The sequence below is a fragment of the Trachypithecus francoisi genome, unplaced genomic scaffold (genome assembly GCF_009764315.1).
Source record: "Trachypithecus francoisi isolate TF-2019V2 unplaced genomic scaffold, Tfra_2.0 Lachesis_group6, whole genome shotgun sequence".
NCBI lineage: Eukaryota > Metazoa > Chordata > Mammalia > Primates > Cercopithecidae > Trachypithecus > Trachypithecus francoisi.
The window spans coordinates 58,068,619-58,140,707 of NW_022681471.1; the positions used below are offsets into that span (position 1 = coordinate 58,068,619).

Below are 72,089 nucleotides of genomic sequence, written 5' to 3' on the forward strand. Positions count from 1 at the left end.
ATGCCCCAAATAACAGTTTCCAAATACACAGCCATATTTTATAGAATAAAACTGAAAATAGATAAAACCATCATCACAGTGGGAAATTTTAAAACATCACACTCAGCAATGGTTAGAACAAGAAAATAATTAAAACATTTCATCTCCAGATGATTCAATAAATAGAATTTACAAAAGTGATCCAATTTGCATATTTAAATAGTTGTAAATAACTTTTTAATAACTGTTGTTTTCAAATGCACATTACACTTCTATCCAAACTAACCATGTCTAAGGCTATCAAAAATATCTACAGATATTTTAAAACACTGAAATCATTCAAGGTATACTTTATCTATGGTGGAATTAAGCCTAAAATCAACAATGTAATAAAAAAGTTCAACTATTTAGAAATTTAGCAAAATACATCAAAGTAATTTATCAAATTAGAAATCATAATGAAAATTAAAACATATTTTGATTAGAAAAACAATGATCATACAGCATATCAAAACCTGTGGAATGCAGCAAACCTGCTGCATGTGGAGAAGAAAACATATATTCAAAAATTTATAGGTAAGAAAAGAAGATAAGTCAAAAATCAATAACCAAATATTTATATCAAGAAGTGAGTAAAAGGACATCTTATTGTATACCAAAAATGTAGAGGTTAGAAAAAAAAAAGAGTATTTATTAAATACAAAATAAGCTATAGAAGTTATTTTATTAACAAACCCAAAAGTGGGTTTTTTGAAAGATTAACATCTGATAGACATTTAACCAAATTGAGCCAAATTAAAATACATAAATAACTAAAGACACAAATTTAAAATACAAGGAATAAAAAAAGTGCTATCACTAGATATTTTACAAATGTTTTAAAGATTTTTGAATAATATAATGAAAACTTTTAAAATATAAATAAAATTTTGCATAAAATTGACTAATTCCTAGAAAAACATGAATTATCAGAATTGACACAAGGCAAAATAGAAATATATAAATAGCACTGTATCTATTAAAGGCAGTAAATTGGCAAATAAATGTTTCCCCACAAAATATCTTTTGTACCAGATGTATTCACTTGTGAATTTTTCCAAACTTTTAATAAAATGTGACACCAATTGTAGACAACTTTCTTGGAGAAACAAAAAAGGAGAGAAGGAAAGTGAGAGAAGTTGGGGAAAGAGAATAATGGGGTCAGTGTAACTTTGTGAATAACAACAGGAGGGAACTTAGGGGGTAATCACTGTCATAAACATACGTTCAATAATTCTGAAAAATAACAATTGAATAAAGTGATTTTTTTAAAGGTATAATACATCATTAACAAGTTGGTATTATTTTATCATGCAGGGTAGACTTCACATTTGAATAACAATTACCTTCTTTTATCACATTAAGAGAATAAAATAGTAAGTCATCTTCATAGATGCAATGCAGAATAAGGATTTCAGAAAATTTTGCAGTCATTCAATGTAAAAAAAAAACTATGGTAAGCAAGGAATAAAAGGAATTTATTTCATCTGACAAGTAGTATAGACTTAAAATCTATAGCAAATAAAATTTAATTGGTAAAATATGACATTTCCCTATTTCCCCTCTCATGATTAAAAATGAGATAAAAATGCCATTATTCTCACTTTCATTCAAACCTATACTGGCTATCTTATCCAATGTACTAAGAAAAAATAAAGCTCATTATTTGTAGACAATATGAATATGAACATAAAAAATTAGAAATATTTGTGTGACAAATTGAAATATTAATAATACAGCAATGTCTGTAAATTAAGATAAATTATAACAATATCCATATGGATAAAACCAAAATGCTTTCCTATATTTCACCATACACAAAAATTCCAACTAAATCACATACTTAAATTTAAAATAAAAAGTATTCTAAAACAAAAATGTAGAAGTATTTCTTCATACATTTGAGACAGCAAAGATTACTTAAACAGTACATAAACTGCTATCCACAATGGAACAATTGATATAATACATTAAAATCAAGAGTTTCTCTCCCTTTTACATGCACTTAAAATATAGAATGTATAGAGTAGTAGTTTATATCATAATTAAATATTTTCAATATAAAATTTATTTCCAGAACTAATAAAAACCTTTAAAACTCCACAGGAAAATTCAGTAGAAAAAGGGATAAAAATCATTTAAATAGAGACTTTTTAAAGTGGATATTCAAATGACCAATAAAGCTATCAAAAGTGCTCAACTCCATTAGTCATCACAGAAATGTGTATAAAAGCCACAGTGACATATCACCACAAACAACCAGGAATGGCTAGAAATAAAAATAATGATAAATGTTGGCAAAGGTATAGATTTTCTCTAATTGTCTTTTACACTGGTAGGAGTATAAATTGTTTATATACATTTTGGAAAGTCATTTGGCAATATATTTTAAAGTTGAACATATGAATAATCTATGATCTAACAATTCTACTTTTGGGTGCAAAATAGATAGACTGTTTATAATTCACATTCTACGTGAACTTTCTGTTAAGATTTATTGCTATTAACTCACTCTTTCTCCGAAGACTCTTTCCACTTCATTTTCCATATTTCTCTTCCCTCCTATTTTTTTCAATCTTGATGATCATTCCTTGATAGTATTTCTCTTTGTTGGGAGATTATGTCCTATGGGTATCGCATGTTTCTGTCTATCTTATGAGTACAGGAATTACTGCCTTTGTTCCATCCTACCTTTCAAAAATTGTGTGGTAAAAACCTTTAAAGATATAGTGTTTCCCTCTGGAGCAAAGGGTATCTTTTCTTAAAGCACTGGAACACATATTTTCTCCCTTAGAAGCATAAGACAGACAAGCTTATGGGCCATAGTATAATACTGAGGTCTCCTAAACTCGCAATTCTTCTCCTGTAATGAACCCACTATATGTGCCAGTATCATCTAGCACATGTCACATGGCTATATGAGAACTAGGGGCAAGATAACTGATGCCAAGCTCATGCTCTAGCTATAGTTATTGTCATGAGCAATATAGTTCTGTGTCTCTGAATCAGAAGTGTCATGGATTCTGAGAGCATTCACAAAACTGGCTGACTTAGTTAGTTTGTTAGGTAGAATAAAATTTCAGACTCTGACATCATTTGGATTTGTGTCCCCATGCAAATCTCACGTTAAACTGGAGGAGGGTCCTGATGGGAGGTGACTGAATCATGGGGGTGGATTCCCCCTTGCTGTTCTTGTGATAGTGAGTGAATTCTCATGAGATTTGATGATTTAAAAGTGTGTGGCACTTCCCCCTTCACTCTCTCTCTTGCTCTGCCATAGTTAGATTTGCTTGCTTCTCCTTTACATTCTACCATGAATATAATTTTCTATGAAGCCCACAGAACTGAGACAATTAAACCTCTTTTCTTCATAAATGACTCAGTTTCAGGTAGTTCTTTATAGGAGTGTGAGAAGAGATTAATACAGAAAAATTGTACCAAAAGTGGGGTACTGCTTTAAAGATACCTGAAAATGTGGAAAAGACTTTGGAACTGGGTAAAAGGAGAGGTGGGAACAGTTTGGAGGGATAAGAAGAAGACAGGAATATGTGGGAAAATTGGGAACTTCCAAAGAACTTGTTGAATGATTTTGACTAGAATAGTTATAGTGATATTAACAGTGATGTCTGGGCTGAGGTGGTCTCAGATGGTGATGAGAAACTTATTGGGAACTGAAGTAAAGGTCACACTTGCTTTGCCTTAGCAAAGAGACTATAGCATTTTGCCCCTGTCCTAGAGATCTGTGGAATTTTGAACTTCAGTGAGATGATTTAAGGTATCATGTGGAAGAAATTTCTAATCAGCAAAGCACTCAAGGTGTGACCTGGCTGTTTCTGAAGGTATATGCTTATATGTATGAAAAAACAGATTATCTGAAACTAAAACTAATATTTAAAAGGAAAGTAGAGTATAAAAGATTGGAAAATTTGCAACCTGACCATGTGGTAAAAAAGAAAAAAAAAAAAAGAAAACATTTTGTGGAGTGAAATTCAAGCCAGCTGCAGAAATTTGCATAAGTAAACAGATGTGGAATGTTAATATCCAAGACAATAGGGAAGAATGTCTCCAGGCAATTTCAGAGACCTTCATGATAGGTTGTCCCATCACAGCCCTGGAGGCCTAGGAGGAAAAAATAATTTTGTGAGCCAGGCTCAGGGCCCAGCTGCTCTGTGCACCCTTGGGACATGGTATCCTGCATCCCAGCCACTCCAGCTGGCTAAAAGGGAATAAGGTACAGTTTGTACCATTGTTTCAGAGAGTGCAAGTTCCAAGCCTTGGTGACTTCCACATGGTGTTGGGTCTGTGGATGTGCAGAAGTCGAGTTGAGGCTTGGGAATATCTGCCTAGATTTCAGAAGATGTATGGAAACACCTGGATATCCAGAGAAGTCTGCTGCATGGAAACAGCCCTCATAGAGAACCTCTACTAGGGCAGTGCAGAGGGGAGATATGGGATAGGAGCCCCTACACAGAGTCCCCACTGGGGCACTGCCTAGTGGATCTCTGAGGATAGGGCCATCATCCTCCAGAATCCAGAATGGTACATCCACTAACAGCTTGCACTGTTCACCTGGAAAAGCTGCAGACACTCAATGTCAGCTCAGGAAAGCAGTCTTGGGGACTGTACCTTGCAGAGCCAAAGGGGCAGAGATGCCCATCATCTTGGGAGCCCACCTTTTGCATTAGCATGGCCGAGTATGATATGTGGAGTCAAAGAATATCATCTTGAAGCTTTAAGATTTAATGACTGCTCTGCTGAGTTTCAAACTTGCATGGAGCCTGTAGCACCTTTGTTTTGGTTGATTTCTCTATCTTGGAATGGAAGCATTTACCAGATGCCTGTACTCACATTGTATTTGGGACATAATTAACTTGTTTTTGATTTTACAGGCTCATAGTTGGAAGGGAGCTACCTTGTCTTAGATGAGACTTTGGACTGTGGACTTTTGAGTCAATGCTGAAATGAGATAAGACTAGGGGACTGTTAAGAAGGGATCATTGGATTCTGAAATGCAAGAAGGACGTGGGATTTGGGAAAGACTGGGATGAAATAATGTGATTTAGGTTTGTGTTCCCACCAAAATCTCATGTCAAATTAGAGTAGGTTCCAGATGGGAGGAGATTGGATCACGGGGGCAGAATTCACCCTTACTGTTCTTGTGATAGTGAGTGAGTTCTCATGAGATCTGATGGTTTAAAAGTGTCTGCACTTCCCTCTTTGCTCTCTCTTTCTCCTGCTCTGCCATCTGAGAATGTGCCTGCTTCCCCTTTGCTTTCCACCATGATAGTAAGTTTCCTGAGGCCTTCCAGTTATGCTTCCTCTGAAACCCATGGAACTGTGAGTCAATTAAGCCTATTTTCTTCATAAATTGGCCAGTCCTAGATAGTTCTTTACAGCAGTGTGGAAATGGAATAATACATGTCCTTTATAGATTTTAACTCTTAAGCTCTTCTAAATCCATAATTAAATGTTTTGTGCCCCATAACTTTATTCTTAGACTTCTTCTTATACTATAGTTTAATCTACACCAATGCCTTATCATGTATCACATTAATCTAAACATATTGTTTATTTTTTACATTTAGCTCCAAATATTCAACTTCTGTAGTGAATCTTTATTTGGTAGTCCCTCTGGCATCTCAAATTCAGAATATCCCTTCATGAAACCTTCATACTTTCATACAAATTTGCTCCTCTTTTCATATTCCATATTATAGTGGTTACCAACATCCACAATATCATTCAGAGATGAATTCTATGAGTTTTCCTTAATGTATTATTTTCTGTTACTCCCCATGAAGTTTCAAATACTTTTCAATGTTCTCTTCCATGTCTTAGATCAATCATTTGCTCTCCACTTTCATGGTCACTAACTTTGTTCATGCAATAATTCTTGCATGTTCATCACTGCTACACTCGTTTTAATTATCTTACTGTCGTTCTTGTTTCTCATCCACTCTGTTATACCTTTTTCTGATAGAATAATTGTTGGAAAGTGTACTCAGAATAACATATTAACTAGTTATAACTATTTTGAAAAGACATGAATTACTCTATGTCTTTTAATAGAGTCTGAAAATAACAACATGTGGGAGTATTTTAGCATGGCTTATAATTTATGTTCAAAATAATGACTCATATTCATAAAAAATGTTGTTACATACACTAATTTATCTGCTTCAAAAAGTATAAAAGTGAGAAAAATTTTAATGTTATAATTTAATCACACAGGCATGCTCACACACACCACCCAAAAGTGATTCAGTTTATTTAGAAAATCCACTAATTTGGAAGGTCAATTTCTCTGCAGTGCCACATAAAGGATGTGGCTATACTTAATATCTGCAGAAATTATAACACATTAAGAATAGCATTGTCAAATAAGTCAGCAGTGAGGAAGATATAAAATATCATTCTCTTAACTGAAAGTGTTAATGCATATGGTTCAATTACATTTAAGAAAAGTAAAAACAAATACAAATTGTTCATTGATGTCATTCTACACCACAAATGTCAGGGGACCTAAAATATTGGTTTCACAATTTTTAGGGTTCCATCTTAAGTGTTTATCTTTTAAATACAAAAGATAGAAATTATGCTAGTTGTTGATTTCTAACTATAATAAGTTACCATACACTTAATGGGTTAAAACAATATAAATTTATGATTTTATAGTTTTAGAAGTCAGATATCTGAAATGAATCTCACTGGGCTAAAACTAAGGTGTCAACAGGGCTATGTTCCTTTCTGGTATCTTTAGAAGACAATCTATTTTCTTGCCCTTTCAGACATCTAGAGGCTACCCAATTTATTTTACTCATGGCCTCCTTCCATCTTCAAAGCCAGACACAAGTCAAGTGTTTTTCTCTTTTTTTTTTTACATTGTACCACTCTGACCTTCTTTTCTGCTTTTCTCTTTCACTTTGAAGCACCCTTGTGATTACATTGTACCTACCCAGATAATTCCAGATAATCTTTTTTTAGGCCAACTGATTAGCAGACTTAACTCCATCTGTAATCTTATTTTTTCCCATATAATAAAACATTTATAAATTCTAGACTTGAGGACTTGAGAATATTTGGGGGACAATTATTCTTCCTACCCAGGGATATCTTTGGTTTTTGCTATAAATGTAACATAGCATATTAACATTTAAAAATCCAATCTCAAAAGTAATTTACCTTTTAGTTGCTCTCTCTCTTTTTCTACTTTCTTTTCTTCCTCATTCCCTTTCTCAATCCACACAACTGTAAATATTACCAGAGGATATTTCAAAACATTTATTTTAGAAATATTATCAGCCAACTAACTATGGTCTTTTCTGAGCCATTATATATTACTTTGTGTGGTAACGATTTTTGAATGTATTTGTTTTCTTCATTAGATTGTGTGCATCACACACTTCAGCCTTCTCTTAGTCTCATGCTTCTAAATTTAAGGTGCTGCCAACAGATGGAGCATAAGATGAATGTGGTTTGAGTGTATAGAAGACTTTACAGATTAATAGAGGCCTTGACTCGTTAAGAAGTTTGCCTAAGGTCACCAAGAATACTCTTTGTCTTCTGTCTATTAACACTTCTCCTCAGTATTAAAAAGACAACGTGAAACGTATTCATTCAAAAGTATTTTTTGAGCATTGTGCATATGACAGGTAATTTTTGTAAGCACAAAAACTACTTTAGCAATCAAAATTGACAAAATACCTTGCTGTCACAGAATTCATGTCCTATTGTCTAGAGAGTTTCAATAAATAAAACAATCAAAGTATTAAGTCCTAGGAAAAATATTGAGCAGAGTGAGAGATATGGAGAGACTGTGGAGATAATATTAAGTAGAGTGAAGTTTACAGTATTAAATAGCATAGTCACAGTAGACCTCACTAGAAAAGTAGGCTGCCTACATATCTTTATTAATCTTGTTAATGAGTGGGTAGAGGTATAGGGCAAATAAAACATAGTCAAGGACAAATACAACACTTTCTAGTTTTACTCCCTGGGCATAACAGGAATAAGGAGGATAGAATGTGATGGTGATGGTTGATAGAAAAGATGAGAATCTTGAAAACCTTTAGAGAGGTTGTGTTACATTTATATGCCTCATTTATACATTAAGGACAAATGAAGGATGCCATTTTTCCATTATCCTGGAATCACTGGACATTAAAAAAAATAGGAATTTTCTCACAGTGGAACAGCTCCAATTAGAGATCAATAACCCTTGTACAAGTGAGCCTAAGATAAAATGTCATATTACTGACAGTATTTAAGCAGAGACAAATGGGTTTCTTCCTTGGGGTCTAAAAACACTTTCATCGATGCAGCACATGGGATGGAGACTAGCTATAAAGATAACTTGTTGGTTCTTAGAAGAACAATTTATGGTCATATGTGAATTGATGAGATGAGTCTTTTCTCCTGTGTATTTTTTCAACTTGTTTTTTTCTATCTTTCAAATAGCAAGTTTTCTAATTCATTCATTCATTAAGATTTTAATCAAAATAATATAGAGATCAAATTAAGATATCAAATACTACTATAAGGCCTATACCTAAAAACATCAGTATACAATGTCACCTATACACAATGCTTGTTTCTTTTTCCCAGAGTTGATTATTTTCATCAAATATAGCTATTTCCCTTGATGTTTGCTTTTACATATCTAAATACCTTCACTCTGCTATTTATTGGTTTATCAATTTTTTTTTTTTTTTGAGGCAGAGTCTCGCTCTGTCGCCCAGGCTGGAGTGCAGTGGCGCGATCTCGGCTCACTGCAAGCTCCGCCTCCCAGGTTCACGCCATTCTCCTGCCTCAGCCTCCTGAGTAGCTGGGACTACAGGCGCCCGCCACCGCGCCCGGCAAATTTTTTTTGTATTTTTAGTAGAGACGGGGTTTCACCATGGTCTCGATCTCCTGACCTTGTGATCCGCCCGCCTCGGCCTCCCAAAGTGCTGGGATTACAGGCGTGATGGTTTATCAATTTTTAACACTCTCTACTAACTTCTCATTTCTTTGGTAAAGACATTTTTCTCAAGTGTCTCCTCCCACTAATATTTATGCTCCCAATATAATGATATCACAATTTTTAAAAATGTAATGTTTGCTGAGGCAAGTATTTCACAATTCTTACATTCTTTTTCCTGTAAAAGGTTTTGTGTTTTCTTTGGTTAATAGCTGCCCTGATTGTGTTCATTTGTTTCCATTGTTTTGAACATGATCAATCAATTCTGAAAAATTTCTATTACTATTATGTTCCAGATCACCAAAACATTATATAATATGAATTGAAACTTCATTTCAAAGAGATATAATTATTCTGCTCGTCTTCTTTCTAAATCAATCGATACTGTTGTTTCTGGGCCTGTTGCACTATTTTCATTGTTGGATTTCACTTTTCCTCTGTAACATTCCCTGTATTCTGAAGGTTGTGCCTTCCTCTTCCCAGAGCGAAGACTGCATTGTTGGCTTCCCTAGTTTTGAGGTTTTGGAATCAGATTGACTTCCTTGCTCTTCAGCTTGCAGAAGGCCTACTGTGAGACTTCACCTTGTGATCATGTGAGTCAATACTCCTTGATAAACTCCCCTTTGCATGTGTGTATGCATATATATATACACACACACACATATATATACACACACACATATGTACACATACACACACACACATATATATATATATATATATGTATCTCCTATTAGTTCTGTTCCTCTAGAGAAACCTGACTAATAAAGACCCTTCTTCCTGGCAAGGGTATTCCAAAGTTAACCTGAGAAACTAGTCAACTCCATGATACAAAAAGTGTGATGTACATTCCTAATTATACCCTCCTCCTTTTTGAAATTACTGATAGAGAAGACTCTTTAAGTCAGATAAAAAAATATATAATTTATTCTCTCTGAAGACTGCCACCTGGAGACTTCATGTGCATGATAAAACCTTGGTCTCCACAACCCTTATTGTAACCCAGATATTCCTTTATATTGATAATAATTCTTCCAACTTATTGCCAATCAGAAAATCTTTAAATCTGCCTATTACCTGGAAACCTCCCTTCTAGTGGTCCCATTTTCTCAGACTGAAGCAATGCACATTTTACATGTATTGACTGATGTCTCATGTCTCTCTAAAATATATAAAACCATGCTGTACCCTGACTACCCTGGACACATGTTGTAGGGACCCTCTGAGGCTGTGTCATGGGTGTGTTCTTAACCTTGGCAAAATAAACTTTCTAAATTTATTGAGACCTGCCTCAGTTACTTTGGTTTACAAATTGGTAACTGAAAAGAGACTGTGAGCTACAATGTTAGAAGTGACTGAGGAAAGTTTACATGGAGTGGTCTTAGCTTTTATTTATTATTATTATTTTTAATTTTCCTCCTAGGAAGCTGTTTAGGATCCAAATTATAGTTTAGTAGTGCATTCCAAAGGGTCTCCGCCCTTGCCATATCTCCCCAAATTAATCTCAATCAGCTTGTCTGTGAATTTACATAAGGAAGTGAACTGTCATTCTAATAGATAAATGATATATTGAGCTCCTTAGCTCCGAAGCACACGAGCATTTTACTCCTCCCTGCCAAAAGGCACCCTTGGGTGACTAAACGCTGATTGGGAGTGTCTGGGGGTTGACCTCCCAAATTGTACAGTGGCTCTATAGGGATTCCCCAACAAAATTAGTTTAAAAAGGCTCATCCAGGAAAGGCATATAAGAACTGATTAATCAGTGTTTTGAACCGTTTCATATTTCATAGGTGATAGATTGCTAGAGAGAGAAGCTGAGACATGTAAGAGGGTGTAAACAATTGAGTGGTGGCACCATGGAGTCCTACTAACAATTAGCACGTTTCGATCCACCACACTAAAAACCCTAAGCCAAAGCTCAGTTCCACATTTTAAGAAAAAAATTGGGGAAGCAAGTCATCTAAGAATGAGGAATGACAAAGAGAAAGACCCTTTTTCAAGCACCCTGTTCGGTTTTATGGTGCCTTTACTTGCAAGTGTTTGTGTAAATAAAAGAGTATGCCAGGTTTTGTAGTAATCCAGCTGGTTACCCATTTGGTCTGTTCTTGTGCACATTTTAAACTGCTGGGCAAATTACATGAAGGGAAGTTCAGAGCCCAAAGGTTGATTTGCAATGGTAAAGTTTGTAAGTTCTGTGTCTATTTCTATGTTTTATTTTCTGCCTGCTATATGTTTGCTGTTACTTTTCTACTGGTGTCAAGGTGAAAAACAAAAAACGTCATTTGTATCTATCCATTTGTGTAAACTGATGAGTTTATATTGATAACTCATGCTAGATTTCTGATATAAAAGCTATAGAATCTGTGTGTGCATGTATATGCATATTCAGATGCGTTTATGTGTACGTACATGTATTTTGTTATGTGTTGTGGCCACAAGGTACCCAATTGGGTTATAGTTAAGAAGTACTTATAAAATAGGTAAATAATCCAAAATGCCTTTTAAGTTCACATTACTTAAATGCAATTTTTAGTAAATAAGCTGGCATTAAACTTATTCATGGAAATGTCTTAAGAAATTGTCTTAAGAATTGTCAGCATATATTTTCTTAGAATTTTTGAATCAAGAGATTTTTTATTTAATTCTAACAGTTATTGTGAGATGTCAAAATTAGTCATAAGGTTATAAAACTATAGACTCAACATAAAACAGAATAATCTCTGTGTTATTTTTTATAAATAAGATATTTAATATTGTTTGTTTAATAAAAACATTTAAATCATGAGTTATTGGTATAATACCCATATAGTTAACCTTAAAATTTTTATTTGGGAAAGGTAAAATTCATAAGCTATTAAAGTGAAATAACTTTGAATGATGACTATCACAGTTTTCACAAATAATGTAAACTATAAAAATAATAAAAATAGGCTGGATGCGGTGGCCCATGCCTATAATCCCAGCACTTTGGGAGGCTGAGGCGGATGGATCACAAGGTCAGGAGTTCAAAACCAGCCTGGCCAACATGGTAAAACCTCGTCTCTACTAAAAATGCAAAAATTAACTGTACGTGATGGTGGGTGCCTGTAATCCCAGCTACTCGGGAGGCTGAGGCAGAGAATTGCTTGAACCTGGGAGGTGGAGGTTGTGGTGAGCTGAGATCGTGCCACTGGACTCCAGTCTGGGTGACAGAGTGAGACTCTGTCTCAAAAAATAGTAATAATAAATTAATCACATAAATGTAAATAAATAATTGCCTAGAAAAACAATTTTCATATAATTGAGACTCTAAGGTTATATAAAATTAAACAATAGATATTTATTAAATATCTGGGTAATTTCCAATTTAATAAATTGCAGAAAAACTTTTTTGTACAACTTTTTTTGTACAAGGTCAGGAGTTCGAGAGCAGCCTGACCAACATGGTGAAATCCCGTCTCTAATAAGAATACCAAAATTAGCTGGGCGTGGTGGTGTCTGCCTGTAATCCCAGCTACTCAGGAGGCTGAGGCAAGAGAATCGCTTGAACCCAGAAGGCAGAGGTTGCAGTGAGCTGAGATCACGCCATTGCACTCCAGCCTAGGCGACAGAACGAGACTTTGTCTCAAAAAAAAAAAAGAAAAACACTAATACAAAACTAAAGAATTGGAAGAATTGATTAGAACAAGGTTTTCTTATAATATTGATTTACTGAATAAAGTTGTAAAATGTTTTTAATATTTTTGTTGTTTTTGGAGACAGAGTCTCGCTCTGTCCCCCAGGCTGGAGTGCAGTGGAATGATCTCAGCTCACGGCAAGCTCCGCCTCCCGGGTTTGCACCACTCTCCTGCCTCAGCCTCCTGAGTAGCTGGGACTACAGGCGCCCACCACCATGCCCGGCTAAGTTTCTGTACTTTCAGTAGAGGTGGAATTTCACCATGTTATCCAAGATGGTCTCGATCTCCTGACCTCGTGATCTGCCTGCCTCGGCCTCCCAAAGTGCTAGGATTACAGGCCTGAGTCACCACGCCCGGCCAAAAGTTTTTAATTTTTAAATTATATGATCGCTTTCTTTTTGAAATTCTTCACATTGATACCTCATAAGTTATTCATTTGAACCCTACTGCTTCTGCTCTCTTTTTCTCTTTTAGAAGCCTAGGATGGCAAATTTGACCTTCAACTTTTGTTGGCTCCTGTAATGTTTTTCAAGTTAATAGTCTAAAGTAATAGAAAAAATATTGAAAGCTGGCAAATAAAATTTTTTTAGGCCCTGCCTCTCTCTGTGTGTTTGTTATGTCTATATATTTACATATATCATGTGGAAGTAACATTTTAGTATCAATTATACAAAAGAGTTCTAATCAATCGGTTTGAAAAAAATAAGTGCCTATCAGACTAACAAAAGCTAGCTCAGAAGCTTTTTAGTGCATATGACTAGTAAACTTTGGTAAGATTAATTTGGCAAATTTAATCTCAATTCACTCCAGCCATTTAAAATCTCAAAGTCCTGTTCTATTAAATTAAGTGATCCTAGATTTCTCACTAGGAATTTGGGTTGCTATGAGTCAAAATAGTAGAAGAGTAAAATTTTTTAGTAAGTTTGTAAAAACATGATAATATAGTTTTTGCAAAATAAAATGTAATGTTTCTAGTTCAGAGGCTACTTAAGAGTTCCTTTAAAATAAATGAAAAAAATATATAAAGAAAACTAATGAATAAAGATAAATAAAAGAATGAGAAATGAGAAGCCTTTGACTCTTGGGTGGTGATGTAGTCACCCACAGTATAGAGCTGCAGCAGGGCTGTGTTCAGTCACTAATGGTAAAAGTTTCCAGTGGAATTTACAAATGGATCATACTCCCAGGGTGTTGGTTAACTGAATGAATAAGGAAATGCAAACTAATAAAGAAAAATAAAAATATGTAATTACTCAGTTATTATCTATACTAGCATCAAAAACTAATAAGTAACTCTGAGATCTGTTGTTACCAAGAAGATAGTCAATGTGAGGGATGGGCAAAATCAAGTAACTATTAAAATCAGAAGGTATAGTGTAAAGTAAACAATGACTTGAGAAGCCTTATCAAACTGGCTGGCCCTCATAGCTTTTACAGCAATAGGGAGTCAAAGGACTCATCCCATAAGGGTGGAAATCCTAAGATGACTATTGTAAAATGTAATAAATAAATCTGAAATAGGTGGGATTAAAGCAAACGTCTTCACAACACTTTCAAACGTTGGATGGACTAAGGGAGACCCTGCTGGTCCCTCAACATTAAAGTGCCCCACACCAGTTTTCTGCATTTGCAGAGGACACCTAGACGCCCATCTGTGGAACAAAACAGAAGTAAAATCCTTCCCCTGTCTCTCTTGGACTTGGCTGGATACAACTTTCACCAACCCATGGAACCACCCTGTCCTGACAGCTAGCAAGAGGCCAAGACCAATAAAACAACCACTACATCCCCATCAGCAGGAAGCAGTTATAGAATATTGAGTTTCATCAATGTTTTCCCAAGGAATTGTGGTATTGGACTCTTGAGGAGGGAAATCTTACAGCAATTTGTTAGGCAGATATGAGCAGAACAGGAGACCCCCTCACCCCAAATACACACCTCCAGAATGTCAGGCAACCAACAGGTGATGGTCAGGTGGTTGATAAACTGTCTCTCTTAAATAACAATTAGTTGCAGCTGCTGGCACCATGGAAAAGGCAGTCACCCAATAGATTAAAAAACAAAAACAAAAACAAAAACCCTGAAGCTGGTAATCAGCAGCTTTCCAAAAATATTTTAGGATTTGGGTGAGTGGGCTCAAACATGCATACTAAGAGGCAAATGGCAGAGTTTAGCTGGTATATTACCTACCTCTAGGAACACATGACTTAAGGGAAAAACATTTCAAATGAACATGTGTAAAACTTAAACACACTGCACATGTGGCCCCTCCCAAGTCTCAGCAGTCCACTGTGCATGCAGACATCTCACCCCAAGGGAAGACTCAGGGAAGAAGGAAAACAGATCATAGAAGTATGTCAATGTATAACATCCCAAGTCAAATGTCAAGCTATGCACTTAAATCTCTCAAGTCGCCCAGTTGGCCCTCTTCTAAGTGTACTTTAACTTCTTTTTGTTTCTGCTTTAAAACTTTTTAATAAACTTTCATCCCTGCTCTAAAACTCACCACAGTCTATCCCTCTGCCTTATGCCCCCTGGTTGAATTATTTCTGCTGAGGAGGCAAGAACTAAAGTCGCTGCAGACCTATATGGATTTGTGGCTGTTAACATTGCTGGATTCTACAGTACCTGATAAAGAGCTTTTATTTGACAGGAACTGCATGGCTTTTCAATGGCAGTTCCAAAGTGAGCAAACAAATCCTGTTTGGAATCTACTGTTCTTGTTGAAGAATAATTAAAAAAATATTTTTCCTTTGAGTTACTTATAGTTTAGAGCAATTACATAAAGTATGTTTCAGTGAGCAAAATTTACCTTTCTCTCCATCTGAGTTATCCCAAATCTAAAAGCTATTTGTGAATATTCTGATTTTATGGCAATATTGCTATTTGCCTAAGTTTAGTAAGCATCTTTTCTTTTGAAACAAGACATAAATTGGAGACATTGATTATTTAATCAAGGCTTTGACTTGAATGACATATTTGCAGGTAGTTACAGAAAGCCGACTTGAAAAGAGCCTATACAGCCAATCAATTCTTGCTGCACTTTATGTGAATAATCAAGCTAAGTATAATAAGCCTAAAATTTACTTTGCACACAAATTTGTCTTACTATAATTTCTCTTTCATAGAAAGGGAAGGCTAGAAAAAAAGAGAAATTGTTTTAAAGAGAACTAAAATGCCCATTACTAAGTTAAAGCTCTTTTATTTTTGAGTTCAGATTAAATCATTAATTATTTCTTGGCTACAATAATAGTCAAAAAGAGCAATAGATTATAATTTTCCTCATGTTTTTAGTTGGCACACTAATGGAATAGATTCCTTTTTATGTTCTGGCACACCCATTATCTTTTAATTATCAAATTATTTATATTATTTATCTAGTGTAATTTTACTTCTGAGAAAACCAGAATCACGGTATTACGAAAACTAGAGATGGTTTTTCAAAGGCTGAGTATTTCCCACATTTGGAATCCCACTGGGCCTGATCTGTTTATCACTGCAAATGCCCTGCTGCTGAAACTATACTAGCACCCTCCTTTTTGGCCCAGAGAAGAGGTGGGTATATGAGATTCTAATGGCCGATTTTGAGGTTTACAATTAGATTAGACTATCCAGATAAAGGAGGTGCTAAACAACTGGTAACATAGGGGCATGGCCACCGGGGTTATTACATACATGGCACCATTTCATCCAACCCATTCATAAAGAATTTTCTGTTTCCTATAGAATTAAAATAAAATTATTACTGAGAGGACATAAAGATACCTCGTGACAAAGCCTTGTGGGTATAATTCTCCTAGTTATGCAATATATGCAGATAAATATATATATGTATATATACTTTTTTTTTAAATTAATCAGCCACCAGAGGACAAATTACCAAAAAAGCACAAAAAGCATTGCAGCACAGCAAAAGTCCCTAAATTCCTTAGCTTAAATAGTTTTAACAATGCTAATGTTTTGTATAGCTAATTGCTATAAGTCTGTAATTAAAAACAAGATTACAGTAGCTCTATACAAAGAAGTTAAAGATAGATAAACTCAATTTTGTAAACTCTACTATACCTTTTTGTTTGTTGGAATTTATATTACTTTAAAAATATTAAAGGGTAATAAATGTCTGTCCACATCCAACATTTGGCTTTTTGTTTGTTGGCTTTTACATTACGTTACAAATTTTAAAGGGTGATGAATACCTGTCTATATCAGTTTCTCCCTGGCCAACAATATTTAACTAGTTATAAGTCTTTGGCTCTGAGTCTCTTGATCATAGAGGGTCCCAGGAAAGGACAAGACGAAACTGGGGCAGGCAACCATGCCATCTTGGCAATAATGTGGGACAAATTAAAAGTTGGGTGATCATTGATGTTGCCTCAGGCTAATATTGGTAAGATGGAGGAGAATGTAAGCAAAAAATAAAATTATAACCACCCTAACCATCTGAATGGAACTCTCCTCTTAGCAAGAGCACTCCAAAGTTAATCAAAAAAACTAGTTCTGGCCACGATGGGAAGGGGGAACTGAACACACCTTATTACACCCTTCTCCCTTTTGGAATTACTGCTAGAACAGACTCTTTAAGTCTGATAACATTTACGATCTATTTCCTCTGAAGCCGGCTACCTGGACGCTTCATATGCATGACAAACCTTGGTCTCTATAGCTTGTTATTGTAACCTAGACTTTCCTTCCTATTGATAATAACTCTGTCAACAAGTTGCCAATCAGAAGTTTTTAAATCTACCTATGACCTAGAAGCCCTAGCTTTGAATTGTCCTTCCCTTCCAGAGCAAACCAATTTACATCTTACATGTATTTACTGATGCCTCATGTCTCCCTAAAATGTATAAAACCAAGGTGTACCCCGACTACCTTGGGCACATATTTCCAGGACCTCCTGAGGTTGTGTTATGGGTGTGCCCATAATCTTGACAAAGTAAACTTTCTAAATTGATTGAGACCTGTCTCAGATACTTTTGGTTTACAAATGTTTGGGGATTGGGATCTCTTTATACATGACTAGTAAATTTTATGACATTGTTTCTTGATATGGCTCCTTTTATTGTGCTGCATATTCTAGTGGACACTCTCAATGTGTACATCAAAACAGTTTTCTCTTCCTTCTGTTCCTATGTTATTTAGATATTTGAGTTCCAGTTGTGATATTCTAAAAGTTTTACATTTTTCTTTTTTATTCATTTTGTTATCATTTTGTTCCACTTCTTGGGAAATTTGCTCATTTGTACCTCCAAAATACATATTAAAGTTTTCTATTGAGGTTGCCATATTTTTAATGTTCAAAGGCTTTCTTTTCTGTGTTTTTCCATACAACCCATTGTTTTATGTGTAAAATATCTTTTCATTTTTCCATGCATATAATGTATTTTTAAAATGATTTTTTTCTGCTTCCTAAGTTGACTCTAATCATTCATTCACTCTTAATGTATTTTGGTTCTCTCTTTCATCTTGGATATTTCTTTTAAAAGTTGGTTGAGGCCGGGCGCGGTGGCTCAAGCCTGTAATCCCAGCACTTTGGGAGGCCGAGACGGGCGGATCACGAGGTCAGGAGATCAAGACCATCCTGGCTAACACGGTGAAACCCCGTCTCTACTAAAAAATACAAAAAGCTAGCCGGGCGAGGTGACGGGCGCCTGTAGTCCCAGCTACTCCGGAGGCTGAGGCAGGAGAATGGCGTAAACCCGGGAGGCGGAGCTTGCAGTGAGCTGAGATCCGGCCACTGCACTCCAGCCTGGGCCACAGAGCGAGACTCGGTCTCAAAAAAAAAAAAAAAAAAAAAATAAAAATAAAAAGTTGGTTGAACCTAGCATATCCATTCATATTTAAAAGTGAAGTACTTAAAATCTGTGAAGCACTTCACTGAAATAATAAGGCTTCACTCCAGAGTAAACATGTGAATAACACACTATTTTATTGACAACCTCTAAAACTATGCACTGAAGGTCTTTCCTCTGAGGCTATTTAGTTTTTTAGAAAATAATAAAAATATATATGCCCTTTAAGATAATTCTGATGAGTACAGGTAATCAACAGTTATTTTATAATAAAATTATTGCAGTTTTTGTCTAAGGAATATGAAAGCAGTACCCAGAAGCCTGGATGCCAATACAGTCACTCATGTACTATAGTGTCACAGTTTGAACCAGATACATAGGAAATTTGTATTTACAATTGTTAAATGAGTCTGAAGGAGCAAGTGCATTCAAAGTTATACTGTCATGATGTGGGTGGGTGCCAGGGCATTCACAATGACTGCACTCAAAGTTGAATTTTAAAATTGAGTGTTCAATTGCCTTTCTTATGCAGGCACAGCAAAAATATCCAAGGAAATTAGTAAAAGTAAAGCAATGTAAAAGAATAAAAAAAACAAGTTTCCCTTAGTTTATTTTGTCTTGCTTTAAATACTTCCAGTAACATTTTTGTATTATCCTTAACAGCATAACACTATTAACGTCTTTATAAATATTTCTGAATCAAATATTTTCAGCATAGTTCCAAATATTAAAAGCAATGCTATACCTAATTACTTTGAGTAAGAGATATTTCCAACTAACACTGTTTCTGAACTCATATAATTCATCTTAGATATGCTTTAATATCATGTATCCATTATTTTGCTTTTGAGCAATTCTGAAGAGGGATAAAATAGACTCATATTTTAAACAACTTGAGTGAGAAAGCATTTTATTCCATATTGACTTACTGAAGTCATTCTGTGATATTAATCTTTTGTGGAGTAAAAACAAATATCTACTAAGCAAAATGTAGTTCAATAAGTAGTTTCTCTGTGGCATACTAATATTTTTGGATCATAGCATAAACATCAATGATCCTTGCTATGTTCTAAAAGCAGCTTTTAGAGTGCTTGGAAAGTGGATTCTGTAATGGGCTGTTAGAGAAAGTCTGAGCTCCAACGAAGTTATTGTATTCATTACCCTAAAACCTGAAATGTTCTCTCCCATCTTCCTGCTTCTGCTCACAGAATTCTTCCTAAATTGTAAAATTATTAGCCAGAATAGTGTCTCATACCTGGTGGAAGCATTGGTACCTGGCATAATGGACTGGTAAAATGTTTTCTGTTTGATGATCGATTGGAATAGCCTGACAGGTGCTCAAAATATATGTATTGAATAAATAACAGATGAAATACAAATACATTGGTTTATTTTAGTCAATAATATTTAGTAAGTTGTAAGGTATGGCTAATTTTTATTTGTATTTTAATCAAGTTTCTATCCATATATATTATTAATCATATAGAGTATTACTCTGCTTCTCTCTCTCTCTGCCTCCCTCTATAAATATACACTTTTTCAGACTATTGTGAATAACATTTGGGCTTAAGTCTTCTACATATAAGACATTAATTGTCTTCATGCTTTGATTTAATAGTCCCTGAAATGCTGATAATGTGGAGATCAAATTCTCTAGCTGAGGCTTCCCTTTGGAACTTCTCAATTATACACACATAATCTGCATCTGAACAAAACACAGGCAGCTTGATGTGCATATAAGTGAAATTCTCTAATCCTTTGTTCTCTGTGACAATAATGACATGCAGTTCTGCCATTCAACCTGGAAACTTTAGAAAGTTAACGTTTCCCTGATCTCTCAACCCAATCTCTTTATGTATCTCAATTGCCAAATATGACTAACTTTATTTTCTAAATATTTCTTGCATCTATATCCTTTTTTCCTATATTATTCCTACTGCCTTAATTCACACACTTATTATTTTTTGTTTTGACCAAAATCCTCTGAAATGGTTTTTACCTCCATTTTTGCCTGACTGAAATAAGTTTTCAATACTGCTGTTGATGGTTATTGTCCCGACCAGCGGGATCATTAACACAGACCTTGGAGGAGGGGGTGGGAATTTAGAGAGACAAGAGACACAAGAAATGGAGACAAGACAGTATTCTGATCAAGTCTCATTTAATGGCGGTGGTGTAATGCCTTATATATGCTGCCAGGTAAGAGGAAGGGCTCAGAGCAGGAGGGGAGGGGAATAATGAGAGACGTCACCAGACGCATGCTCGGTAGACTTAGTCTTTCCCGGGCGCGGGAGGTTATCTACGCGCGGGCGGGAAAAGTTCGCGCGCGCGGGTAAAGTTGATGATGAAGAACCAGGAAGTGCGCCATCTTGTCTCCACAATGCAGAGCTTAAGCAACAGAGGCCGCGGCAATTTCCGAGCCTCACGGCTCCGGACAGGTTATAGTTTCAGAATTGGAATAGACAGACCTGGGCTTACATCTTAGGCCTACATAGACTATCTGTTTGCTCAGAGATAAAATATATGTAGCTCTAAATTTTAGTTCTTCTCATAATTAAAGTATGGAGAATAATTACTGCTTCTCAGTACTACTGCAAGAATTTAGTAATTATATGTAAGTAAAGATTTTTCTAAGTTCCTAATACAGAGTATGTATTCAATAAATATATCATTTGTACCTGTCTAAACAATTAATTTGACTGGTTTCTATCTTAAATTAGAAATTATACCAACTCAGTATTTAATAAAAGGCACTCTATGATCTGGTCTCTGCCTGTCTTGCCATCTACCTCTTTCTCCATTCTTTGTTAAATATTTTTTTCTCCAGCAATATCAAACTGTTTTGGCAGTTTGCACAGACCGTGCTGCTTCTTGCTCTGTGCCTTTCTTCATATAGTCTCTTGTTCTTGAAATGTCCATCTCCATTCCTTCTTGTACCCATTAATCTGGCTGAGATTCCTAGCTGTATCTGTCATAATTCAGTCCAGTTATCCTCTTCTGCCAATGGTTTTTACTGAAATATTCACACTCTTAACACTCACGCTTCTTTTACCTCAACAAGAACTTTTCCAGGTTTCTGTAATACCTGGTACTTCTCTCTCAGTGCATTTTCTCATTGATTTTTATTATTGTCCAGTTATGTATCATCATACCCTTTTGAGTTGACAAACCACTGGAAGGAAAGGACTAGGTTATAAGTGTCATGTGAACAAATAAATCCCATATTATATTATCACAGTTAAAACTGGCTAGATTGCCTCAACAAACTTTGCCTTTCTTATTGAGAATTGATTTTGCTAGGCCTTCCCTGTGGGTACAAAGATTTCCCGGTGTTACTAAGCCATAGTTTTCCAACATGACTTGGTAGTTCTTCTCTTAGGTTTCCCATAATTCTTGCTGGAAATATCTAAGATAGAGTCTGGTCATACAATCCTCTACCTGATTCTATATCAAATTCACCTGCCTATGGAACAATCAATAGGTAATTGTTTAGGCATGAATTAAACTTACAGAAATCAATGTTAAATAATTTCTAAGAGCTTTTTCTTCTGTGATTCTGAGTCAAACTCTTGCCTCAGGCATGATCATTCCCATCTTCATACAGGTTATACTGCCTTTAAACTTACTTGATCTACTTTAAGCTATTATTGTTATTGCCGCTAACTTGAAAACAGCAATACAAAGAGTTATGCAAGTGCTTTCTTTTCATAAGTTCTACTTTAAAAATGCATAATGTAGTGTCTTAGAAAACAATCAGAAAAGTCTTACTATTTATACAAACTGTGTCTTCCCTGTAGGACTGGTTGAATACTACAAATACTAAGGGGATTGTTGCAAGAAATGTGGACGTCTACTTTCTGTGGAGCATTAATAAGATTTTACTATTATAGGGGTAGGAGATGAGGATTGAAATTTGTGGATTTAAAAAATCATTTCAAAGTTGGGCATAGTGGCTCCCTCCTATAATCACCACACTTGAAGAGGTTGAGCCAGGAAGATTACTTGAGGCCAGAAATTTGAGACCAGTCTGGGCAACAGAGTGAGACACACTCTCTACAAAATAATTTAAAAATTAGCCAAGTGTAGTGGCACTTGTCTGTAGTCTAGCAACTTGAGTGGCTGAGGAGAGAGGATTGCTTGAGCCCAGTAGTTCGAGGTTACCGTGAGTTATAATCACACCACTGCACTCCAGTCTGGGTGACAGAGTGACACCCTGTGTCTTAAAAAAAAAAAAAAAAAAAAAAATTGTTTCAAAACCACATATTGTTTTTAAACTGTTGTCACTAATTTCTTAATATCAATGTTACTCCTAATGATTATATTCTATACAACCTTAAAATTAACATACATTCTGACTGACTCTGCAAAATACCCTTATGCATTTTTCTAATAAAAATCATTGTATTTTTATCATAGCTTTACCTTAATATATGATAGGGTTTAGTGAACACTCAGTGTCTATAGAACATTAAGATCCATTGGTAATTTTTTTCCAAGAATTAAAAAAAAAAATAAAGGGAAAGAAAGAAATGAAAACTAGCTCACACATCTTAGTGCTCTTCTGCTGTTAAAGAGCTAACTGTTCAGTTTACCAAAAGATGGATAGTTTCCTCAATGACAATTGTTATCATTTTTTCCAGTAGTGCCTCATCTAATAATCTAACCATGATGTAAGAAAATTTACTTTCAGTGTCCTTAGATGAGGCTTTATGTTTGATATCTTTCTGGTTCTCTAAAAATTTGCCTGAGGAGAGTGACTACTTTTCCTTGATCTTATTCCCTTCAAATAATGTCCATGATATTAAAATTCTTTGATAGTTAAATTCTGAATGAATTGCCTCTGCCTGTAGTCTATATTTTCTCACTATTCATGTCTTAATTAATTCTCCAAAAATCTGATTTTATGTGATTTATTTCACATAAATACTTTCTCTAAAATCACTAAAACCTGCTTCTAGTCAAATCTGAATGTACCCAGATCCTTTTTAACCTCTTTGCATAATTTGACACAATGGATTATCAATACTTGAATTTTCTTCACCCTTAGGTACAATGACACATTGCCTTGTTTTTTCCCTGCTTCCTTGCCAATACATTTTCGTTTCTTTCTTGTTTTGTTTCCTGTAGTCATTCATTGAACAAATGTTTTATTTTTGAATTTTACTTTAAGTTTCGGGATACAGGTGCAGAATATGCATGTTTGTTACATAGGTATACATGTGTCATGGTGGTTTGCTGCACCTATCATCCTGTAATCTAGGTTTTAAGACCCACATGCATTAGGGATTTGTCCTAATGCCCTCCCTCCCTTTGCCCTCCACTCCCCTCCCCGACAGGCCCCAGTGTGTGTTGTTCCCCTCCCTGTGTCCATGTGTTCTCATTGCATTGAACAAGTGATTATAAAGCTCTAGATGCTATTTTAAATAGAGCTGAAAAAACATTTGGGAATGAAGTTGGGAATACAAGATGGGTAGTCCTCTAATTTTACATAAGATGTGGTGACAGACAAAATAAAACAAGTATAATTTGTACTAATGTTAAGTGCTGCAAAGACACTAAATCTGCGTGATATGGATGACAATTACTGTAATAATGGAAAAGGTCATAAGCATTAGAAGTGAGAGTGGGTCTCCACATCAGGTAAAGACAGTTTGACAGTTTGAGGAAATGATACTTGAGTACAGACATGAAATTCATCTAGCAATGTTTCTGTATGAGCTGGTAAGAATAGGCCAAGTAGAGATAATTACAATGTCAAAGGGAGAATATCTTGGCTCTTTTTTTTTTCTTTTTTTTGAGACAAAGTCTCAGTCTGTCACCCAAGGTGGAATGCAGTGGCCCAATCTCGGCTCACTGCAACCTGTGCCTCCCGGGTTTGAGCGTTTCTCCTGCCTCAGCCTTCCAAGTAGCTGGAATTACAGGAACTCACCACTGCGCCTGACTAATTTTGTATTTTTAGTAGAGACGAGGTTTTACCATGTTGGACAGGCTGGTCTCGAACTCCTGATCTCAGGTGATCTGCCCACCTTAGCCTCCCAAAGTGCTAGGATTACGGGCATGAGCCAGCACACCTGGCCTATCTTGGTTCATTATAGGAATTGAAAGGTCAGCGTAGCTGATTGAATGGGCAAAGGGAAGAGTAAGAGATAAGATCAGAAAGGAAAGCAGCATAACCGTCATGGCTCTATAGACTGTGGAAAAGACTGTGGATTTTCTCCTATATGCAAATAATGTAACTGGAGGCTTTCTAAGCAGAGGAATGATATAGTCTGGTTTAAATTTTTAAAAGATTACTCTAGTTGCTATGTGGAATATAGGTTGTTAACAGAGTCTAGGATACAGCAGGATAACAGTTAGAATATTGCAGTAATCTAGAGGAGGGATGATGGTTTCTTAAATGCACTGATGATAAAAGGAAATTACAGAACTTGTCATGTTTTGAAGTAAAGTTGACAGGTATTGCTGATGGATTATATGAAGTGAAGTGGTGAGGATATCAAAATGATCACAGATCACTCCTGAGCTTTGGGCTTGAATAAATGGGAGGATGGTAGTACCACTAACTGATATTTATTGATAATAGACTGAAAGTGAAACTCATTGGAGGAAAGAAAATTCAATCTTATATTTCCAATGTCCACAGGATCAGTCTTTGACATTTTATTCTTTCCTCTCCACACGCATCTGTTGAGACACTTTATTTCTTCTCAAGGATTTTATGCTGAATATTCAGAAATCTACATCTCTCACTGAGATTTGCCTGAATTTCCTTGATTTATGTAAAACTTCCATTGTGATATTTTTACATGGAAATGGTATTAAATTAATATATGAGTCAGGAGGAAAACATTGAACTCTTGAGCTTCTTGATATTGGTGAAATAACCAGTGAGTATTCTAACATTTTGTCATCTATAAGTACTAATTTATATAAGAATATTTCAAAGACAATGGAAGTTATACTTTCTCTGATAAGAGAAACACATGGCTTAGAATACGACCCAAATAATTTATAAAATTTTTCTTTCAGAACTTCATTCAAGTATTATCAGTATATGCCATTTTTATTTAATTAAACATCTTGTAGTCAATTAATACATCCCCAATCAACATGCAAAGTCAGTTTCATATCTGATAATTATCCAATTCCTGCTTTTACCTTCATTTCTCTATTATAAAAATATCTGCTTTTATATGTTCTGTTTTAGATGTGAGACTCCTCTATTTGCATTTAAGTCTCACTATAAAATAGTGGTATTCAGACATTCAAAAGTAATAATACAAACAGAAATATTAAAATTCTAAAAATTGAAATAATGGAGATAAAACTTGCTATGTACAGATATGATACTCTACTTAGAAAAAAACAATGAAACCAGTGGACAAATCATTAAAACTAGTAAGAGCGTTCATAAATAATGATGGCTACAAGATTAACTTAGTGACAACAGCATTTTACTTTCTAGCAATAATAAACTAGGAAAAGCATAATGCCACACCATTGGCAGCAACAATTATAAACAATGCAAAAATTATATACACACTTATAAAACTATTAATGTATATGGTTAGTCTAGGAAATATATATACATAATCTTTTTGGAGAAATCTTTAAAAACTGATGGGGAATATAGATGATCTGAAGAAACAAAAAACTTTCCATGGTGTAGGACCATATTAGGATGTGATAGTTTAATGTTATTTAAAAAGTCATTTGTCAAATCATATGTTAGTTCTATTTTCAATTTTTAAGGAAATTTCCACAATTTTTTCCATATTTGCTATATTAATTTACAGCCCCACCAACAGTATACTAGGGTTTTCTTTTCTTCACATCTTTGCCAACACTTTCTATCTTTCTTCTTTTTGAAAATACACAATCCAGCAGATGTGAGGTGATATCTTATTGGGGTTTTGATTTAAATTTGTCTGGTGATTAGTGACGTCCAACATTTTTTATATACTAGTTAAACAGTGGATGTCTTCTTTTGAGAAGTGTCTATCAGGCCTTTTGACCATTTTTATTTTGGGTTCTTGTTTTCTTATAATTGAGTTATTTGCATTTCTTTTTTTTTAAATTTTTTTTTTATTATACTTTAAGTTCTAGGGTACATGTGCATAACGTGCAGGTTTGTTACAAATGTATACTTGTGCCATGTTGGTGTGCTGCACCCATCAACTCGTCAACACCCATCAACTCGTCATTTACATCAGGTATAACTCCCAATGCAATCTCTCCCCCCCCCCCATGATAGGCCCCAATGTGTGATGTTCCCCTTCCCGAGTCCAAGTGATCTCATTGTTCAGTTCCCACCTATGAGTGAGAACATGTGGTGTTTGGTTTTCTGTTCTTGTGATAGTTTGCTAAGAATGATGGTTTCCAGCTGCATCCATGTCCCTACAAAGGACGCAAACTCATCCTTTTTTATGGCTGCATAGTATTCCATGGTGTATATGTGCCACATTTTCTTAATCCAGTCTGCCACAGATGGACATTTGGGTTGATTCCAAGTATTTGCTATTGTGAATAGTGCCGCAATAAACATATGTGTGCATGTGTCTTTATAGCAGCATGATTTATAATCCTTTGGGTATATACCCAGTAGTGGGATGGCTGGGTCATATGGTACATCTAGTTCTAGATCCTTGAGGAATTGCCATACTGTTTTCCATAATGGTTGAACTAGTTTACAATCCCACCAACAGTGTAAAAGTGTTCCTATTTCTCCACATCCTCTCCAGCACCTGTTGTTTCCTGACTTTTGAATGATTGCCATTCTAACTGGTGTGAGATGGTATCTCATTGTGGTTTTGATTTGCATTTCTCTGATGGCGAGTGATGATGAGCATTTTTTCATGTGTCTATTGGCTGTATGAATGTCTTCTTTTGAGAAATGTCTGTTCATATCCTTTGCCCACTTTCTGATGGGGTTGTTTGTTTTTTCTTGTAAATTTGTTTGAGTTCTTTGTAGATTCTAGATATTAGCCCTTTGTCAGATGAGTAGATTGCAAAAATTTTCTGCCATTCTGTAGGTTGCCTGTTCACTCTGATGGTAGTTTCTTTTGCTGTGCAGAAGCTCTTTAGTTTAATTAGATCCCATTTGTCAATTTTGGCTTTTGCTGCCGTTGCTTTTGGTGTTTTAGACATGAAGTCCTTGCCCATGCCTATGTCCTGAATGGTATTACCTAGGTTTTCTTCTAGGGTTTTTATGGTATTAGGTCTAACATTTAAGTCTCTAAGCCATCTTGAATTAATCATCGTATAAGGAGTAAGGAAAGGATCCAGTTTCAGCTTTCTACTTACGGCTAGCCAATTTTCCCAGCACCATTTATTAAATAGGGAATCCTTTCCCCATTTCTTGTTTCTCTCAGGTTTATCAAAGATCAGATGGCTGTAGATGTGTGGTATTATTTCTGAGGACTCTGTTCTGTTCCATTGGTCTATATCTCTGTTTTGGTACCAGTACCATGCTGTTTTGGTTACTGTAGCCTTGTAGTATAGTTTGAAGTCAGGTAGCGTGACGCCTCCAGCTTTGTCCTTTTGACTTAGGATTGTCTTGGTAATGCGGGCTCTTTTTTGGTTCCATATGAACTTTAAAGCAGTTTTTTCCAATTCTGTGAAGAAAGTAATTGGTAGCTTGATGGGGATGGCATTGAATCTATAAATAACCTTGGGCAGTATGGCCATTTTCACGATATTGATTCTTCCTATCCATGAGCATGGCATGTTCTTCCATTTGTTTGTGTCCTCTTTCATTTCACTGAGCAGTGGTTTGTAGTTCTCCTTGAAGAGGTCCTTTACATCCCTTGTAAGTTGGATTCCTAGGTATTTTATTCTCTTTGAAGCAATTGTGAATGGAAGTTCATTCCTGATTTGGATCTCTGTTTGTCTGTTACTGGTGTATAAGAATGCTTGTGATTTTTGCACATTAATTTTGTATCCTGAGACTTTGCTGAAGTTCCTTATCAGCTTAAGGAGATTTTGGGCTGAGACAATGGGGTTTTCTAAATATGCAATCATGTCATCTGCAAACACGGACAATTTGACTTCTTCTTTTCCTAACTGAATACAATTGATTTCTTTCTCTTGCCTGATTGCCCTAGCCAGAACTTCCAACACTATGTTGAATAGGAGTGGTGAGAGAGGGCATCCCTGTCTTGTGCCAGTTTTCAAAGGGAATTTTTCCAGTTTTTGCCCATTCAGTATGGTATTGGCTGTGGGTTTGTCATAAATAGCTCTTATTATTTTGAGGTACATTCCATCAATACCGAATTTATTGAGCGTTTTTAGCATGAAGGGCTGTTGAATTTTGTCAAAAGCCTTTTCTGCATCTATTGAGATAATCATGTGGTTCTTGTCTTTGGTTCTGTTTATATGCTAGATTACGTTTATCAATTTGCGAATGTTGAACCAGCCTTGCATCCCAGGGATGAAGCCCACTTGATCATGGTGGATAAGCTTTTTGATGTGCTGCTGAATCCAATTTGCCAGTATTTTATTGAGGATTTTTGCATCAATGTTCATCAGGGATATTGGTCCAAAGTTCTCTTTTTTTGTTGTGTCTCTGCCAGGCTTTGGTATCAGGATGATGTTGGCCTCATAAAATGAGTTAGGGAGGATTCCCTCTTTTTCTATTGATTGGAATAGTTTCAGAAGGAATGGTACCAGCTCCTCCTTGTACCTCTGGTAGAATTCAGCTGTGAATCCATCTGGACCTGGACTTTTTTTGGTTGGTAGGCTATTAATTATTGCCTCAATTTCAGAGCCTGCTGTTGTTCTATTCAGGGATTCAACTTCTTCCTGGTTTAGTCTTGGAAGAGTGTAAGTGTCCAGGAAATTATCCATTTCTTCTAGATTTTCTAGTTGATTTGTGTAGAGGTGTTTATAGTATTCTCTGATGGTTGTTTGTATTTCTGTGGGGTCAGTGGTGATATCCCCTTTATCATTTTTTATTGCGTCTATTTGATTCCTCTCTCTTTTCTTCTTTATTAGTCTTGCTAGCGGTCTGTCAATTTTGTTGATCTTTTCAAAAAACAACTCCTGGATTCATTGATTTTTTGGAGGGTTTTTTGTGTCTCTATCTCCTTCAGTTCTGCTCTGATCTTAGTTATTTCTTGCCTTCTGCTAGCTTTTGAATGTGTTTGCTCTTGCCTCTCTAGTTCTTTTAATTGTGATGTTAGAGTGTCAATTTTAGATCTTTCCTGCTTTCTCTTGTGGGCATTTAGTGCTATAAATTTCCCTCTACACACTGCTTTAAACGTGTTCCAGAGATTCTGGTATGTTGTATCTTTGTTCTCATTGGTTTCAAAGAACATCTTTATTTCTGCCTTCATTTCGTTATGTACCCAGTAGTCATTCAGGAGCAGGTTGTTCAGTTTCCATGTAGTTGAGCGGTTTTGATTGAGTTTCTTAGTCCTGAGTTCTAGTTTGATTGCACTGTGGTCTGAGAGACAGTTTGTTATAATTTCTGTTCTTGTACATTTGCTGAGGAGTGCTTTACTTCCAATTATGTGGTCAATTTTGGAATAAGTGTGATGTGGTGCTGAGAAGAATGTATATTCTGTTGATTTGGGGTGGAGAGTTCTATAGATGTCTATTAGGTCCGCTTGGTGCAGAGATGAGTTCAATTCCTGGATATCCTTGTTAACTTTCTGTCTCGTTGATCTGTCTAATGTTGACAGTGGAGTGTTGAGGTCTCCCATTATTATTGTATGGGAGTCTAAGTCTCTTTGTAAGTCTCTAAGGACTTGCTTTATGAATCTGGGTGCTCCTGTATTGGGTGCATATATATTTAGGATAGTTAGCTCTTCCTGTTGAATTGATCCCTTTACCATTATGTAATGGCCTTCTTTGTCTCTTTTGATCTTTGATGGTTTAAAGTCTGTTTTATCAGAGACTAGTATTGCAACCCCTGCTTTTTTTTGTTCTCCATTTGCTTGGTAGATCTTCCTCCATCCCTTTATTTTGAGCCTATGTATATCACTGCATGTGAGATGGGTCTCCTGAATACAGCAGACTGATGGGGCTTGACTCTTTATCCAGTTTGTCAGTCTGTTTCTTTTAATTGGAGCATTGAGTCCATTTACATTTGACGTTAATATTGTTATGTGTGAACTTGATCCTGCCATTATGATATTAAGTGGTTATTTTGCTCGTTAGTTGATGCAGTTTCTTCCTAGCATCAATTGTCTTTACATTTTGGCATGTTTTGCAATGGCTGGTACCGGTTGTTCCTTTCCATGTTTAGGGCTTCCTTCAGGGTCTCTTGTAAGGCAGGCCTGGTAGTGACAAAATCTCTAAGCATTTGCTTATCTGTAAAGGATTTTATTTCTCCTTCACTTATGAAACTTAGTTTGGCTGGATATGAAATTCTAGGTTTAAAATTCTTTTCTTTAAGAATGTTGAATATTGGCCCCCACTCTCTTCTGGCTTGTAGAGTTTCTGCCGAGAGATCTGCTGTTAGTCTGATGGGCTTCCCTTTGTGGGTAACCCGACCTTTCTCTCTGGCTGCCCTTAAGATTCTTTCCTTCATTTCAACTTTGGTGAATCTGGCAATTATGTGTCTTGGAGTTGCTCTTCTCGAGGAGTATCTTTGTGGCGTTTTCTGTATTTCCTGAATTTGAATGTTGGCCTGCCCTACTAGGTTGGGGAAGTTCTCCTGGATGATATCCTGAAGAGTGTTTTCCAACTTGGTTCCATTTTCCCCCTCACTTTCAGGCACCCCAATCAGACGTAGATTTGGTCTTTTTACATAATCCCATACTTCTTGCAGGCTTTGTTCATTTCTTTTTCTTCTTTTTTCTTTGGTTTCTCTTCTCGCTTCATTTCATTCATTTGATCCTCAATCGCTGATACTCTTTCTTCCAGTTGATCGAGTCGGTTACTGAAGCTTGTGCATTTGTCACGTATTTCTCGTGTCATGGGTTTCATCTCTGTCATTTCGTTTATGACCTTCTCTGCATTAATTAGTCTAGCTGTCAATTCTTCCACTCTTTTTTCAAGATTTTTAATTTCTTTGCGCTGGGTACGTAATTCCTCCTTTAGCTCTGAGAAGTTTGATGGACTGAAGCCTTCTTCTCTCATCTCGTCAAAGTCATTCTCTGACCAGCTTTGATCCGTTGCTGGCGATGGGCAGCGCTCCTTTGCAGGGGGAGATGCACTCTTATTTTTTGAATTTCCAGCTTTTCTGCCCTGCTTTTTCCCCATCTTTGTGGTTTTATCTGCCTCTGGTCTTTGATGATGGTGACGTACTGATGGGGTTTTGGTATAGGTGTCCTTCCTGTTTGATAGTTTTCCTTCTAACAGTCAGGACCCTTAGCTGTAGGTCTGTTGGAGATTGCTTGAGGTCCACTCCAGACCCTGTTTGCCTAGGTATCAGCAGCAGAGGTTGCAGAAGATAGAATATTGCTGAACAGCGAGTGTACCTGTCTGATTCTTCCTTTGGAAGCTTCCTCTCAGGGGTGTACTTCACCCTGTGAGGTGTGGGGTGTCAGACTGCCCCTAGTGGGGGATGTCTCCCAGTTAGGCTACTCAGGGGTCAGGGACCCACTTGAGCAGGCAGTCTGTCCCTTCTCAGATCTCAACCTCGGTGTTGGGAGATCCACTGCTCTCTTCAAAGCTGTCAGACAGAGTCATTTGCATCTGCTGAGGTTCCTGCTGCTTTTGTTGTTGTTGTTGTTAACTGTGCCCTGTCCCCAGAGGTGGAGTCTACAGAGACAGGCAGGTTTCCTTGAGCTGCTGTGAGCTCCACCCAGTTCAAGCTTCCCAGCGGCTTTGTTTACCTACTTAAGCCTCAGCAATGGCGGGTGCCCCTCCCCCAGCCTCGCTGCTGCCTTGCGGTTAGATCGCAGACTGCTGTGTTAGCAATGAGGGAGGCTCCGTGGGCGTGGGACCCTCCCGGCCAGGTGTCGGATTATTCTCCTGGTGTGCCCATTTCCTTAAAGTGCAGTATTGGGGTGGTAGTCACCCGATTTTCCAGGTGTTGTGTGTCTCAGTTCCCCTGGCTAGGAAAAGGGATTCCCTTCCCCCTTGCGCTTCCCAGGGAGGCGATGCCTCACCCTGCTTCAGCTCTAGCTGGTCGGGCTGCAGCAGCTGACCAGCACAGATTGTCCGGCACTCCCTAGTGAGATGACCCCAGTACCTCAGTTGAAAATGCAGAAATCACCGGTCTTCTGTGTCACTCGCGCTGGGAGTTGGAGACTGGAGCTGTTCCTATTCGGCCATCTTGCTCCGCCGTCCTGCATTTCTTATATATTTTGAATATTAACCCCTTATCAGATGTATGGTTTGCAAATATTTTCTCTCATTTCATAGGTTGTCTCTTGACTCTGTTGATATTTTTCTTTGCTGTGTAGAAACTTTTACATTTTATTTAGTGCCATTTGTCTATTTTTGCTTTTGTTGCATGTGCTTTTGCTGTCATATCCAAAAAATCATCTGTAATCCCACTACTGGGTATATATCCAAAGGAAATAAATCAGTATGCTAAAAAGTTATCTGCACTCCCACATTTATTGCAGCATTATTCACAATAGCGAAGATATAGAATTAACCTAGGTGTCCATTAAGGAGTAAATGGATTTTTTAAAAGGTAGCATACATACACAATGAAATAAAATTGAGCTTTAAAAAGGTGGAGATTCTGTCATTTGTGAAATCTTGGATGAACCTAGAGGATATTAGGTTAAGTGAAATAAGCCAGGCACAGAGAGACAAATACTTCATGATGCAGTTTATATGTGCCTTCTAATAAAGTGGAATTTATAGAAGCCAAGAGTAAAATCCATGATAATAAAAATTAGTATTAAAATGAACTGGACAAATCAAACAATAGAACACAGACTTCAGAGACCAATTCATGTGTATATGGAAATTCAATTTTTGATACATTTTCTAACACAATTCAATGGGGAAATGACGGATTATATAATAGATGGTATGGGAAGAGTTGATTTCTTATATTGACAAAAATAAAAACAAATCTCAACTTCATCCAACATGCAAAAGTATATTTCTGTAGAATTAATAGCTAAGAAGCAACAGTGAAACTATAAATTTGGTTGAGTTAGGATACTATCTTTGTAATTTAGGGATAGGCAAGAAGTTTGTAAATACAATTTTAAAAACACAGTCCATGATGAAGATAAAAGAGACAATTCATTGTACAAAAAGTAAAGATTTTGGTTTTATAAAATTATAGATATAAGTAATAAAATATGGGAGAAAATATTTACAATACCTGATATTGAACAGAAATTTATATGTAATTGTAAAACAGAGGAAAAACATACATGGCAATGCATTGCCCAAGTCAAATTGAATTTATTTAATGACTGAAATGACCGTGCTTGATCTTAATGATTTGCAAAAATCATGGAGATGTTCAATCCATGCATATATTTTGTAGTATTCTGAAAAACTCTCCCATATTTCATGTATATGTCATATTTGTAATTAATTCACTGCATTTCTGCCCCCTGTGGATGAATGATGTAATATCCAGGATGATGTTGAAGAACAAACATACAGAGGGAGCATTCTTTAGCTTTGGAACCCATCAGATTTATGAGATATTTTCTCATCTATTTAAGATGATAGAGCATTGAACATTTTTGATTTCTTTCACAAACACTCAATACTTGACTGGATCTTCAGACTCACAATACAATAAATATTTTCTTTACCACATGTCAATACACCAGTCTTTTTAAAGCATGCCATTGGTTTTCTGAATTCAGGGATCTTGTAAAACATTTCTGTTCTTTTCAAACCATTGAAATCAATTAGTCTATTTAGTTTGTTTTGTGAAACTGAATGACATACTGTCACCATGATTATCTTCCTCTGCAATCTTTTCAAAATGGCTGCTCTTTGGGATGGACTGCCCTTTTCACAAAACTTATCCAATGATTTTGATCACTAAATCTTACAGGGGCACCACATCAATAAATGAATCTGGTTGATGTTTGAAAGCTAAGTTACCAAGAACATATCTTTAATTTCAAAATGTATACATTATATTTAACTGATCTTAAAAAATATTTATCCACTTTAAAGGTTTACTTTAACATTTATTGACAATGACTCCCATGAAATAATCCAACTTCACTTAAAAATATGCAACTGCTTCTATAGACACTTATGTCTGAAACATGAAAAATTAGTTATGGTTTTACAGAACATAGTTTCATAAATGAGACCATGCACCTTGTAACAACTAGCTTTTAAGAAGGGCTATACAATTGCAAAAATTAAACATTCTCCCAGGTTCAGTCTACTGTACTAACCTAACTGCAGAGAATAATTCATTTACCTATCACCAACCAAATAGTCCCATACAAATTCCAGCCAAAAAAACACAGAGTTAAGAATGCTTCAGAAAGACGAACATGATATATGTTTCTGTTATTTCAGGGACATTTTAAATTCATGCTGGGCAACAAGAGTGAAACTCTGTCTCAAAACAACAACAACAACAACAAAAACAAATTCATGCTGCATAGCTGCTGACATTTTATATTTGGCGATTTCTTCTTTTCCATAATAACATCTAGATTTTCTTTCTTTTTTTTTTTTAGACAGAATCTTGCTCTGTCCCTCAGGCTGGAGTGCAGTGACACAACCTCCGCTCACTGCGACCTCCGCCTCCCTGGTCAAGCGACTCTCCTGCCTCAACCTCCTAAGTAGTTGGGATTACAGCCGCATGCCACCACACCTTGCTAATTTTTGTATTTTCAGTAGCGACAGGGTTTGGCCATGTTGGCCAGGCTGGTCTCGAACTCCTGACCTCAGGTGATCTACCCACCTCGGCCTCCCAAAGTGCTCGAATTACACGTGTGAGCCACCGTGCCCTGCCTAAAATCTTGATTTTTGACTGTATCATCTGAAATGTTTAGGAACTGTGTACCAAAAAGAAGTCATTTATATTTTACAGATTCTATTGTCATTTCAAAGGCTTCTTTGTACTTTTCTAGACACATCTGGGGGAATAAGGATAGAGGGTGGACAGAAAGTTTATCTCTTCAATCAACACACATGAGCCATTACGTTATCACAGTCACAAATGCTTTGAAAAACTGATTTATCAACACAAAAGATGATTTAAAAATCTAAAAATAATACACTAAATTTTCATTGAATTTGCTGGGGCACTCTTTGCAAATACCCTGCACTTTAGTTATGATTCCTGTAATTGACTATTATACCACGATAAATAAAAATAATCTATCTTCGTCATGCATCTGGGACAATTATTTCACCTTTATACTTAAAATGTGTATTAGTTTCATTAAATTGGTACTTTCCAGGAATCAAATATCTTACCCCTTTAAAGGGCTTCTTTCACATTTTTTTGGAAAGATTATGTCTTTGACATTTTCTCCTAACTTTTAAGACGTACCTTCTCAAAGTCAGTTTTGCATATTACAGAAATAAATTATTTAATGCAGTCTTTCAACCGGAACTAATGCAAAATCACTCACAATGGAACTGCTTTCCATTACGTCTTCAAAATTCCATTTTATGAGAACTAATCACACAAAATGTGAAATTTATTTTACACATTAATATGCTCAATGGCACAGCTAAATTTTCTGATAATAAAACACTATTACATTGCTAGAAAAAATATGATATAGAATTAATTTGGTTAATATATTGATAAATTCACTTAGCTATATTTTTTAATTTAGAAATTTTAAATATATGCTTTAGAGTGAAATTGACTTGCAATGTTTTGTACTATCCTTATTTGATTTTGATGTCAATGTTACACTATTTTTATGAAATGAGATGGTCAGGTTTTCAACTTTTTTATTTTTGCCCAAAAAAATAAATTTTTTTGTAATTTTTTTTGAGCAAAAATAAAAAAATAAAATAAAATATTTTTTCTTAAAATGGTATTATAATTCACTTTTAAAACCATTTGTGTGTAGAGCTATTTTTGTGAGGCAGAGGGTATTTCTTGAGCATTTTTATTTATTTAATATTCTTTGCATTCATCTTTTAAAATATATTCATTTGCTTCATCTTTCAAACATTTGCATATGGATTTCATATTATTCTATTAGGTTTTTAAAATCTCACTTATATCTCAACTTATCAACTTTATTCTGTATTTTATTTTCTTGCCTTATCTCATTTATTTTTTATAACATCTTTATTGAGATATAATTTACATGCCATACAATTAACCCATTTAAAGTGTATAGTTTAATGGTAAAATTTTGTGTATATTCACAGGGTTGAACAGCCATCTCCACAATGGAACATAGAACATTTTCATTCTCTCCCCCCAAAATTTCATATGCTTAAGTTAGTATGCTGCAACTCCTCTACCCTCCAAACATTTAGGGAATCAGTAATCTACATTCTGTCTCTATGGATTTGCCTATTATGAGCATTTTCTTTAAAGGGGATCATATAACACGCAACCTTTTGTGTCTGCTTTTTTCTCGCTCACCATAGTGTTTCCAATGTTCAATTATGTTGCAGCATATATCAGTATTTAAGTACATTTTAAGGTCAAATAATATCCCATCATATGGAATTAACACATATTACATTTTACTTTACCATTATCAGTTGGTGGACATTTGGGCTATTTTCACTTTCTGGCTACTATGAATAATAATGTGAGAAATATTTGCATACCTTTTTCACTTAATCATGTGTTTTTGAGCCTTTGGAAATCATCTATATACCTGAGTGAAATTTATGAATTGTATGTTAACTCTATGTTTAATTTTTGAAAGAACTGTTCAAACTGTATTTAAAGTGGCTGCACAATTTTAAATTATCCTTAATAACTCATGAGGGATCTAATTTCTCCATATTTCTTGCTAGCACTTGTTATTAATGTCTTTTCGATTATAAACATACTTGTGGATGGGGAGTGGCATCTGTGTGGTTTTAACTTGCATTTCCCTAAAGACTAGTGATGTTGCACGTTTATGGTCTTATTGGCAATTTTTATATCTTATTTGGAAAAATGTCTATTTGAATGTTTTACACCCAATTTTGCTTACAATATTAATATTTTTATTGAGCTATAAGTGTCTTTATACATTCTAGATTTAATTTTCTTAACAGATACATGATATAGATATCTCATTTGTGAATTATCTTTTCAGTTTTTTAAAGGTAAGTTTTTAATTATGAAATCCAACTTATCTATATTTATATTGGTTGCTATGCTTTTTGTATTATCTTTAAGAAACAATTGCCAAATCCGCGGTAATGAAGATTTACCTCTTTGTTTCCTTCCAAAAGTTTTATAGTTTAGGTCGTGCATTTAGGTCTTTGATTCATTTTGAGTAATTTGTGTACATGATGTGAGAGAGAAATTTAAATGTATTATTTTGCATGTGGATATCCAGTTGCCCCAGCACCATTTGTTAAAAAAATTTTCTCCATTTAAGTGTTTCAGCACACTTGTGCTAATCAACTAACCATAAATGTGAGAGTTTGTTTTTGAGTTTTTAATTCTATTCATTAATCTATGTGTCTATCTTTATAGTATTACCACACAATTTTGATTACTACACTTCGTAGTATGTTTTGATTTAATAAATTGTAAGTCCTTGAACTTTCATCTTCTTTTTCAAGGTTGTTTTGGCTAATTTGGGTTCCTTGAGTTTTCATGTACATTTTAGAATCAGTATGTCAGTTCCTACAAAGAAATCAGCTTGGATTCTCATAAAAATTGTGTTGGATTTATAGACCAATTTGGAAATCATTATCATATTAGCAGTATTATATTTCTACTTTTTAAGTTCATGTAAAGTGTGTAATTACTGTCCATATTTCTGTAAATTTACCTGTGGTATTAGAAATGAATTCATTACCATGAATACTATCCACCTTCACTATATTGACCAATTTTCCTACATGACCTTTTCCATAATTTAAAGAGAAATGAACCAATAAATATGATCCCTACAAATTACTATTAATAAGAGTTTATTATTTTGATAAATTAATTGCACATTGATTTTATTGGCTAAAATTATTAGTATATCACCCCAAATTCTATATCTGAACTCCAACCATAAGCAACTGCAAAACTGGACAGATAGATAAAACAGCTATCTTCAGGCAGTGTTTAACAGACAATTCAAAAATATAATCCTTGAGAGAAGTATATCAGAATTCCACATTTAATTTGACTTTTCCCTGTGGGACATTTCCTGAGTAGCACAAGAAAATGGACCCCAAATAGACAACAATGGTCACACAGAGAAGAGAAAAGAGAGTGGGGTTTAAAATTGTTTGATGCCAGAGAGGAAGGAGTTGCACACGGAAGAGTTAATGAAATCTGCATGGAATTCCTTGGTGTCTATGGCAGCATATAAGTCTGTGTATGAGCAGGATGAGACTCACTGAGTTCTAGAATAGAACGTATAATGAGGATTTGTGACAGGAACAGAAACTGTGGAGTTTATGTAGTGCTACAAGACATTGGAATTCCAAGTGCCCAGAGCATTAAGTCTATGTTAAACACTCTTTTCATTAAGTGTAAATCCAGAAAGGATGCAAATTAGATGCAGAAATACCCTAACTCTAAAGTAAGAGCTGCATGCACTCTTATACAATCTAAAGGAAGATGCAGAAATAAGAGAATTTTTTTTAAAAAGCATAACTAGAGATGATAAATATGAGAATTAGCAGGCAAAAACATTAGCACAGTTATTACAGTTATATTGAAAATCAATGATTTAAATTTAAATATGAAGATGAATATAATGTGTGAGTAAATAGCAAATCTAAATAGAAATATCAAAATTATGAAAAATTCAAATGGAAATTTGAAGTCAGAAAAATATGATCCAACATTTTAAATAAATTGCTAAATGGGCTTAACAAAAATACAAAGCAGAAAACTATGAGTGCATTTGAAAACACAATAACAGATTCTATGCAACATAGATAAAAACCAAGTATAACAAATGAACAGCATCGCTATCCAGTGTTTTCATATCAAATTATCTAATATATGAATTTGAATGAGAAGATAGAGAGTGAGGCATAGAAAAGTGTTCTAAAAAATGGTAAAATATTGACATTAATTGAAAGGTATACACCCATAAGCCCAAAAGATATAACAAACTGTAAGTTGAATAAACTAAAAACAAAACAAAACAAAAACACACCTAGGCACAATATAGTTAAATATACAAAAGCTAAATAAAAAAACATTAAAAGCAGCCACATGAAAAACATATATAATTTATAGGATACAAAATATTATAATGTCCTATCATCAGAAACATCATATGTCAAAAAAACCCACTAAAACCAGAATATATTTAAAATAGTGAAATAAAATTACTATTAAACTAGAATTTAATATTCAACAAAATACTCTTCAAATATGATCAAAAAAATTTATATCAACAAAAGTTGTAACAGTTTAACACCAGGAGATCTGAAACATAAGAAAATATATATATTAAAAGAAGTTCTTCAGGCTGATTTTAAATTATACCAGGTAGAAAATTAGATATATGAAAAAATAAATAATGCTAATGGTAAATATGTGGATAAATATAAAAGAAATTCTGTTTACTAACAGCGTTATGAATTATGAAAATAAAAACAAAGCATAATGGAGTTTATAACATATAGAGGTAAATTGTATGACAATGATATGACAAAGAATGAGAAGGCTCATGGAATGATACTGTTGTAACATCTTATATCTATGTACAATGGCTTAATATCAATTTAAGGTAATTACAATAATTTTAATCCTAAGGGAACAATTGTGACAAATAAAAGCAATTATGTGCAAATAAAGCCAATAGAGAATATTAAATTTATGTATTTATGTATTCAAAGGTATAAAAAAAGATTAAGAAGCAGAATGAACAACAGGGCAAATAAATAACGAAATGCTAAGTGATTGACTTAAAAAAATTACACCAATAGTTACAAAAATTGAAAAGGAACTAAATACATTTTATAAAAGACATACACTGTAAGTCTGGATAATAAAGCAAGACCCTACTATAAGCTGCTGAACCAAAAAAATAATAATAAATATGAGAACACAGATAAGTTATGAGTAATCTTTTAAAAAATCTGTCCTACAGTGAACATGCATCATAGAAAATACTGGAATGGTTACATTTGTATCTTAAAAAATGGACTTCAGGCTGGGCGCAGTGGCTCACATCTGTAATCTCAGCACTTTGAGAGGCTGAGGCAGGTGGATCACGAGGTAAGGAGATCAAGAACATCCTGGCTAACACAGTGAAATCCTGTCTCTACTAAAAATACAAAAAATTAACTGGGTGTGGTGGCACACACCTGTAATTCCAGCTATTCAGGAGGCTGAGGCAGGAGAATTGCTTGAACACAGGAGGTGGAGGTTACAGTGAGCTCAGAAAGCACCACTGCACTCCAGCCTGGGTGACAGAGCAAGACTCCATCCAAAAAAATGAATTTCAATACAATAATATGACCAAAGATAAAGAAGATAATTTTATAATGATAACCTGACTAATTTATCAAAAACATGTAGAAATCTTAAATATGTATGCACCTTAAAATACAGCTTAAATTAAATAAAGCAGAAACAGAGAATTCAACACAAAAGGACACTTTCAGCAAAATTATTGGAGATATTGGATATTGGCACTTCTCCTGTAGTAATTGATAGGAAAAAAGTAGGCAAAAAAAAAAAAAAAATGAATAAGGTTATATAGGAATTGAATCAATTCTATCACCCCATTAAACTTAACTGGCATGTGTAAGACATTATACCAAACTGAAAATATGCACTCTGAAAGTTCATAAGGAGCATTCAAAGGGATCGTAAACTGAGTTACAAAAGATTCCAAAAACTTTTAAAAAATAATTCAGAACATGCTTTCTTAGCAAAATGACATCAAGGGAGGATTCATTAACAAATTCATGTAATTGAAAAAGCAACAAATATTTGAAAATAAAATAACACTTAGATATAGGAGAAATTTTAAAATATCTTGAATTAAATTATCCTAAAATTACAAAAAACGTAAGTGCATAAAGTAAAACTTAAGCTGTGTTTATTGTTTAGAAAAATTTGTGAAATTCAACTTGTGTCTAGTGTTCACTTTTCAAGAAATTTTTTAAACTGTTGGATCTTGATAACACTTAGAAAAATTATAAAGTCCTAGTTACCCTGATAAACCAAAAAATAAAGCATAATTCACCACTGTTAGGAAAAATGAGAGAACATAAATCTTATAGAACCTAAAATATAATAAATAAATTTTATAAACAACTTTATGCCAACAATTTGACAACTTAAAAAATGTGAACAAATTATTTGGAAGACACTTGACCCAAACACAACTGTCAAATTCATTGAGCCCATAATTTTAAACAAAAGTGTCAAAAAAAAAAAAATCCTTTTGGGCCAAGATGGTTTTATTGGTGAATTATATCAAATATTTGAGGAAACACTTTCAGAAAATAGATGAGAAAGAATAACTTTCCAACTCATTTTATAAAGTTAGCATAACCCTGATTCAAATTTCTAACAAAATACTTCCTTAGATATAACTGGTTTCTGGTTTCCAACGGACATTCAAGGAGCTTGACAGATGTGACCAAGTTAAAGAAACTACCAAATCAACAATATTTCTTAGATCCTTCAGATAAGTGAGGTGACAGGGCAAATTACTGCTTCCAAAACTGGAGATATAGGAAGAAAGACAAAGAAAATCCAAACTTACTGGACCAGAAGCCAATGAGGAGAAACTTCTGTGGGAACCAATACTAGGGTAGGAAAATAAAAATTGCATTTGACAAATTAGTAGAGGCTCAGTGTGGGCAAACCTGGGGGTAAAATCTCTAGGTGTACCCATTGATACATGGAACCCACACTTTTGTGATTTTTACCTTCAGGAACTGAAGAAGGTTCTCACAGTAAATATCAGAGAAAAAGTACTCTGTGATATCTGTAGGGAGAGGGGGAAAGTAACCATTTTGAATTACACCAGAGTGTTCTGTTCATCTTAAAAAGGCCTGCCCTTAAGAAAAACCATTTCACCAGAACCTCAATGTCAGCCTGTGAAAGCAGTCAGGAGTGGGACTGCACCCTGCAAAACCACAGGGGCAAACCTGCTCAAGGCAAGGCCATGCAAGCCCATTTCTTGCATCAGTGTGACCTGGATGTGAGACATGAAGTTAAAGGAGATCAGTTTGGAAATTTCAGGTTTAATGACTGCCCTACTGGATTTCGGACTTGCATGGAGCTTGTAGCCCTTTTTTTTTTTTAAGCCAGTTCTCCCATTTGGATCAGTTGTATTTACCTAATGCCTGTATCTACATTGTATCTAAGAAGTAACTAACTTGCCTTTGATTTTACAGGCTCCTAGGTCAAAGGGACTTGCCTTGTCTCAGATGAGACTTTGGATTTGGACACTTGAGTTAATGTTGGGGTGAGTTAAGATTTTGGGGGACTTTAGGAAGAGCATGACTGTGTTTTGAAATGTGAGGACATGAGGTTTGGGAGGGGCCAGGAGTGGAATGATATGGTTTGGCTGTGTCACTGTCCAAATCTCATCTTGAATTGTAGTTCCCGTAATCCCCACATATGGCGGGAGGGATTCAGTGGAAGGTAATTTAATCAGGAGGGCAATCACCCTCATGCTATTATTGTGATAGTGGGTTCTCATGAGAGCTGATGATTTTATAAGGGGCTTTTCCTCCTTTTGCTCGGCACTTCTTGCTGTCACCGCATGAAGAAGGACATTTTTGCTTCCCCTTCTGCCATGATTGTAAGTTTCCTGAGGCCTCTCAAGCCCTGTGAAACTGTGTGTAAATTAAACCTCTGTCCTTTATAAATTACCCAGTCTCAGGTATGTCTTCACTAGCAGCATGAGAATGAACTAATACAAAGCATTTCTACCTGGTAAACCAGATAATTCTTCCAGATCTTGTCTAAGACCAGCTAGCTTGTACCTCTACAAATCTGCAGGAACCACAGCATTATTGGATTTGGAGTTGCCCTTGAAGCAGATATGGGTTAGATCAAAACACTCAAGTCTTTTCAAGTATCTGGAAAACTTTCCCAAGAAGGATGGGAACAAACAAGGCCAGACAGTAAGGACTACAGTAAATACCTAACTCTTTAATACCCAGACACAGACAAACATCTACAAGCAGCAGCATGATCCAGGAAAACATGACTTCATCAAATGAACAAAATAAGGCACCAGGGATCAATCTTGGAGAAACAGAGACATGTGACATTTAAGACAGAGAACTTAGAATAGCTGTTTCAAGGAAGACATAAATGAATTCAAAATAACACAGAGAAAAATTCAGCATTCTATAAGGTACATTTAACAAAGAGATGTAAGTAATTAAAAAGAATTAAAGGGAAATCCTGGAACTAAAAATGCAATTGGTATATAAAAATGTATCAGAGTCTCTTAATAACTGAATTGATTAAGGAGAAAAAAGTGAGCTTGAAGAACAGCCTATTTGAAAATATACAGTCATAAGAGACAAAAAATTAAAAATAATTAAGCATGCCTACAGGATCCAGAAAATAGCCTCAAAAGGGCAAATCTAAGAGATATTGGTCTTCAACAGGATGGAGAGAAAGAAATAGGAAAATAGATTTTTTTCAAAGGAATAATAACAGAGAATTTCCCAAACCTACAGAAAGATATTATTATCCAAAGACAAGAAGGTTATAGAACACCAAGCAGATTTAAACCAAAGAAGACTATCTCAAGGCATTTAATAAGCAAACTTCCAAAAATCAAAAATCAAGAGAGGATTCTAAAAGCAGAAAAAGCAAAAGATAAAATAACACACTATGAAGCTCCAATATATCTGGCAGCAGACTTTTCAGTGGAAATCTTACAAGCAAGGAGAGAGTGGTGTGAAATCCTAAAATTTGAGAAAGATCTCAGTTAATTTAGAAAGTTTATTTTGTCAACATTAAGAACATGCACCTGTGACACAGCCTCAGGAGGTCCTGACGAAATGTTTCCAAGATGGTCAGGTCATAGCTTAGTTATATATATTTTAGGGAGACATGAGACAACAATCAATATATGTAAAATGAACGTTGTCTTGGTCCAGAAAGGAGTGGCAATTTGAAGCAGGGTGAAGACTTCCAGGTCACAGGTGGGTGAGAGACAAACAATTGCATTCTTTTGAGTTTCTGATTAGCCTTTCCAAAAAAAGCAATCAAATATGCATTTATCTCAGTGAGCAGAAGGATGACTTTCAATGCAATAGGAGGCAGATATGCCCTAAGCAGTTCCCAGCTTGAATTTTCTTTTTAACTTAGTGATTTTGGGTGATCAATATACTTTCCTGTCACGTTTCCCCTGCTTTCTTTTATTAAATCTTTTGAAGAAAGCATTTTAGAAGAAAATGAGTCTTTGGTCTCTCAGATTTCTTCCTATCTCTCATGGCTAAGATGGTTTATTCCTAGACAGGTAGGTCTCTAGTTATTAGGAAAGGTCATTTTTAGAAGACTGTCGTCTCATGTCCTATGAAAAGAAAATAGGGGGAGAGAAGAAGGGGCCAGCCTTCAAGCAACAGAGTTGCAAGATGAAGCCACCACAGGCTAGGCAGTAACAGTCCCTTGCAATTTCCACCTATTGGAAGAATTCGAAGAAGGCTAGAAAGGAGTAGGAGATGGCACAGTTAATTGAGGTCTAGAAGATGATGAAGACATGGCACTTATAAGATGGACAGGGATGATAATTGGGCCTCCAAAGACAATTTATGAAAACCAAGTATACAGCCTGAAAATAGAACATGGACCTAAATACCCAGAAGCATCCCCTTTTGTAAGGTTTGTAACAAAAATTAATATTAATGGAGTTAATTGTTCTAATGGAGTGGTGCACCCAAGAGCCATATCACTGCTAGCAAAATGGCAGAATTCATATAGCATCAAAGTTGTCCTGCAAGAGCTTTGGCACCTAATTATGTCTAAAGAAAATATGAAACTCCCTCAGCAGCCTGAAGGACAGTGTTCCAGAAATTAATCCAAAAGGAAAACCACAGGCCCTTCCCCTTTCACCCCATTCAATTTAAGCAGTCTTCATTTTCCACAGTTGCACATTTTCTAGATATGTCTTGTAGACCTCAAAGTACTGGAAAGGAAGCCCCTATTCAAAGGAAATATATCTTAAGATACTGTAAATGATACTAATTTTTTGTCCATTTGAAATATGTAAGTTGTGCTATGACAAATCATCCTGTCAAGTGTAACCACTGTCTCCATAGTTGAACTTCTGGGATCAAGAAAGTGTATTTAAATTGATTCCCATGATAACTGGTAGGGGCACATCTAACTCAGCTGTGAAAAGACACATCACACAATCACCTTGCTGCTGATTACATGGCCTGGGGTCTCTGCCTACCTACTATCTCCCACCTTCCCTGCAACAACAGCCCTCTAGCCTGGGGGTTCTGTAGAGCAGATGTGAAGGTTTCAGGTCGCAGCCTGTGGGACTAATGCTGGGTGTGTAGGGCGCTTCACCTGCACCACTGGTTTCTTCAAGTCTTAAATGATGCCACTTCCAAGCCATCATCTTGTCCCCAAGCTCCTCCACTCCTGCTCTTGGCCGAAGCATAGATCGTAACCCCTCCACTACACTCTGAGATTAGCCTTCGGTGAGGAATTCAGGACTTTCCCCATATCTTATCTCCCCTACCTTTATTGAGGGGTGCTGCTTTTTCTTCCCTCCTCCTCAGGTTGCTTTTTGCACCATCACCACCCAAGACCTTCCATGACACTTCCTTGCTTTGGCCAGAAGCCATCAGACAAGGATGGAAAGAGCTTCTGATTTCCCTTATTTAGTTTTGGAACCATACTTATTCACTTTCCGTCAGCCTGGGAAATGAATATTGGGTCCTCAGCCCTGCCACCCTCTGCTGTCATCAGCTGATGTGTTGTTTTTAGCTCAGTTTTTGGTAAGGTGAAAAGAATAATCACCAGGGTTACTCAGATATGTCAGCTTTCAGAGTCTTGGTGGTTAAACTTGGAGAAAGACCACATGAAGACACTTGTAAGCACACATGATCCCTCTGAATTGTTTTACTTTCTTGTAATCGCTTTTGCTTTTAAAAATTGAAGAAGTTGGCTAGGCATGGTGGCTCAAGCCTGTAATCCCAGCACCTTGGGAGGCTGAGGCGGGTGGATCACCTGAGGTGAGGAGTTCGAGACCAGCCTGACCAACATGGTGATACCCCGTATCTACCAAAATACAAAATTAGCTGGGTGTGGTGGTGCATGCCTGTAATCCCACTACTTGGGAGGCTGAGGCAAGAGAATTGCTTGAACACAGGTGGTAGAGGTTGCAGTGAGCTGAGATCATGCCATTGCACTCCAGCCTGGGCAACAAGAGTGAAACTCCATCTCAAAAAAAAAAAAAAAAAAAAAAGAAGTTTTAAACAGGGCTTTTATTTCGTCATACTTGTAATCCATTGGGGTCTAATTTGGAATCTGACAACTGGAACAAAAACAACCTTGAATCTGGTGCATACCTTAGTTTTGGTGCTGCTGCTGCCTCTCAAGTTCCTCAGCAGGGATTAAGAAAGAACCCAATGTGCACAGCAGATCCCCAAAATTGGGGGGCTTGATCTCCTGGCAAATAACTGTGTCTTCCCACTTTCTGTTCAGGACCACTAAATGCTGAAATGTGGATGCATACCAAAATAAAAACTCTTCGTTGTGAAAAAAAAAAATAGGGTTAGAAAGGGAGAAAAATAACAACAAACAAAATAACAATTCTGGGAGATCAATATAGTCCACAATACTCTGAAGTCCATACACCAGTAGGCAGGTATGAAAGTGGCTTATGTACATAAATAGGTTGCTGTTATTTTCTTCTGAAGACTAAGTTATCTAGCTTCAGTTCTCAGGGATTTCTGAAAGCACAGCTTAGCTTTCAGTGATTTCAAATTAATAAAAATGAAAAAAAAAAAGGAAAAAATTGAATATGTTATTTGCAGATTGTACCCAATAAAAAGAATTGGGTCCAAACTGTAGAAAATAAAAACATTAAGCAAGACTAGAATTTAACAAATGGTGTACTATGGTCTTTGAAACATAATTTTTCTCTCTCTAGTTTCCCATTTTTGCTAAAGACAAATCATGATAGGACTGGTTTGCTTTATTATAATTTGCCTAATTATCTTTATAAAGTGCAGCCATAATTATTTTTAAATACTTTTTTTTATTCTCTTTGATGGAACTTTATTCCATAGAAGAAATCTCAGATAAGACGTTTTCAAAGCCAAATCCAGCCATGGATTTGTACCATTAGTACCTATTAATTGGATGAATTTCCTCTTTTCTTGAAGTTCCATGATAAACCTAGGGCTTCCAGGACTATCAGAAACTGACATCCTTTACTTACCACAGGTCAGAAACCCTGTACAGGGAGTACATACACAAAATATGAGGCCAGTTTCTCCAAGGGCTTTATTTGCTCCATAAGTCAAGTTTGATTCCTTAAAATGAAGCACACCATTCCATTCAAAGCCTTGGTAAAATAAACAGTTTCTCCAATTGTGTCCTGTTACAAATAAAAATAGATTCTTATTGCACTTATGCAAATAACTATATTGCCATAAGTTAAGAATATTCACAAATAGTTTCCAAATTCTGCAGAAATCAGGTAGAGAGAAACAAATATGACCCAAATTTTGTTCATAGGAGTAGAATAAATTGTTAAAAGCTATCAATAACTCAAAAGAAAAGTTTTGAGACTCTGAAAAACAAAGAATCAGAAACATTTTAAGCAAAAAGTAAAAAATATTAGTTCAGTCCATATAGTTAATTCCTGCTCTGCTTGATACTCATGAATATTTTAGCTCTCCATGAGTCCTAAAAGTTTTTCCTCTATTCTGATGTCACAATCTCCAAAGTTATCAGAAACCTGCATTCAAGAGCACCTGTTAGAGTTTTATATCTTATTGTAAAACCACTTACAAAGAGGACCAAAAAAAGACAATTATTGTCTGTGGATGACAAAAAGTTTCAGGGCATCCATAGTCAAAGACACAATAGACAAGGAAATTTGTTACCTCTATGGTACACAATAATTTTAACATAACAATTATGATAATTACTAATAATATACCCTAAGTTATATCAGAATTACAGGAGTTTTCCATAATTTTGGAACACATACCAATAACATATTTATACAAATACAGCCCAAAGAAAACCAAACATCATTTCATATTTGACAATGCTTTCTGTATAATTTTTATACCAAATAAGACAAACTATTTCGTTTTTGGACTTTAGGGAAAGTAAATCTTAAAGGATTAATTAGATCAGAAAAGGACATAATTTATAATTTGATTTCAGAAAGTTAGTCTAATATCAAAAGTTTAAAACACTTGATATTACAAAATACATTACGGTAAAATAAGTCATTCATTTAAATAAAATGATAACTCAAGGATTTAAAATAGAAGGCAAAAACTTTCATTCTTTGGGAGAGGGGACTTAATTTTCCAAATAGTATTCCCTAATAAAAACAGCATAAAGCCCATTAAATTTGTTTTTCAAAATTTTATAAACAATCTGTAAAATTTTAAATTTGACCAAAAGATATAACCTTCATAAGCCTTTTATAATCTTCATAACCTTCATTAAGGAGTTGGTTAATGCTTTAAGAAAACCTTGTTAATCTGACACAGAGGCCCATATGCTGGTCTTGCATCAGTGTGCCTTTGACATTAATGATTAATTTATAGAGAAACTGAACTTATTTTATCTTTCAAAATCGACCCTTACAATCTCATGTGCCCACCTATTCCATGATAGTCCTGGGCCTTGAGGAGTTGAAAAGCTTTAGTTTTTGACCCTGTGTCTCAGGAATGCAGTTTATTTTGATTAGCTCCTTCTATGAGGCCTGCAGATGAGGCTTTGTCACTGTTTAAGATTTAGTCAGACTCAGTGTTCTTTTTACACCCAGGAGTCAAAAGCCCCGTAACTCAATGTCACAAGGACCTTAAAAGCATATGCAGGAACATACACAGATGTAGTATCTTTAATTTAAAGGAAAATTAAATCTCAGCTTTTTTCCTAAGCAAACCAAACTTAATAACAATGATATAGGAATTATTCTGATGAAACATAAAGCCTGTTAGGCAAGTTAACAAGAGGCAAGAGAAAACACTTTCTGCATTACACAGAATATTATGTTGGAAGAAAACATTTCCTTTAGACCTTTAAGAAAATTTACCTTTTGAAAGGGGAGAGAAAGCCAAAAAACAGCAAGATGAAATAAAAGTTGAATTTTTCATTAGAAAAAGTTAAAATCTCTTATAATTTATTAAGAGTAAATAAACCCCTTAAGAAAATTTTATTGTTCTAGCTGATAATTTAGTGTATATAGAGGCTTTTTTCCCATCAAGTCCAATCTCTAGAAAGAGTGTTATAATTTACCTTTAATTATAAACAACTTGATCATATAAAAGTTTTTAAATAAATCTTCTTATTGTGACTTACAGATACCATTCATGACATGGTTCGACTTTCTGGTTTGTCCTGAACATCTGTCTTTCTGAAATAACCAGTCATTTTATTTTAGGACTAAATTTACCATAAAAATTCTTTCTCATATAAAATTATTTCTCTTTAAGTTTTCTTACCACAAGAAACTCCTTATTTTTATAAATTTCTCTACATTTTTCTTATTTCCTGGTTCCTTTACCTTGTTTTATACACAACTTTTAAATACATTTTGAATTAGACAAAACTTGTTCACCTTTTTTTTTTTTTTTTTTTTTTGAGATGGAGTCTCGCTCTTTCGCCCAGGCTGGAGTGCAGTGGCCGGATCTCAGCTCACTGCAAGCTCCGCCTCCTGGGTTTACGCCATTCTCTCGCCTCAGCCTCCCGAGTAGCTAGGACTACAGGCGCCCGCCATCTCGACCGGCTAATTTTTTGTATTTTTTTAGTAGAGACGGGGTTTCACCGTGTTAGCCAGGATGGTCTCGATCTCCTGACCTCGTGATCCGCCCGTCTCGGCCTCCCAAAGTGCTGGGATTACAGGCTTGAGCCACCGCGCCCGGCCTGTTCACCTTTTTTAAAAAGGACACAACTTTTTTTAGCAAGTTTTCCTACAATATATTTTTATTGGAAAATACCCAAATAATGAAATATCTAATATTTAATTTAATAGAACTTTACATTCTAAATTAGGACAAGTTTGTCTGCAAGTATTTATCCCATTACATTTACCTAACTATTTTATTTTAATTATTTACCGAGATTTTTTATGAAAATTGTGAGAGTCATGATTTAAAGTTATGAAACCTCCATTGTAAACTTATAACTGAGAAAGTGAAAAAGATATGACCTAACTGATTGTATCTTGCTTCTAGTCTCCAAGATGTCCTTGTTCATTCCTGGACTTTTGGAGAAACTTACAGTTTAGCCTTGAAACAAAGATGATAACAGTCCTTTCTCAAAACAAACCTCCTTACTGCCTGTAGACTAGACTGCCTAAAGCCACAAAATTAGAAGGTACAATAATTTTACTAATTCAAGATGTAGCCATTTATATTAAACTAATATCAATGTCTTATTTATTAAAAGTTACACAAGCAAATATTATTCTGTTTTAGGCTGGGTTTATAGTTTTGTAACCCCTGTGCCAAGTTTTGATATCTTATAATACTTAGAAGGGATAAGTATGAAGTTGATTGATTAATAAATACAAACAAAAATGTATGCTAGTAATTCTTAAGACATTTCTAACATTACTTTATCAATAATTTTAAACTTAGTTCTTAAAGATTTTACTGAAGTTACATAAACTCAAAAAAACACTTGAGTAGTCTTTTCTTCTTTCCTGATAAAGTATTTTATTTGAACGCTTTTATTTTCTCAGGCCAATTATTTAGAGCTCTTTTATATATTTTCAGTAGTGAAACATTGTGTACGCAACACACAAATACAGAGATGTATTAGGTTTGCTGATAGAAGTACATCTTATAAATTCTTAAGACCTCCTTATTTTTCCTATTTTAGACTTGCAAACTCTTGATAACCTGTTTTCTTACCCTGGCAGTTGTCAGCTAAATAGTCCTATATCTGCAGATTAAAGAAAATAACTCAGGTGAAAATCAGAGAGCAAAATTCACATCATAAGGTATGAAGAGAAAGTCTGGTTAGTTAACGGGAAATTAAAATAGATTTAATTGCCAATTGAACAGAAAATTACAGAAGTCTAGGCCTCCAAATACACACACACACACACACACACACACACACACACACACACATTCACAAAGATTCTATAGCTTTTATTTCAGTACTTTAGCATGAGATAAATACAAATTCACTGGCTTGCCAAAACAAACAAACGAAGAAAAACCTGTTAGATCCAAACAGTGGTTTTTATCTCAGTAGAAAAACAACATCAGATTTAAAGCAGGCAGAAAAGAAAATAGAGAAAAAGTGGACATAAGAAGTCTATAGTTTGCAGGTTGACCTTAGGGCTCTTCTTCCTTAATGTAAATTGCACAAAGACTATCTTACTTCAATTTTACTCTGGCAAGTATAGGTGCCATAAAACCTACAGAGTGCTCCAAAGGGGGTCATTCTCCTTGTTTTCTCCATCTCAGCTCACTGCAACCTCTGCCTCCTGGGTTCAAGCTATTCTCTTGCCTCAACATATTGCGCATGCAGCCTCTTGCAAGTGCTGGCAGGCCACTGTGCATGTGGACAGCCTACTCCAAAGGAACAATCAAGGGAGGAAAAATGCAAGAAATAGCTGGAAAAAGTCTAGGGCAAATTTGTAAAGGGGTGTTCAGTGGGAAGGAACTAAAGAAAACTATTCAACGGTTTGTCAGGCACCTTGTGCACCGTAAATAATCTCCAGAGAGGGAAGCCCACTCCATTAATAAGTCCAGTCCGTAGGAGCAGTGCATACCCTCAGCAGACTGGCAGATGAATTTCACTCAGATCCCTGCACACTGCAGGTATAAGTACCTCTTGGTCTGTGTAGATATCTACATTAGGATGGGTAAAAGCCTGACCCGCAAGGACTACCAAGGCACAAAAAATAACTAATTTTTTTCTAAAGGAACTTATTTCCCAGTTCAGGCTCCCCAGGCTATTGCAGAGCAGTGGTGGTCCTTCCTTCCTTTGCCAAGTGACTCAACAGGTTAGTAGTGCCCTGGGAATAAAGTGGTACCTTCACTCTGCCTGAAGGCCACAATCTACAGGAAAAGTGGAAAAAAACAACCAAACCTTCAAATGCATCCTCTATATACCCTATCAGGAAACGGCACAGCCATGGCAGTACCTCTTATCCTTAACCCTCCCTCAGATCTGTGTTCCCCTGAGACTCCCTTGCAGTTAAGCCCCTTTGAGGCCTCACATGATTGGACATTCCTATATTTTAACTTCTTACTAGATGAAGAAATTGCCACAATCACCCAGGTATGCCTATTCTTTAGCAGGCTTCCAACAGGCTCTCTGGAAATATGCATTACAAACAAATCCAAAATTGGAAGGGAAAAAATACATACCTCTATATCCTCCAAGCTCACCAGATATCATGAAAACTTAGAAGGATGGAATCCCAAATTTCCAACTAACTCCAGTTTGGAAGGGGTCCCTCACTGTTATATTATCTACCACCACAGCCATTAAAGTACCAGTGATTGAAGTGAAGTCATGAAAAACCCCCAAAACACCAGAGCCAGAACCAGAAACCTCAGCTCCAGAATAGACTTGTGAGTCACTGGAAGATCTGAAATTACTTTTTAAGCAGAAAGATAAGTAATCCACCAACATTCTTTCACCTCACAATAAGGTGATCCCAATATTAGGAATTTTGTTCACGATTGCTCTGATTGTTATCACTATTTCACCCTAACTGTAACTAGTACACCACCGAGAGCTCCAGTGGCAGCTTTCTTTGTGGCCAGTTTATCTCACCTTAGATCACCATGGGCCCACACCTGCTTGTTCTCATTTTCATCCCTTTACTAACAGTGCACTAGCATGCTGATTTCCTATTATTGAAAAAAGCTCAGCAATCGCTCCGAAGCACAGGATTCCCTTAACTCCACTAATTGCTGGCTATCTTCTAGTTCTTCAACTGAAATACCAGGGAGAACTCACCCAGCCTCACCCAGAGATTGGGCAAGAATAGAGGCAGAGTTACATATTTCCTATCAATGGGACCCTAATCTGAAATGAATGATTGGGTCTGCAAATAGTCTTCTTACAAAAAAATGCAAGATTTTCCTAATATCCTCAAGAAGCCTCCCATTTTTGGACCCATATCTATTAATATTGCCTTAATGAGGATAGCTCCTATATGTGTTATGGCCAAGGGAAAAAAAAATGGGAAAAAGAAGAGGGAAAATGGAACACATGCAGATGCTCTTCCCAATACCATTTGTAATGTTACATTCACTGTAGTCACTAACCAACAGACTTACCAAACATACCCTCACAACCAATTCTGCCATCAACCAAGATTCCCCAACCCTCTAAATATTACTTTTTCTCAGGGAAATTTTCTAGATAAATTCACCCAGTTTTGCCAGGAATGCCAAAGCTCATGCAGTACTCAAACTTTCTGGTCCAGCCTGCTGTTTATACCCAATGTCTGCAAACTGCTGACCTCAGCTCTACGGTAGAGTTAAGTTCTACTGACCTAACTCAGAATACTCTTTTTTTTGGTGGGGAGTGCGGGGGAGAATAGAACAAAGGAAACTAGCCAAAGCCAAACTCCATGCATCCAAGCCTTAGCAGGCCTAACTAGCCACCAACTACCTGGTCATATCAGCAACCGTGGAGTTTTATGGAGCTGTCCTCACTCTCTTATTTCATTTTCATATCTCTACTTGTCTTAAAACTGGAAAAGCCTTCCCTTCTATATTTGTGGCCAATCATTTCATTAATGTCTCCCCACTAACTAGACTGGAACGTGTACCATAAGCTATGTATCCCAGGACACCTTCATAGCCCTTGGCAATCTCTCTCTTCTAGTACCAATCTATGAGCATCCCATCTTGCCCAGGGTCAGCAGGTCTGACCAATTAATTCCCCTTCCCATGGGACTTGACATTACAACTGGTACAGGCACTGGAATTGCCACAGTCACACAAGCCTCCTTGACCTATATAGCCAACTTTAAAAAGATATAGCTGACATTGGTGCTATGGCTAAAACATTAACAGCTGTACAAGAACAGATAGGCTCTTTAGTATCCATAGTCCTCCAAAACAGCTAAGGACTAAGTATGTTAATAACAGCGCAGCAAGGAATTTGTTTAGCCTTAGCCTTAAATAAAAAATGTTGCTTTGGGTAAATCAATCAAAAAAAGTACAAGATATCAGGCAACTTATAAATTGAGACTCCTATTTATGGGAACAAACCTGTCAGGGCCAGTTAAATTGTGAAAGAACCTAAAAATGGTTCTTCTGGGTTCCTCCCTTTTTAATATCACTTGTTAGTCTCCTACTTTTGCTCCTTTTTGGTCCATGTCTTCTAAATCTACTAACCCAGGTTGTTTCCTCTTGTCTTCAGGCCATCAAGCTACAGATGATCCTCAGTGAGGGATACTATCCCCCCAACATTCAGGAGTCACCTTCTACAGAGGACTCCTAGATGCCCATCAGTAGAACACAACAGAAGTGAAATCATGCTTCTGTCACCCTTAGACCTGGCTGGATAAAACTTTCATCAACTTACAGAGCTACCCTGCCCTGACAGCTAGCAAGAGGCCAAGACCCACAGAGCAACCACCACAGCCTCCCTGTCAGCAGGAAGCCATTACAGAAGATGGGCCTTCATTCATTATCCCAAAGAATTGGGTAAATTCTTTGGAAATGTACAGGGAAATGTTACAGTAGATAATTAAGCAGACAATAGCAGGACAGGAGAGCAGAAGAGCACTCTGCTGCCAAGAATGTCAGGCGACCATCAGGTGAATCAGGTGATAGTCAAGTGCTTGTTAAACTGCCTCTCTAAAGTGATAATTAGTCACAGCCAGTGCCGTGGAAAGACAGTCTCCCAACAGATAGACAAAAAAACCTGGAGCTGGTGATCAGTAGCTTCCCAATAAGATCTTAGGAGTTGGACAAGCAGGCTTAAGCATGTGCACTAAGAGGCAAAATGGCAGAGTTTAACCAGTATATGAAGTTCCCCTGGAAATGCTCAACTGGTAAGGAAGAAAATGCCTCAAATAAGCATGTGCAAATTTCAGTAAACATATTGTGTATATAAGTCCTCACAAGTGCTGGCAGACCACTGTGCCTATGGACAACCTAACCGAATGAAAAAATTGAAAGGAGAGAAATGCACACCCTAGATCAGTATCAATGTATAAAACTCTAAATCCAGGGCTGAACAAAGCACTTGGATCTCCAAAGTCACTCTCTTGTCCCTCTTCCAAGTGTACTTTCCTTTCTATCATTCCTGCTCTAAAACTTTTTAATATACTCTCACTCCTGCTATAAAATTTGCCTTGGTCGCTCACTCTACCTTAAACCTACTTCTGCCCCTTGGCTGAATTCTTTCCTCCAAAGAGGCAAGGATCGAGTTTGCTGCAGACTGTATGAATTTGCCAATAGTAATTCTACAATAGGGACTGAACCACACAATGCTTTCACAGTGTATTTTACTAAAAATACATTACTCAGAGGCTAGTGGGCAACCCAATGCCAATTAGCCTATTCTGCGATCAGCCCATCCTACATGGGTATCTTATCCCTCAGTGGGGGAGTGTTTATATAGCATCTAGGTGTCCGAAATCATGCTTTTCTTATGCAAGCACAAAAGAAAACAAGTAGCCCCCTCTAGTGGTAAACATTTACTGTAAGAAGCTGCCATCAGCGACCTCTAAAAGTATTTTTTTTCTTAGCCATTACACATACCAAGGTCAAGTTTTTCACAATGCAAAGTAATTTCTGGTACCCCTAAAGGCCAAAGGGATTGGGTAATGCAATGCACAATAGGCTGAAGATGGCAAAAACGAAGGAGAAATGGGGTGAATTAAATATGATAATAAATTTTAAAAGAAACAAACATAGGTACTAAGCACATGTTTTGTTTTGTTTTGTTTAGGAAAAAAAAAAAAAAAAGGTTTCAGTCCACCTAAAGAATTTCCAAAAACAGGATGCAAAAAGAAAAGGCAGAAAGGTTTTTTATCAAAACCATTAATTTGTACCATGAGTGAACCCTAGGCCTTTTGGTGATAATGGTTTGACAATGCAGGTTTATTGATATAACAAATGTATCACTCTGGTTTGGAATTTTGATAGGGTTGGAAGTAGGTTGGGCAGGAGGTATGTGGGAAATTTCTGTAACTTCCACTCACTTTGTCTGGGACCCTAAACATTTTTTAGGAAACAAAGTCTATTTTATAAATATATAGTCCAGTATTTTCAAATATAGATAAAGGAAAACAAATACAAGGCAATTATATCCATCAATGTGTGGAAGTTTGCCCAGGAACTCAAGAGTTATGTAACTTTAAAATATCAATTTTATTCATCATATTAATAAAATAAATGTTTAAAATCAAATAATAATTTACATGTAGGAAAGTAATTTAAATAATGTAATACACATTTATTATAAAATCTCTCAGCACACAAGGAGCAAAAAGAAACACACTTAATCTGATAATGGGTATAGTTGAATTTCCTACAACTAATATTACACTCAATGGTGACATGTTGAACATCTTCCCTGAAAATTGAACACAAGGCATGGATATTGAATCTTACCACTTTTGATCAACATTGTACTGGAGGTCTTGTCCATGTTGTAAGAGAGAAAAAAGGCATAAAAATTGAAAAAGAAAAATACATCTGTTTGCAGAAGGCATTATTGTTTTTATAGAAATCAAAAAGAAAGCTAAAAAACAACTAAAAGTACTTATAGGTGAGTTTAGCAAGATCACATGATCAAACATACATATAAAAATTATAATGAGAATATAAGGAACAGAAATGATATTGAAAAATATCTTTCATAAAGTAATAAAAGTCAAATATTTATGAATAAATTTAATCAGATATTTGCAGCACATTCATACTGAAAACTACAGAATATTCCTAAAAGTACATTTTTAAAAGAACTGAACAAATATGAAGATTTATTGTGTTTATGTGTTGGAAGATTCAATATATTAAAACATCAGTTCTTCTTAAATTGAATTATAGATCTAAAGCATTTTTTTCCAAAATATTAGAAATTAACAGTTTATTTTAAGGATCTATTGTTGTCAAAACAATCTTTAAAAAAAACAAATTTGGTGGAATTACATTGTCTGATTTTAATGATTACCATGATACTGCAATAATGAGAACAGTACTGTTGGGCATAAGAATAGGCAAATGGATCAATGAAACAGATTAAAAAGATTCAATATTACTATAAGATGATCCAAATCAATGATATTGAGAATTCAAATTCTTTTTTACATATGCTGATGGAAGAAATGGATGTCCATATTAAAAACTTCTGAAAAGGCATGAACGTTGATCCTTAATTCATGCCGTGGCATAATCTCAACTCACTGCAATTTCCACCTCCCGGGTTCAAGCGATTTTTCTACCTCAGCCTCCCGGGTAGCTGGGACTACAGGCACGTGCCACTACTCCCGGCTAATTTTTATATGTTTAGTAGAGATAGGGTTTCACTATATTGGCCAGGCTGCTCTCGAACTCCTGACCTGGTGATCCGCCCGCCTTGGTCTCTCAAAGTGCTGAGATTACAGGTGTAAGCCACCGTGCCCAGCCAGTGGGGCCACATTTAAAAATTGAATCTATAAATCTTCCACTAGAATAAATAGGCAAACGTCTCACACTCATGATATAAACAAAGTGTCTTAAATAGCACATGGAAAGCAATACCAAACATGTTTTAAAGTACTAACAAAAATTCCTCAAATAAAAATGTCTGCTCATCAAAAAGTACAATTTAAAAAATGAATAAGGATGTCACTGCTATAAATTATCTTCACTCTATATTCAATGAAAGCTTTGTATCACGAATATATGAAAGTCCCATATAATCCAATAATATAAAACAAGCCTATTAAACTTTTAAAAAGCTTAAATGCATAATTCCATGAGAGGACATATGAATAACCAATATGTAGATGAAAAAGTACTCAGTATTATTAGTCATCAGAAAATTGCAAAATAAAACAAAGATATATTCTCTCTCACCCATGTTGATTGACTACAAAAGGATTGACTAATTCATATATTAGTGATGGTGTGGAGGAACCAAATTTCTTGTAGTTGTTTGTGGGATTTTAAAATGGCATAACTACTTAAAATAACCTATGCCACTTTGGAAGTTTCTAATAGAATTAAATACACATTTGTCTTGTGATACAGAAATTAGCCCTTCTAGAAATTTACCCAAGTAATATGCAAAAATAATCTACCAAAAGATCTGTACATGAATGTTTATAGCAACTTTATTCTTAATAGTCAAACCTAGAAAGAAGTCAAATATTTATCAGCATATAATGGATAAATGAAATGTGGCTTATCCTTATAATGAACTAATATTATAAAATACAAAAGAATGAACGACTTATATGTGCAACAACATGACAGAATCTGAGAATATTATGCTCAATGAAAAAAGGCCTGGCACAATATAGTACAATCATCTCTCACTATTCACAGGGAATTGGTTCTAAAGCCCCCTGCAGATATAAAAATTCATGGGTGCTCAAGTCCCTTATATAAAGTGGCATAGTGCGGTTGAATTAGCATTTGCAGATACAGAGGTCCAGCTATACATATTATATGGTTACATTATATGAAAATCTCAAATAGACAAAATTAAATATTTTAATAAAAATCAGAGCAACACTTTCTGAGGTTATAAACTTGCTCTGTACCTTACTAAGTTTATGAATTACATAGTCATAAGTCTTTGACTCATTGAATTTCACGTTTATAATGTATGAATTTCACTATATTCAAATTACAAGAGTAAACCACAGATATACATTTTATGTATATAAGCATAAAATATACATTCAAATAAAAACCACAGAAGTAATAAAAACACACTTTCCTATCATACAGTATCAAATGGAAACTTCCAATCACATTTATAAGTCATCTTTTATATTTTGGACAGATATTGCTCAGAATACATTCTCCTAAATTTAAAGACAATCCACTTCTATCAACTGAATGCTGCAAACCTGGAGATTTATAGGGATTCTAAAGAATGTTTGTATCATTTCAATTTGATTTTCAAAATCCAATTCCTAGCATGTTACTGACACCAAACATTTAACAAGGACGTTCAAGCTGGAGTACTACAAATTCTGCCAAGATATGTCTGATGCTTACACAGACCTCTTGAGTCCAATGAATAAAATAAATTCATTTTATAATCTCATAACTCTATATAGGACCCTCAAGTTTGTTGGAGATAACAAATTTTCAGTAGTACTACTCATTTTGTACAACCACAGGCCATATAAATGTGGCTGCAGCGTGACACATAAATTAATTTTTTAAAATCTTACTGGGAACTTAATAGTACTTAGATATTTTTATAGCCATGTGGCAATTCCTGACACACACTTTTCATACATGGTCTTTGAGGATTTATTTACACCTGTTAGTTAACCAAACTCTTGCAAGTAAATTTGCATTTCTAATAGGACTGGAGATATTATATAAAGTTTCTTCACAATATAAACTATGCATGCTTGTCAAGGCAATTTTTGACCCTGTATTCCCACAAAAGTGTCTCTATTACCATCTTATATCAATGCCCAGTAACATTCTGAATTATGATATTAAATCTTCCAGTCCTTTAACATCTCTTTATGAAGATATGTGAGAAACCATCAGTTTGAATGTGAATTTGTAACTTATAGACTAATAAGCTATATGGGTATTACTTTGTTGATTGAAGCCCACTCAAGATTTCTGACATCGAAATTACAGAACAAAGAATTTAAAAAATGTAGCTGTGCCATTTATATGCTTTTTTTTCTCATGGAGGGTAATCACTGATCATCAAATTATGTTCCATTCAATCATCTCATTAAGGAAGAAAAATCTACCTCCTTTAATAAGAAGCTTTTAAGGTTTTATCATAATGATAGCAAGGAACTTTTTTCTTAGCCAGTGAACTCATTTCCAATCCTTAAATTTGTTTCTTCAAACTGGTGGATCTAAGCTTTCCCGGGAAATCCTTAATCTTGTTAAGAAATTCAAGGTTAAAAAATTAGTCCTAAGCACAAACAATGCCTTAAAAAACCCTGTCAATATGCACAAATATAAATTTCAAGTAAAAGGTTTTTAACACATCAAGCCCCCAATTCCAATTAATTTAATCACTACAGTTTAAAGTCAAGTAGGCTCATATAATTCTGTCTGTACTCTATAAACATGTCATTTTCAGATAAGATCTGAAAATTTCCATAGCATTTCATCAGCCACTTGAATGGCTGCCAGAGTATTACAAAATTTAACAATTCACATAGAAGGCTCTCTTCAGTATAGAGTAAGACTTAGTTAAGACCAATCTTACTCCTAGACAGGTACAATCCTTACCATTAGAAATTTCTGGTTTCCTATTATTGGACAGAATATTGAGGGAAACGTTATTAGTTTCCTATTGCTGCTGTAACAAATTACCACAAACTTAATGACTTAAAACAGCATACCTATGTTATATTATGGATCTGGAGGTCAGAAGTTCAAAATCAGTCTCACTGGCCTAAAATCAAGGTGTCAGCAGAGACGGATCTTTTGGGAGGTTTTAAAGGAGAATGTTTCCTTGTCTTGCCTTTGCAGACTTCCAGAGATCACCTACATTTTCATGTTTATTTTATTATGTTGCTGTTTGCTTCTACCTCCATCTTTGAGTCCAGCAGAATAGCATCATTCAATTGTTCTCTCTCTCTCTCTCTCTCACTCCTTCTGTAGCCCCATCACCTTTTCTCCTTTTGACCTTTCTGCATCCTTCTTATAAGGATCACTTTAATTACATTAGGCTAATTCAGATAATCCAAGATAACCCCCCATCTCAAGATTCTTAACTCAATCACATCTGTAAGGTCCCTTTGGTTATATAAGGTAGCATATTTACAGTCTCTGGGGATTAACATGTGGACATCTTTGGAGGGCCATTATTCTGTCTACCAGACTTGTGTGTCATTTATGCTTTAGACAATATAGATGTTTTTTCAAATCTCTAATTATTTAGAGATGCACTGAATGCTTACAAGAAACACGAGGAGGGATTTCTTCTACTTCCATTTATGTATAAGCAATTAGGCTACAAAGTGTGCTTTTTGGTAATTCCAATTTTTAGACATCTGCCTTTGAAAATATAAAGGAAACTTGCCAGGGGTGGTGGCTCATGCCTGTAATCCCAGCACTTTGGGAGGCCAAGGCAGGTGGATCACCTGAGGTCAGGAATTTGAGACCAACCTGGCCAACATGGCAAAATCCCATCTCAAAAACCATAAAAACTAGCTGGATCTGGGGGTGCGTATCTGTAATCCCAGTTACTTGGGAGGCAGAGGCAGGAGAGAATTGCTTGAACCCGGGAGGCAGAGGTTGCAGTGAGTCAAGATTGTGCCATTGAACTTCAGTCTGGGTGACAGAGCAAGACTCTGTCTCCAAAAAGAAAAAAAAAGAAAATATAAAGGAAACCATCTGATTGCAGCTCTAAAACACCTTGGAGACCACTACCTCATGAGTTTTCACATTCATTCAAAGAAAATCTACACAACGATTATGTTGTTATTACAGAAACTCCACATCCTAAACATGTCTGTTCTAATCTTTTGTCACTTACCTGTACTTGATGAATCACCCTTAAAATACGTGTCAATTAGCTTCAAAAGTTATTTTCCTGTTTACTCCAGCCATACCAGATTACCAGTTTTCCATTAATAACCCACATAATGTAGTATCTGTCAAATTACAGAAATATAAAGAATAATTATAAAAATTATCATAGTGAAATTTGATCCATTCTGAAGAATTGTCCTGGACAAATTTTACATTACAAGCCACCAAGGATGACTTTAGTGTTTCAATTAAATAGACCCTTGAATGAGTCTTCCCTGCTTTAGAGACCTAAAAAGGGCATAATATGGTCACCATTAAATATTGAGGATTTTTTAAATAATAAGTGAGCATCATAGCAAAATATATTTTTCTTTTACTTCAGATAAAGACGGTAAGTAAAGGTGCTAATGGCACCTTTTCAAGAACACAAGTATCCTTTCAGTTTAAGGATAAATTGGTCACATTTTATCTTAGGGGTCATTTGAAAGTTTTCTTTTCCCGTTTTTTCTCTTAATCTCTTTACAGAGATCCTACATAGTAGAGCTAATCACTATAAATTATAAGTCTATTCCTCCCCATTTTAAGTAATAGTATGCTCAAGCAATCATGAATTAGGTGCATATCAAAATGTCCATTCACATTCCAGTATACATCAGCTCCAACCATTTGACTGTTTCACAAACATGTGCATATGCATATCTTTGTATGTGTCTTTGTCTGCATAATATTATGTGACATATTTCAAGTTTTGGATCAATAATAACTATAAAATTTTTCTAAGTGTTAATGCTAGAGCACCTCCCTAAATTTACCTCTATGTACCAAGAGAGTTAAAGGTTTCCCAAATAATCCACCATCATTTTATCACATTTCTTTGTCATTGAATCAATTATCTTTATAGTAAAAAAGCACCATATAACTGCCTTCTGCTCGTTAATATGAGTCAAATATTTATACAAATTCACCTATAACAGTAGAAAAGATAGGTCTGCAACACGTTACACAATTGATAATTATTTCACTTTGAAGTCATTTCTCTCTAATGTGACATTTCTGTAGACAGTTTGAACACACTTAAATATTTTCTTCACTTACAAGGTCCTTAAGAGAGGCTTTTATGCCTTACAGTCACACAAAAATTGAAAAGGAATTATCTACATCATATAAATTCTGCAGGCTTTTTGAGGTCATCATGGAATATTTTTCCCAAAGCCTCATAAAACTGTGCCTGTTACCTCCATTTATATAAATTCTATAATAGTGTGTATTATGCTTTTGAGTAATAGAAAAATTTGAACTCTCCATATTAAGATGAAAAGTGTCTTTTTGTGATTTTGTAACACATTATTGACCAATTATGTACAAGGAATCTGGTACATTAACTAACAGCCCATTATCTCATACTGTATCTGAACACTATCACTTCGACAATATTGACTTCATTTAACTTCACGATGGTATGCCCGCTACCCATGCAGACAAGCAAACATTTTCAGTGTCTTCATTGCAAAAAGCAATATCTCTTTATCAAAGGGCCACTTTTTTGGACTTGTAGAAATTAAGGTCCTTGTATCACGTAATACAAGAATTTCTTTAATTTTCTCTAATAATCTGCAGCAATTGAATAATTTAAGAGAAATCCTTCCTCACCATTTGGATACGCAAATTTTACCTGAGATATTGTTTTACAAAATTTTAACTTTAATGACATTTTTAAAATTTTAAGTTTGATTATGGCATTGTGTTTATGTTTTCTGGAGGAGTACTTATCTTTTTGAGGAGCATATAAAATATTGATGGATGAAGTAATAGAATTTCTGAAATTGGTTTAATAACAATGTAAAAAGGGGAGTGACAATCTCAGTGTGGGTATATATGAGACAAGAGTGCTCATGAGTTAATTGTTGGGGATGAGTCATGAGTACATCCAGGGCTTCATTATATTATTCTCCTTACTTTTATGTAATTTTGAAATTTCCAGTAAAGTGTTTTATTCTGTTTATTTTGTTTTTACTTCCATTTGGCAGGGTCAGTGTTCTCATACTCCCCGTTAGGAAACAACAGGATCAACACCATCACCACCGCATTAGAGGCTGTCTGAAGTTGACTGGATGCCCCACAAGCACCAAAAAAAACTGACAACCGGGTTTAGTGAAAGAAGATCTGTTACATGAAGAAGGTTCATATTGTAAAACAGATAACATCAGGAATACAAAGGCAAATTTAACAAATCTGAATGGCACAATAATAAAAACATTTCTTGTCTGTATCTTGACATGTACTTTGCAAGTATTTTTCCAGATTTTCTGACTATGTCGTAACCCTGTTTTCTCGAAGCCATAAAAGTTGAACCACCTCTTCGATGTATGCACCTTGTTATGATAGTCTGGTACCTTGCTGTATTCATCTTTGCTATAATGCAGTTCTCTCTCATTTAGTGTCTCTCTCGGTTTCCATGGCCAACTCCCTAATGTTGAATTAGCTGGTCTCACAATAATTAACTGATGCAGTTCCATGTAAACAAGCGGTGATCCATTTTTATAACAGACACTTATTTTTATCTCAATTCATTTTCATTTTCATATTTCTATAAATTTAAGGAGTACAAATGCTGTTTTGTTACATGAATGTATTGCATAGTGGTGAAGTCTGGGCTTTTAGTGTAACAATCACCGGAATAGTGTACATTGTAGCCGTCGAGTAATTTCTCATTTGTCGTCCTCCCACCCTTACAAGTCTTCAATATTTATTATTTCCACACTCTATCTCCTTGTGTACACATAATTTGTCTCCCAATTATAAACAAGAACATGTAATATTTGACTTTGTTTCTGAGTTATTTCTCTTACGATGATAGACTCCGGCTCCATCCACACTTCTACAAAAGACATGATTTCATTCCTTTAATGGCTGAATAGTATTCCAGTTTTGTGTGTGTGCATGTGTAGTTTGTGTGTGTGTGTATATATACCACATTTTCCTTATCCAGTTATCTGTAGATTGACATTAAAGTATTCCATGTCTTTGCTATTGTGAATAGTCCAGTGATATACAAGCATAATATCTTTTTCATAAAATTATTTATTTTCCTTTGTGTAGATACCCAGTATTGGAATTGATGGATTGAACGGTAGTTCTACTTTTAGTTATTTGAGAAATATCCATATTGTTTTCCATAGAAACTGTAATAATTTACATTCCTACCAACAGTGCATAAGTGTTCTCTTTTCTCTGCATCCTTGTCAACATCTCTTTTTGTTTTTGCATTTTTAATAACAGCCAATCTGACTGGTTTGTGATGATATCTCACTAAGGTTTTAATTTGCATTTATCTGATGACTAGGGATATTGAGTATTTTTTTCATATGCTTGTTGGCCATTTTTATCTCTTCTTTTGAAAAATGTCTATTTATGCCCTGTGCCCATATTTTAATGCTCTTGTTTGGTTTTTTGTTTGTTTGTTTGTTTTTCTTGAGTTATTTTAGTTCCTTGTAAATTCTGGATATTAATCCCTTGTTGGGTTCACAGTTTGTAAATATTTTCTCCCGTTTTGCAAGTTGTCTGTTCTCTGTTGATTATTTCTTTTGTTTTGTAGAAGATGTGAAGATTAAGTCCCATTTGTCTATTTTTGTTTTGTTGTTTGTGCATTTGAGGTCTTGTATTTTTTGCCTAGACCAATGTCAGGAAGAGTTTTCCCTGGATTTCTTCTAGTGTTTTAATAGCTTCAGGTTTTTACTTTATCCCTCTTGAGTTGACTTTTGTTTAGTTTTTCATTTGTTTCTAATGTTCCAATAAAGATTTATGTAAAAAAAAAAAACTCAGGAAATTAATAGAACCTTTAGCTCTAAGAGCACCTTTGGGAAAGGAAGAAAACAGTATTATTTCTGAGTCAAAGGCCCATCCTGCCTGCGAAACATGTAAGTTGGCATGTGTGGCTAATGCTTCCTGGAATGTGGTGCTCCTGTGGCCCACAGTGACACAGGTACCCGTGTCATCACATCATAAACAAGGAAGCAGAAATCATTATGTGTATGCTATTAGCTCAGGAAAAGTATAAACCATTAACTTGATAAGGTTTTTGTATTTATATTATGCATTAATACAGAAGAGGTGAATAATATAATCTTAATGAACATTTCTTTGGTTCAACATAATATAAATGAAAAACCTAGAGGATAATTCAAAGGAATGCTCTTTAAGACTAGTTATCTCTTACATACATCTAAACCTTATTTAACACAATAACTCAATAAATATTTATTGTCTCCCATGTGATGGGCAAGTTTCTAGGCACTGGAAATACAGTGGTAAACTAGGGAAACTAAGAAGTATTCTAATGGAACTTCTATTTTGTTAAAGAACTCAGACAATACACTGATATATATATATATATAAATCAACTTAATGCTTGATGAATCACTGTTATGAAAAGAGAGAAAGTTTTCTATGGACACTAATTTTCAGTAAAAACATTTTAGCATAACCTATTTTAAAAATGCAAATCTAGGGAATTTGAGATATTAAGTCTTAAAAATAAGGTTCTCTTTCTTACTTGTCTTTCTTCCTCACTGCCATTTCTACATACCCTTTGAAAGATCCCTACCACTCCAGACTAGCATGTAGTTTCTACACCCAGGGCCTTTCAGTCATGGGGGTTTCATTCCCAGTTTAATGTCCCCAGAGCAAATATGTCTCCTCTTTCTCCCTCACAAGCTTAAATTCCAGGTTCCAGAATTTTGAAAGAGTCTGTGAACTACATGACTTTATATTCTCAAGAGACTTAATAACTTATCTTTTTAATAAATACAAACTTGTTGGTTAAGTTAAATTTTGGTTAACTGTATATATCCTTCTCAATTCCTATAATTTGTTATTGCAATGCCTGGTAAAGAAAAAAAAATATTCTCACACTTGTTGAAATAGTAGGGAAGACATCATTCAAGACTATTGCAGTAGGTGCCAAGATAATTGCAATAGGGGTCAAGATAATTGCAATAGGGAAGAGAGATGAGACTCAATTCCAAATACAGTAAAGATAGCTGGGGATGTACATCCAAAGAGCAGAGTGAGAAAATCAGTGGATGAAAAATTGCTAGGAGGAGACATTGAAGTTAGGAGGATTTTTGCTAACCCAACAAGAGGATCCTTGTAGAAGTCAGCAGACCAGGGTGATCAGATATCAATGGAGGAGAGATCCTTGCTAATTAAGCAAGAATTTTTGCTAAAACTGGAAAGGCAGGCCAAAGACAGGGCCAAAGGAAAGGGCCTAGCTTGAAAGAAGGCTTAGAGGAGCCTGTCTACAGTTTAGCCAAGGACAGAGTTGTTGTCATACAGAATATGTCAAAGTATGCATAGAATTTTGAGTCACATTTGCTCTGAAGTTGAAACAAACAGGGATAATATGAAATATTGTTTCCCTCAAAAAAACAATATAAAATATTGTTTTCCCTCAAGAAATATTGTTTATAGGGGTAAACTAAAAAAAAAAAACAATGTATTTAATGAGACTCGTATTTTGTCCACAACAAACCTATAATAACTTTTGTAAAACTGGTGATAAAAGGCCATCATTTTTTGTTTGCATTTGACAGGTGTAATGTGTGCAGTTTACTAAATTTTTTTGTTTGAAGGATATATTTTGACATACTGCATTTCATGAAGTATGTAAAACCCTTGTGCCCATTTCATGGTTCTATTAGTCTGTAGTTATGAAAAATAAAAAAAAATATTTTAGCAATCCCCTATTTTATAAGAAAGAAAAACAAGTCTTATAAAAATTGGAAGCGTATTAAGAGGAGTAAATATAACGTTTGTATAAGTAAAAATAGAAATGATTCCTTAACATATTTGCATTGTGAGTTTGAGTGCACTTGACACTGGACTGTCTCTCTAAAGAGGAAGAGCAATTTTGTCAATAGCCCAAAGCAGAACCAAGGCAGTACATGTATAACTGGGTTCTACTCCCACTGTTGCCAATGTGACTCAGCATCAAAACCACCTATGATGCTTTGTTACAAATGCACATTCTGGACCCCATTATCATTAGATATTGAGCCAATAGTTTATTCTACACAGTTCACCAACACAAATTAAGGAATAGCATCTTAGAACATAGGAAACCATTACATTTTAGAGTGAATAGGCGATAAATTGAAAAGATAGGTGCTTTTGATTTTATAGCAGAACCACATATTTGGCACATCAGGTAGAAATTTCTACTCAGAAACTCTATGGAGAAGAAGGGCAGGAGGTTAATGATCTTTCTTCTTTTTGTTTATGCTGTTGTGTTTTTAAATACATTATTTGATACAAACAGATATGCAATACATATGCTAATTTTAACACAATAATATAGCAATCACCTATAAGCCCACTAGAGATAACCACTCTACTAAATCCTGTGTTTTCACTCTTCTGCTGTTTTTATTACAGTTTTCTCACAAATGTATGTAGGCTTAAATAATTAAGTGTTTAGATAAGTTCTATAAAATCTTTGCCACATTGTAAATGAAGCATATTTTTTTTTTGTCTTCAATATTATACTTTTAAAACTTTTCTGTGTTATGTGCAGTAATATTTTATGGTCTGATGTGCAACATTCCACTCTGTGAGGAAACATTAATTCAATTGTGTTTTTTCTGGTTGTTGGACATTTGGGCTATTTATATCCTTTTGCCATTGTGAGCATTACTGCAACAGACATTATGGACATATATTCCCTTGGATCCCGATACTCTCCAATACTTGATATTATCAGATTGCTTAGTAGTTTGCCAATTACAGGTAAATGACATTTTACTGCGGTCTTAATATAAACGTCTTTGATTACTGAGATTGCTTAAATATGAGCTACTTTTTTATATACTGAATTGTTATTTCTTGTTGATTTATGGCAGTTCTTTAAATAGTCTACATACTAATCTTTCTTTGCATACTAATCTTGTTTTAGTGATTCTTATTGCAAAAACCTTCATCTACCTTGTGGTTTGTCTTTTCACTTCAGTGTGTTTTTCATTTGTTTGTTTTGTTTCTGATTGTTTTCAACTTTCATTAAGGAAAATTCCAAATGTAGAAAAAGTTAACAGAATCACGTAATGAACCTCCATATATCATCATCCAGATTCAATGATTATCAATATACTAACATTCTTATGCCATCTATAATTCACCCACACCCCATGAATGGCAAAAATAAAAGAAATGTCCAACTGCCCCATAAATTAATGCTATAAAAATATCATATTCCCCCATATGTACTTAACTGGTTTTATTTTTATGTCTGTATATTTGATTGTTTTGTTTTATTTTAGTCTGGGGCACTCTGGTATTGCAGCATCACGTTATCACAAATTGTTTAAAGATGTTATAGAAAATTTTGAAAATTTTAAAAATGAGATGTATTCTACATTTTTAAAACAGACACTGAAATGGTGATGTTTTAAAATAAAGTATTTTATCCTCCAATTATTCCAAATATTATAATACAGCAAAACACATTAAATAGTGTCCTGTGATTTTTATTGCTAGTGCAGAGAAAAGTCATGGACTTGTGGATTGTCAAAATTAGCCAAAGATTGACTCGTTGGAAGTTACAAGTTCCAACTTTTTGCATGGTGAAAATCAGAGTATGCAACCTAGATTTATTTTTTTTAATGTTGTAAACTAATTCTGACTTCTGTTTATAATTAAATGTACATATATATTTATTTTCCTGTTCTTTTTAAGAAATGCAGGCATCAATCCTGTCGTATTAGTATTGAACTGAAATCTATTAGAAAGTTTAACGTTCAGTTATTTTTTACTCTCATTACATTGCTAACCAAAACACCAATTCAGATAATCACAAAATCCAATGCATATGTTTCTTAAAACATTCAATGCTTTTCTTTTAAAAAGTCATTTAGAACAGTAGCACTAAGCTTAAAAAAATTCCTTTGAACTAACTTTGTGAAGAATGTTATTTCTCTGTGTTCCTAAGAACCCAAAATACAACTATTAAAAGTAGTAATTATAATAATCATAAAAATAATGTGGCCTGTAGCAATGATGTATGCCTGTAATCTCAGCACTTTGTTAGGCTGAGGCGAGAGGAACACTTCAGGTCAGGAGTTCAAGACCAGCTTGGGCAACATAGTGAGACTCCCATCTCTACCAAAAACAAAAGAAAAAAAGAATGTGATCATATTAGCTTAAAATAATGGCATAATAGTTGTTATACAAAGAACTTTGATTATAAAGGGTAATTTTGAATAATAATTGATTTGCAAGATCAAGGAGGATGGAGAACGGATATATGTCACAGCATTTGGTTTGCTTTGCTTTCAATTTCACACTCAATAAGCAAAGAGCCAACAATATTTGGAAGCTTGTTTTAAGAATTCTGCATCGGTAAAGCAGAGGCAATGAAAGTACACAGATAGTCTATCCATCTGCTTATATTATATTTGAAAAATACTATATTAAGTATTTTGAAATTAATTTTATTACAGAGCTGTCCATCAAATTACGACACTCCATATATTATTGCTGCATTTCTATCTAATATTCAATATATATATTTTTTAATTTTGATAGGAATAATCTTGATATACTTCCATAAGAAATCATTGTTCTTAGTTACCTTAGAGGTGATATAATCTGCTGAAAGGGGTCAGCTCCGAGATGAGGAGAACAACATATTTGGATTTTTGCTATCTCAGAAGACATAAGCAAACCAAACAAAATAACATATATGTTGTTTAGCATTGTTTTTCTCAGACTATATGAACTAGCTTGCAATAGAGTTGTGGGTGTTTTTCTGTTGAATTTCTTTTAGTATTTCATACTTATTTTTAATTTTCACTTCTGTATCATTGAAAGAGCGCCAAGTTGGAAGTCAGAAAATCTCTAATGAAGTATCTTTCTTGGTAATCTGGTATATTTGTTTTCTTATATGTAGCAAAATGATATTTTGTAGATCAAATCTAAGAATAATTTTAATGTAAGTTTTTGCTATTGTGTCACTGTATTTGGGCTGCTATAACAATATACTGTATATTGGATAATTTGTAAATAATAGAAAGGTATTTCTCACAGTTCTGGAGGCTGGAAAGTTCAAGATCAATATACTAGCAGAGTTTTTAGTGAAGGCTTGCTCTCTTCTTCATAGATGGTGTCTTTTGCTGTGTCCTCACATGGCAAAAGGGCCCCCGGGCTCCCAAGAGCACAAGTCGCATTCGTGATGGCAGAGTCCTCATGATCTAATCAACTCCCAACGTCCCTACCTCTTAATATTGCATTGAGGATTAAGTTTTAATATATGAATTTTGCAGGTACACACACATTCAGAACACAGCACTATTGTGTGTGTGTGATATACACACACATATACATGTTATAGTCTTGGAATGTCTCGCATAAACATTAGGCCATTGGGTAGATACCAAGGGAAAAGGACAGTAACGGCACAAAAAGAAACTGAATTCTAAATAAAATAGGAAAATCCATCCTTTCTTTTCAATCTATTAAGCCAATAGTCTTATCTTGCTTCTACGTTTTGGTTTAAGTTGGAGAAATTCTGAGACTGTAACTACATATGGAAAAAGAAGTTGAGAATAAAGCCAGTTTTGGAGACTTAAAGGCAAAATAACTTGTTTTCTGTTTTGTTTTGTTTTTTATCTTGATGACCATAACCATGAAAAAAAACATGGGGATTGCTTCAAGGAATACTTTGAACACATATTTAGCTATTAAGGATTTTCCTCTTACAGAGAAGCTGTCAGATCATATGTTTCTTTTCATTTTCATGTTCTGATAAAAGGAGAAAAGGCAAGCAGAATTTAAAATGTGCATATTAGATAAAAAATGAATTGCAAAATT

The 72,089-nt window shown here is 35.2% G+C and overlaps 1 pseudogene; it reads left to right on the forward strand.

Moving 5' to 3' along the window:
* Positions 1–20,769: 20,769 nt before the first annotated feature.
* LOC117077719 lies at positions 20,770–45,474 on the forward strand (annotated as a pseudogene).
* The last annotated feature ends 26,615 nt before the right edge of the window (positions 45,475–72,089 follow it).